Source organism: Vidua chalybeata, chromosome 7 (genome assembly GCF_026979565.1).
Source record: "Vidua chalybeata isolate OUT-0048 chromosome 7, bVidCha1 merged haplotype, whole genome shotgun sequence".
Lineage (NCBI taxonomy): Eukaryota > Metazoa > Chordata > Aves > Passeriformes > Viduidae > Vidua > Vidua chalybeata.
In genome coordinates, this window is record NC_071536.1 from 15,408,290 (window position 1) to 15,480,378 (window position 72,089).

The 72,089-nt window shown below is 40.2% G+C and overlaps 1 protein-coding gene across 1 annotated transcript; it reads right to left on the reverse strand.

Annotated features, from left to right (window-relative positions):
- Positions 1 to 1,712: 1,712 nt before the first annotated feature.
- On the reverse strand, positions 1,713 to 56,114 carry UBE2E3 (ubiquitin conjugating enzyme E2 E3). The gene is made up of 6 exons (XM_053947813.1): positions 55,895 to 56,114; positions 54,413 to 54,615; positions 52,213 to 52,263; positions 4,997 to 5,129; positions 3,370 to 3,517; positions 1,713 to 2,353 (listed from the first exon to the last, which is right to left on the reverse strand). The coding sequence occupies exons 2-6, from the start codon at positions 54,604 to 54,606 to the stop codon at positions 2,256 to 2,258; spliced, it is 624 nt and encodes a 207-aa protein (XP_053803788.1). The 5' UTR covers positions 54,607 to 54,615; positions 55,895 to 56,114; the 3' UTR covers positions 1,713 to 2,255.
- Between the last annotated feature and the right edge of the window lie 15,975 nt (positions 56,115 to 72,089).

A 72,089-nucleotide genomic window follows, 5' to 3' on the forward strand; every position in this document is an offset into this window, starting at 1 on the left:
TCAGTAAATATAAAATTTACACACAAAAAAAAATCTACATTAAAAAAGAACAGAATCATGACAAACCAACAAAAAAAAAAAAAAAAAAAGATGGGAATTCAGTGTAAAGGATCCAATTGCAAGGAAGGCAAGATGGGGCAACACTAACAAGGCATCCCATTTGTACACCTAGGTATCTGAAGTTGTAAGTACGATACAAACCCAAAATACATTAAAATTAGAATTAAAACCTGTATTTTAATAGCAGAGTATTTTATAATATAAATATCTGTAAATTCTGTAGGAACACAGTTAGTGCATGAACTCCATAGTTTGCTCTCCACTGGAAGGTCACTGGAGTGGTGTACGAGCACCCTGTGGCCCACGAGTGCACTAATGGTCAGCAGGGAGCAGACTTTAGACGTGCAGCCCGGATGTGATAGCCCCTTGTTTCTTTGCCAATCTGTGCTATTTCTCACACATCCAATGACATGACAAGAAATTCTGGTCACCTTCAGCAGTGATTTCCAGCACTTCATCTCCTGGCATTAGTCTGTTACCTGACTTAGGCATATTCACCTGCCAGATCCTGTTTCTCATTCCCTTTTGCACTTTTTAACCTGAACTCTAAAGCTATCTTGTAGCTACCAAGAGAGATTGGCTTCTAGGTTGAGATATTTGGGATACGCAGTTCTTCAAGCCACCTTCAGGCATCTGTAGAAATATTTAAAGTAGGGTGGACAATTCGTGGTCAAAGGTTATGTGATACAAAAACCAGGGACCTGTATAGTAATGGTTAATTTTAGATCAAAATATTTATTATTTTTTGTATTGATATAATATTTAAACTTAACATTCAGCTTTCATATATTAAATGAGCAGAGCATCTTATTGATGGAAGTGCTATGTTATCTCCGAAAACACCAGGTAGTAAGGGAGACTGTAAAACTTAAAATTAAGTGTAATTTTAAAAATTATTTAAAGGAATCAAGTGTCTTTTGTTTTTATAATCAATACTGCAACTGGCAAACTATAAAAGCTTAAATTATCAAACTATTAGTGACTCTACCTGTATTTTTGTACTTACAGATGTTACAAAATTTCCAAGGCAGGAAGTGAAGGAGGGAAAAGGTAGTCTAAAACACTTTTACAGATTTCATTTTTACTAAGAAAGGTTATTTCCCCCACAACTGTTTTTATGTCATATAAATCTGATTAAATTCATTGTACTCCTCTCTTTTCTGGGTAGATGATACAGTGTTCAATCATGCTTTGGAAGACCTTTTTCAATGGATAACTCAGTTCTCTAGGTCAGCAAGTCCAACTTGCTTTACTCAGAAAAAAAGCACCAGACTATCTCTAACTTGGCCATCCTCCTGCAAAATCCTTTGTAGCAAGACTGAGGCAGCCTGTTCTGAGAGCAGGACTGGCCCTGAAGCAACCAGCTATGTTAACTTCTGGAATAAGCATATGAAATGTGATCATTTCAACTTGAGAAAGAGCTGAAAAGTATTAAATTTCAGAAAATTTTAGAAATTTCACTTGTTCTGTTGAAAACAAAACAGGGAAAACTTAAACAATCCACAGGTGTGCATTAAACATTTAATAGCAATCCTTTGCTTATGTATATTAATTTAAAAATTATCCACAGGGATCTGTGATACATTGGCCTTGCCTTGTTACTATAACTAAATTTATTAAAATATTAATTTAAAATAGGAAAACAAAGAAACTACTCCTTGGGGAACATGTTTATTGTGTTTGAGATGATACACTGGGTGCTCTCTGAGCTACAAAGGGAAAAAGGAAATCCTTTCATTACAAACTGACAAAGGTAAAAGTTAAAACAGTTTTCACAACAGCATGTACCACATATTGGAAATAGATCTGGGTTTAATACAAATGACATAATTCCTAGTAATCTACAGCTACCTTTAATAACTTCATACAGATAATGAATTAGGCTAAAATGCACTATAATATTTGGTTGACTTCAGGAACAGTATCCTTAGTACATCACAAAATACATTTTGATATCCCAAAGAAGCAAGACTTGCAAGTAGGCATTTTAAACATAACTAATCTACAGCTACAAACTTCTACTCTTGATAGCATTTACCTTTCTGAGGGGCAGTATCCCAGTCTTCAAAAGGATAAAAGCAGAGTAGAATCAGTATAACATATACACAGAAGTCCGTATTGTAAAGGCTATAAAGATTTGTTGCACACTGCAAAGTTGCCTTCTGCACCTTCACACTGCACAAGTAGTTTGTCATTTATGTTGCATATCTCTTGGTCCACTGTCTGGCTATCCTGTCATGTTCTGCTCTGTTGGTCAGGTATTGAGTGGCTATGCTTCCAACCAGAGGGTCAGCTGCAAAAGGCAGGAGAAAATGCATCAGAATCCATCCCACAAGTAACAAAAATCCCCGAGTAAAAACATATTTTAAAGCACAGCATCCATTCCAAAATACAGTTTAGACCAGAAATATAGTGGAGATCTTATAATATAAGACATTTCCAAGAAAGCACACATGAACAAAGGACAACAAACAGAAAAAGAAAACAGGAAACATCTATTGTGGTTATCTGCATATGAATGAATCTTGCCTCAGGCAGGTGCTCTGCTTTCAGTCCTTTGCCTGCAGGACACATTCAGCAGTGCTGCCTGGCACCCTCCTGTCAGGGAGGTGCACAGGACTAGTGTGAGTTAGAGCATTAGGGGAGCCCTTCAAGAGCCATCGAGCCTTTGTACCTAAGAGGCTGATTCATTTCTGCCTAACTGTGACCACTTTCTGCAAATGAACGGTCCCTAAGCACTGTTGCTCGGTTCCTGCCCTGACCGCAGGCAATTAGCATCCATTGCCTAATGACACTGGTCACACAGTTGCTACTGAGAATTTGTACTGCTTCCAGCGGAGCTCCTCCCCTCCCCACAGGATCAAGGAAGTCTTTGAAAAAGGAAGAGGTTCTCTCTGAACATCACCTCCCTCACGTTTGGAAGATTAAGCCTTTCAACTGCTGTCTTAAGAGACTTCCTGCAGCCTCTTCCGACATGCAGGATTTATAACTCAGGAGAATGTTGCTCCTTTCCTGGATTGAACACTCATTTGCTGGAGCTCCTTCAGTACAGACCTTCAATGACATCAGCTTATTTTCTCCATCATATCTTGGAAAAAAAAAGGACTTAGTGCTATTTACTTTCTGTTATGTCACAGGAGTGAAAAACACCATTAAAAGTGGGACCACATCCAATATGGAGTGCTTCATCACAAATAAAAAAAAATATTAAATTCTATTTAATCTGCATGCAATCAAACATACAAATTGCATTCCATGGCAACTAAGTCAAACGACTGAGAGTCTCTCAGTGAACTATAATCTCCTTACCTGGGTTGCAGTCTGTCAGAAGTGAACAAATAGACAGCAGAACCTTTGAAATAGTCAAAGCAGGGCTCCAGTTGTCTTTCAGGATATCCAGACAGATGACTCCCTGACTGTTGATGTTGCAGTGATAAATTCTGGTGCGGAAAGTAACCTGAAATCACAGCACAAGAGACAGAGAGTCATTCAGTGCTGCCCAGGGATGGTGCCCCTTGGCTCTGAGCAGCCCGTGGGACTCCCAGTTCTGCAGAGCTTTTGCAGATGCAGCTCCTCTCTGCTTGGCTTCTAAACCACAATTGTTTAACAGAAGACTGACTAATTTCTGTAGCCATGCTGCCTTTAAGAAACCTACCATGATGAGATTAGGGGCATAAATTGCTTTCACCCAGGCTCTCTGTATGGTATCCACAAAAATAAGGACCTACTTTATAGTATGATAGCTATTTAATGAACACACCACATGTCAGGAACATTCTAAACACAAATGTAACTTTACTGTGGTTTCTGAAGGTGAAGAAGTACACAGAATTTGTCTGCATGTGCAGTGTTAGTTAATATTTTTCTTTCTTTCAAAAGCCTAAATACAGACCATGAAAATTAGTCTTGTTAAATTAACAATGAAATCTTTGTCCTTACGGTTCGTTAGGCAGAATATAATATACAACCAAAACAATGCTACTACACTAACTAAATCCATCCTTAAACTATGTCAGATTAATATTGATAGAGCATGTGAACATTCTGCACAAGTAAGAACTGAGAAATATGTAACTGCTTTAATGACACAAAGCACAAGAACATATGGAAATTTTTCTTTTCCATACTGATGGGGGGGAGTGGAAACCACAGTGTATCCTGAAAATTTAAAAACTATCATGCTCTAAACAAATCTACAAGATTTGAATAGTGACTTGGTCTAAAGTTGGCAATTTGGCAGTAAGGGAGGGAAAAATGACCTTTAAATGCTTTCATATCCATTAGTAAATTACAATCTATTAGGTGTCCATCCTATTTCTGAGCAAGGAAATGACATTTTAATTTAAGATTAGTTTAATTTAATAAAAAGAGCTTTTGCTCAAAAACATCAAACAAGATTGTTGATTTTAGCAGTAGTAAATAGACATTTTAAAATAATGCAAATTCATCACACTAATTTACCCAGTTTAAAGTCACAATATAACACTCCAGTTTTCTATGTGAACTTATTTTAGCTTTTTCTTATTTTTAAAAAAATTACTGATAATATTTAATATAGAATCTGGCTCATAATAGGAAAGACTATTAAACATATATTTTAGTAGCTAGAATGAGAAGAAGGAAACATAAGAAAGTCTTCTGTTGTCTTGTACTAGAACTAAAATTCCTTGAATCTTACCTGTTGATCAGAATTATCATCTCATTTATCACTTGGTCAAGTTTGGAAATCAGTACTGACTGTGGTAATCAAGAAGTAAATTAGATTTGTTGATTAGATTAGATTTTTCTGAGACTGCAAGCCAACATTTTAGACCTTGTAGTTTTAAGAGACCATAAACAATTTTGCTATTCGGAAAGCAATGTGCAGTCACTTGGCTGCAAGCTGTATTCTTCTCATGTGAAAAAATGATAAGCACAATCAAAACCTTACCCTTACCTTTGGTGGCTTGAATGGATAGTCAGATGAAAATGTGATATCCAGGAAGAAAACACCTCCTTCATATACAGAACCTGGAGGTCCAAGTATAGTAGATCTCCATTCATAAATGTTATCTCCTTTAGGACCGGCACTGTGTAAAGAAAAAAGAGGAGAGGGAAAGAAAGAGTCAGATGTACCTTTGAGAGAGGCATTTTATGGATTTCCTTCAGCATTCATTTTACTGAACAAAAACCATTTGATTATTTTTAACACCTGCTCAATTTCCAGCTAATTTCAATGGGCTAGGTGTTTTAAACTGGCACACAAGCTGGGTCCTCTGCTGTCCCTTTGGAGAGACAGCAATGAAATAGAATGACCATGCACTACTGGTTTTTCACTGTCCAAAACATATCTCCAGATCTATTTTTTTGAGTATGTCATTGCTCTGAGTTTCTATATCACTCTTTCATCACCTTTTCTACATCACCCTTTAAATGCCATCATATTTGTACACAAAAGGAGTTTCACATCTTGACCACATTCGTCTTCTCCAAACATTTAACAGATCACACCTTCAGAAAAAATGTGGCTTTCAAGTATATTGATACACATTTATTGCTACTTGTTTCATAGGTTAGAGTGAAATGTTACGCCCTTGGGCAGCAAAACTAGGGAAGGGTGAGAGAATCAAATAACGTGGAATGGAGCTTCTTGCAGCAGTCATTTCAAATAACTGTTTCTTCAGGACATAGTTGTGCTATGCCTCTGGGCAATCGGCAATGAGACAACAAGCCAAAAATATTTGATTTTACAAATGCATTTCTCACTAGGGGAAGAGTTACTGCATAATTATTAAAGTAAAGGTTTGAAACAATGGATAATGATCCAGCATTTTCTCAACTTCTGAGCCGTCACTAATGCTATTATCACACAGTAACCATCTAACCTTCTCACAAAAAACCCTAACCAAACAATAAACACCTCCCCTCCCCCTCGCCCCCAAAAGGAACAACCAACAACCACCAAAAAAAATATCAAATCTTTAGCAAGCCTGCATAAAATTTAACCTAATCGTCCACAAAATGTCCTGAATCCACCCTGCTGAGAGCCAAACTTACTGAACTGACTGCTATGGAGAGCAACAGCACTGAACTCATGCAGACACAGTGGCTTGATCACATCTATGCAGATAAGCCAATGACACAGCACTGTAAAAGATCCTTTCAGTTTTCCCCATCTGGGCAGTTTCCCAGGCACCACCTCCGTTTCCCAGACATGCTGAAGCAGCCCCATGCTTGTCCCTCTGTGGTGGCCAGGAACAGGCCCTGAGGACTGTCACACGTGAATTGCACATGAAGTGAGTGACAGAGTATGGCACCACAGTGGAGCCTGGGAATTTGTGGTTTCTGGAACTGCTTGACACACAGAGGAAACTCCCTACAAATAGAAGGCTCTTCCTATGTCATGCCAGCCCATGTATTTGTCATACATATGTTTGCAGTCTGTAACACAACATGTTGGACATTCATCCTTACTATGTAGTCAAACATGGAGACACTTATCAGAGACAAGGAATATGAGCAGTCTGCACTATGGATCTGAAATCACCCCCTCCCAAAATTTAGCTATTTTTACATTAAGATCATATTTGAGAAAAAAATATAATTTTGATTATGAATTCTCTTTCAATTCATAAATTTTCAAGATGCTTTTTATCTTCCAGACATTTCATGCACCAAATGTTGCAGTTCTTTCATAAACAGGATAAAATAATAATGGAATTTGGATGACACCCAATTTAATTAAAAACAAAAAGTTATTTTATGAAGCTGTAGCTATTTTCCTGTTGCCAAAATGAAAGTAGGTAACAAGAGAATGCTGGTCTCCAGAGCATTCTCCCGGGAAAAAAGAGCATTTTCTAGGGAAAAAAAATACAAGTGCTGTCAAAAATAAAGTTTGAGTCTAAAATCTTACTTTCTATTTGAAATGCATGCATAAAAGTGGAATGAAAATACTAGATACATTTTAAGGGAAAAAAAAAAAGGGGGGAAATCTAGAAGCAAACAGGTTCATTTTTGGTAATGCAATGAACCATTTGTACCTTCAGTCACTCCAGAAGAGAATTTTATTCATGCTTTCTAAAAAACAGTTAGTGTAGGAACTGAAAATATTGGGGCAATAATGACAACATTTAAAACCCACACAGTCCACTGGAATGTTTCAATTAATTCTTGACATTCATCACGCTTACAGCTAATTAGTATTGTGCTTGAAAACCAAATTTCTGTGAAGCAAATAAATTTCAGCGTAAGATGTCCTAATGACTGCTTTATAGTTTAATGCAGAGGTTAGTGCTCTTGCCCTGCATGTCAGGTACCATTTTTTGATACACCTCCAACAGCTGGATGAAATTCAATCAAATTAATGAAATGGATGTATCAAATCAGTGACATGTTTCAGCCCAATGAATCAGTCACGATTAAGTGCAGCACCAGCCCAGGGTCAAACTATCTGGTAATCCCTTACCAAGTCAGAGCTAGGGCATCCATGAGCTGGTAGCCACAAAACACAAAATCTTGATGGAGCACCAGGTCTGAATGACAACTTCAGTGTTTTGGCTACAGAGCATACACGTGCAGCCCATTGCTAACAGCCTGCTGTCCTCCTAAATTAGCTTCAGAACATCACAAATTCAGTAAAGGCACCAATACTTCATTCTCAATAAAAAATCCACTTGATTAATTTTTTTACAATATGGGCTAAAAAAATCTCAGACAAAATAACAAAGCAATTTAATTGAAATGACAAAATATTATTTGCAAAATTAGGGGCGTTTACTTCATACATTAAAGATGGATTACTTTTTAAAAATAAATTAGAATTAACTGGCTACATCTGCTTCCTAAGCAAATATTCATTATGCCACTTCACTGAGGGATATATACCTGACTCAGATAAGACAAAGGATTTATGACCATGCTGTAGCCTAGCTAGTCCACAGAACAGATTTAATTTACAAGTGTGACTTCAGATGGTGAATTTGAAAAGACATGAGGTTAAACTTGAGGGGCCCACGGGGTCACACCAGGTCTGTCAAACCTAACTCTGCTGAACCCTGGCTCCCAAGTTTCCTGAAGATGAAGGACAGCTTTTCCAGAACAGTGTTAAGAGCATTCATGTGGATGCAGTGGCATTCACACCTGCAAAAAGCCTGTTAGTTCTGTAACCACTAAGCAAGAAGTTCTGAAGCAAGAAGTTCTGTAACCAATCCTGATACAGTGGTTACAGAAATCCAAGTTCAGCTTTTGTTACAATTCACTAAATCAAAATGCATTGAAGCTGCCCATATGGAACTAAATGCAGGACAAGAAACTAGGACAAGAAATTTTCGATCTACGTGACGCTGGTAGCATTTTGCTTTCTGCACTTATTAAATGCACTGCTGTCACCAGCCCTCCTCTAAAACACAAGGCTCCAAATTTGGCGACAGAATGCAACTTTATAGTACTGAGACTGTGCTAATGGAGAAGAAAAAGGATGAAGGAAAATGTAATTTGGCTGAATTTGATGTTAACTCTGTGTTAGGCTTTATTATTATATAGAATATGGGTCTGCAATGGCATACAACTGGGGGGTGGGTGTCCTTGTTTTTGGGAAGCTTCCAACAGTGAAGTCTGTCAGACTCTAAAAGTCTTATAAGAAATGTCATTGGCATCATAAAACTAAAGGTACTGGTCTACACCTCAAAAAAAAAAACCAAAAAAACCACTGGGGGTGCCTACATGGCACAGGTTGAAGTGGTGGAATATTTTCTCACGTTCTCCTCTCAAAAGCTCCACCCTCCAAGGTGGCAGAATCATAGAACTGTAAAGACTGGAAAAGATCTCTACTCATTATTACAAAGGCAGCAGCTAACAAACCAAATGGGGCACCTAGGGTGAGAATTAGGAAAGGAAGGTAAGGAAAGACCTCCCTCCATTCTTCCCAAATGTTTATTTCAAAATGAGATTCAGCCAAAGTAGAACTCTTGGAAGACTGCTCAGCCACAACTCTGTCACTGTGTAATTTTTACACCAGTGTAAGTGAAGACAGTGCTTTAAGAGAGGGATAAGATATCTCTTTTGATTTTTCTTATTTCAACTTAAGGTACTAAATAAAGAAAGAAAAATGCCCTCAAGCATGTTCCATAACCTCATGCTTGAAAAATCCACTTCATAATGCTACAGTATAGTGAAGTTCCGCGAAATCTTCAACATAGCTTTGGAAATTGACTTTTACAAATCCCGCTGGAGGAAAGGCACTGAGGATGTTACCAGCACAAAAGTCTGTGTTTTGGACACCACTGTCTCAGCTAAAGCTGTTGAATTAGCTAGTTCAGTGTGACACCACAAGATACTAAAGGGGCTGGGACAGATCCCACCAGCATATACAATTTAGGTAAATATACAGACCCAATCTGTAGGGAGTCTGCCTGCTTCACCATCTCAGCTTCTGAGCTTGATGAACTCATTTCCAGTGGAAGAAAAATGCCCCAGGCTCAGGTAACTTCAACTTATCACAGAGGTGGAGATGAATATTTACTATGCAGGATACCTAGTGTGGATGCTGATGTTTGCACCTCAGGCTACCCAGACAACCAGGGTAGAGAGAAAAGTGACTGCAGCACCTGGAATATCTAAATACTCCCTAACACCAACGTTTTCCATCTCTCTCTGGTGACACCTACCTTTCACCAATAGTATGGGGAGCCCGGCTCCTAACTCAAGCCACTAAGCTCAACACTTGAGAAATCCTCCTCACCCCTCCAATGCAGTGAGAAAATGAGTGAAAACAGAGCTAGACGACCCTATCTAGTAGCACACTACCTTTTTATCTAGCTACAGATACACACTGTCATGCTGCTGGCAATTAAAGAACAAAAAGTCATCTCACAAGCAACCAAAGGATCTCTATCTGGTGCAAGTTGTTGGAGTTGCTCAGTGAGGCCTGGAGAGAGCACAAATCACTTACCAGTAGTTATGTTTTAATGTTAAGCATGGGAATAGAAAATGCTCAAAATATTTTCTTGCTTTGATATTTTCAACATTTTGAAGAAAATTTGTCCATTATTTTTTCTTAATTCTCTTTTCCAAGTGTGTAGGCACTCTTGTGGTTTTGCAAGAAAGGAAATGAACATTAATTAAAAGGCGTATGTTTGTGTGTGGCTTTCAGTTCTGTAACCTATGACAAGCATGGATAATAATTTCTACTCTCTTTATTTTTCAATGCCTTAATTACAGGGCTCTCTGGAGTGCTTATTCTCAGCATTCATATTATCAGTACCAGTGCCTAAGCACCTCTACTTAAACAATCTGGGTACTACACAGAAAATGTTTCCCCATCCTATACACACAGAAAGCATTCTGGTTTCACTGGCAGGAGCTACAAGTATAGCCCTAATTTTAGGATTACAGCATTTTTCTAAGGTTGGACACATGAGGGCTGTCTACAGCAATGTATCAAAACTGTGCAGAAAATACATTTTGATAAGGTGCTCACTATTATTGAGGTTTAGATGTTATGTGCAATTTTTTACAAAGAAAAAGTTTCAGTCTATTGTGTTCTTTATATAGCTATAACTGTTTTTATTTTACCTGCCACTGTACTACCTGCTACATTTGTTTGCTGGAAAAGGTTATTTACTGCTTCTAGCAGATCCACAGAGGCTCTGTGGAATTGAGGATATAAGGCTCTAGTTCAGTGTACAAATCTTTCCTTGTGTCGCTTCCCTATCATGTCCTTATGATTGAAACCTAGAAATTAGCATTAAAAAAAAAAAAAAGTCACCTATTTTTACCTCATGGATCCCCTGATAATTCAACTTTTTATAAAGCAGTGCAGGACTTGTGCCCAACGACATGGTTCAATGAAAAGCAAGTGCAATTTGAGAGCTCCTCAAGAGCAGCGTGGCTACTCCAAGCAAAGTGTTGACCCAGCCTAAACTAACTTGACCAAACCATACATGTTCAAAAACCATCAATGGATTATTAGCTTTATCTTTAATCAGGTGTCATTTCCCCTCCTGCAGCCAGAGTAGGGCAGGAACTTTGGTTCAGGTCACACTGTACCATCAGGGGACCTCAGCCAGTGCAGGTCTGCTCTTAATCACCCTGAAGGGCAAGATGTGTTTTACACCACTAGAACCTCCAGTGCTAAACTTGCCATTAGTAGAGGAATATACACTGTTGTTACCAAAGGAAGCTAAGTAACAAATCATTTGCTAATTCCATCAAAGCTGTAATATGTAGAAAATTCTAGCAATGTATTTTGGAAAGCTGACAGTTTTTCCACTGCCTAAAGCCCCATTAAATTGGTTCATTGCTACAATAGCTTTAGATTACTTTCCTCCTTGTATTCCTGCTAGTTCCTAGGACCTTTCTTGCTGCAGTTAGAAGTCTGTGCAGGTCCTTTCCATCTTCCAGGACAACCCAAGCCAATTATGGAAGCAGAATTCCTGTAATTTTTCTTTTTAAAAAGTAACTAAATACCAGAACACAGTTTGCTAAATTACAACAGAAATACTTAACTTAAACCATGTAACAAAACACATCAGATTTTCTATGTCTATGCTCTTGACAGAGGAGTGTACCCAGGCAATACACAAAAATGTTTACCAAATGTAAGTTGTTTCTGAACACAGAAATTTCATAGGCATGAAGAAATTTAAAATAAAACAAACGTTCAGCAGGAACTAACTTGAAATATGCACAGAAGTCCCTCTTGTATGCCTATAAAGGAGAAATTATCCATACTACCTAATAAAACACAGAGCAGGACAGTCAGTAAAAGGAAACATTTCCTGCTACTCCGCCATGTGTTCATAATAACAAAGCTTTAATTTAGCACAAAATAAAAGACCAGATCCCTTTCATCAGTGTTGAAAGACCTGTAGTGCTAGTATTAAAACAGTATTTTCTTGCTGTTGATATAAAACTCAGTTTGTAGTAGGGCCAAATCACTTTGTTGAAGAAATTTATCTAGCAGGTACACATTTTTCTTCCACTCAAAATTACTGATGAACCTCGGTTTAATAAACATGGAAAATTTTGCTTTTTTTTTTTGTAAGAGAGAATCCTTCTCATCCTCCTAACACAAACAAAACTCATTTGGGATACACACATATTTTGTTCTTCAGTATGTTTAGCCTCCATACTGATTCTAGCGATTCACACTGAAAGAATCACACTGTACCTGAGAAATTGTGCAGCCTTAGTTTAACATGTCTGCCCACAAATATATCCAGAAAATGTGTGCTGGGGAGTATGACTGCAACATGCAACTCCCAAATCCCAGACCACCACCTTACCCTCTGGAGGTGACATTCTTAGTAAGTCATTCATTTGTTCTGAGGCATCTATGTGTTTCAGATATCAGCCACCTCCACCCTTCACTCAAAATGTTCTCATCACAAAGCTAAGTGACACTGAGAAATCCAGTTTAGGATTTCCTACCAATATTTTCAATAACAGTTTTAATGTCAACAAAGAGAAAAACTTATTGTTCCCAACATCCCTTATGCACAGATGGAGCAGAAAGATGGAGCAAGAAAGAAGTTAAAACAATTTCACTAAAAGATCTAATTAAACTAAAAATACAACTGGCCTTAAAAATGTAGTAAACTTATAAACACTCATGCCTAAGAACAAGAAGTGGGCAATTTTCAACAGACTAAGCCTGCAAGTTAACTAAGCTATTCAAATGAAATCCCCAGCTATCAAGCTACACCCAATACCTAATTGTTAGGCAATTCCAAATGTATTAAAAATGTGACCGAGGTATTGAAAAAATCTTCTACCTCTCTGCAGATTATGTTTTGTTTTCTAAGGAAGGTACCTTCATCCAAAAATTGAAAGGAACATCTATGAACAGTGTTTTTCAAGACAGAAAGCACACTGGTGAATTAGAGAATCACCATCATCCGATAATTCAAGCCTAAAGGCAGACTCTGTGATTAAAGTTGTGAACGGTGTTAATGTCGTGGAAAAATTTGATTCTAATATCATAAAAAGATAAAGTGCAATTTATAGAACATGATTTATTCAGGTACTTCATGAAGGCCCAAGAAAGAGAGAATTATTGAGAAGTCACCTTCACTGAAATGTGTGTGTATCCACCTGTCAAGAAGAACACCCAACATGCCTGGTGCTCCCACAGTGGAACCTCCTCCTCCACCAGGATGTCCAGGATTGGGCTTCTCTACTACTTCACAACAATAGAGCTAAAAGATGCATTTACCCCTCCTCTTAAAAAAATCAGTTTTCAACTTCAGCAAAGAAGTTTCAGCTTGTCCACGCAGAAGTAAAGACATAACCAGTCATAACCTTGCCTCCATTACAACACATTAACACTCTGAATAAGAAGCACCTACTTGGGGATTTATGACCTCTAATACAGGCATATCAGTTCTCTACTTAGAGCTGTTTCATACTAACTTCCTGAAAGTTAACCTGTAGTGAGCACTGAATATTTTCATTCAAAAGAAGCCTGTATTTTCAGCATCTAAGTCAGTTCTTGGTCCAGTCTTCCTAACCTTCTAGCACAGGCTTTTTCCCAAATGTAATTCTATTATTACCTTTAAATATTTTCTTCCTCTTGCCTCTATCCATTTCTACATCAGACCGTACAGCATAACAAACCAGAAAATGCTATGCCACAGCTCCGTGTCAGGTGCTTACCTTGAAGCCATAAAAGTCTGACACAAATCTCTGTAACTAGAAAAAGGCTGTATTTCTCAAAAAATAATTGTTCTTTCCCAGTTCATACACCAAGACTTTCTCCACCTTGCATGCAATATAGACACCTTCTCCAGTCCAGCTCCTTTCCAAACGTGCAATGCAGACGAGCTGAATTGAAAGTAGTTACCTGTTTTGAAGGGGCATGAATCTGATTAGGCAAAACTCAAGAACCTTGTTCAGCACAACAGTTCAGTGTTCAGAAGGTTTGTCTTTAGTTATGTCTCCACACTGGCCAACAAAATTTCTACACTCAGATTGATTAAATGAGCTTCTCTCTTTTTTTTCTTTTTCCACTGAAACTAACACCTGAACTCTGGCTATGAGTTTTAAATCCTCCTTAGAGCAAAATTATGACAAGCTTCACATTCTGTGCAGGGGACAAGTTTATCATTGCTGACAATTTTTACATAGCTAATTTATTATTTGCTATTAATTGCTTTGTGGTGCTGAGCAAGTTGAGAAGTAACCAGTGAGTGCTGCCAAGACTCCCGGAAGCAGCAGCTGGCTGCAGACTGGCTCGGATGCCAGCACCAGCACAAGAACTGCTGCAGTGGGGAGGAGGGCAAAAGAGGGGGCTGCAGCAGCTCAACCTGAACTGTCTTAACACATGCATGAATTATATTCTGCATGTGCAGCTCCAGCTACAGCAGGGATAAAGTCAGGCCTCAGGATCCTCTCTCTGACACTGTTCCACAATGTTCATTTAGTATGTGAGTTGTAGAGTTACTCAACATTATGAGCATTACCCGCCCTGTACCAGGACAGGGCAGGCTCCATCTGGGTTCTGAAACATTAGCCCAACAATGTCCACCACACTAGTTAAATATAAGTGTTTGGAGAGTCTCAAAACAAATGAGTTGAGGACAAGAATCTGCTTTGTGTAATGCAGAACTGAAGACAGATGAAGCAACACTTGGTACAGAGAATATATAAATGTATTTTGTGGATAAAAAAGCATTAAAACACTCTGGGAATACCAACTTTAGTTCCAAAAGTAGAGCAATTCAAAGGAATAGAGAAAGCATCATGAGTTTATTTTACTCCACAAAAGTGTACTACGCTAAAGAAAAATGTGAAAATAATAATCATTTCAAGGGAAAGCAAAGTCATAAACATCTGAGTGAAACAAGTCTCACCTAGTAAAATCTGTTTATTGAAAAGCCAGATCCAGCCCAACTATTGCTTCCTCTACCAATAATAATTGAATACTCAAAGCAAATGTTCTCTGTGGATATAGTTGTAGTGTAAGGTGCAGAGACTGTTTGGGTTAGCCCTGTGAGTAGGGCTTTGTACCCCTCTCTAAGGGAGCTGCCACGGCTCAGGACAAGCAGTGAATTTGCTTAGGACAAGGGATTTGGGACCCCCATGGAATTCTGCTGTTGAGCTTGGACCACTGGTACCACTAGACTAAGATATACTGGAACTCCATTGTAAAAAAAGTAATTTTCTCTCACAGCCCAGACTGGAGGCAGCTGTTGGGAAGTGGCATTTTACTGCCTGCAGCAGGATACAGAAGCTCAGACCATAGGCAAACCAAAAGCACATGGACAGCACAGACAATGGGTGCTAAATCCTTCTTTCCAATAGCTCAGGCAGCTGCACCAGTTGTGCCACATTCAGGAATTAGATACTGCTACAACACAGACATGGAATGGCTGTGATCTTAAGAAGAAAAGGCTCACACTGTGTATGGTTTTTATTTGAAGCTATAAGCATGATTTATGGGTGGAGATAATGTCTACTGCAGCAAAATTCATCAGGTTATATACAAATTAAGTATAATCTCTTCCAACATGTCCTAATATTATATATTCATATGTAACTCTACTTCCTTCATATTTTCAGTCAGTATAATTTAGTGAACACTTTAATCACACATTGGCTTACATTTGCAATCTAGGAAAATAATTTTCTTTCTGATAACAAATCTCAATAAAGCTTTTTCTCTGCTGCAAATGCCTAATTTTTAAGTAGTGCACTGCTATAAAATTAACTTAAGACAAGCTGTCTGCTCATTGCGCTTAATAGACTCAGAGCTGAAAAGATAAACATCTTTACTAGTAGTGAGTGTGCTGGGACTGACTGCTGATGTTTAGATGGTAAAATATTTGTAAAAAAAAAAAAGAAGTAATAAATATATCATTTTGTTCTTAACCACTTTTACTGCAGATATCTAAGACAAGATCAATATTCTGTTTTACACAAAGAATAATAAACTTGACAGGGCAATGACTTGATAAAAGTACCTGCACAGGTAAGGGGCAGAACAGGGTATAGAAGTGGTCTCCCAAGTCTCTGACAAGTAACCAAAGCACTAGGTCTCAGCAATTCTCATTCAGTGTTTGAAGGTTTATACATCTGAACTTCAGAAACTCCACAAACACCCCTTATCCTATAACCAGGTGCAGACAAGTGCTCCCAAGAGACAACTTACAAAACTAACTCAAATAGCAAGTTTTCTTTCTTGCTTAAATCTTCCTTAATGAAACAAAAAAACCCCAGTGGAAAATAACAATCGTAGTAGTAATAATAACAACAACAATAATGATAATAATAACAAAAGGATCAAGCTCTGGCCTGGCTCTAGGTCCCTTGCACCTGAGTGTGCTTCCCTGGAGAAGGTTGTCAGGTTGCTCTGACAGCAGTGCCAACCCTCTCTGGCATTTTGGGCTGGGCAGGGGAGTAACCAGCCAGTCATGCTCCAGCAACTCCCAGCTGTGGTGCAGTCCCTGGGGAGCACAGCAAGCTGGTGTGGGGCAGACTGGCACATTGGCTCAGGCAGGGAAAGCCATAAAGAACTCTTTGATAGCTTGTTCCCTTTCCCCATTGTGCCAAGCAAATGCCAGAACAGAAGACAATTCTGCAATGGGAGAAATACTGGGCATTTTTTTTTTGTAGGAGTTAGTTTTCCAAAGGGGTAGTCATAGAGTTTTCAATAGCCCACTGATAATTTGTGAACACAAAAATTCGGCTTTTCAGAGTTAGCCTTCATCTCACTCCTGTTCTCCCTTCACCAAGCAGCAGCAGCTTTCACAGGGCAGGACTTCATAAGAACTGGAAGCGAATTACCAGATGTCTTGGAAATCTTTCCAATCTGCACAGTTTCATCCAGTTTCCAATGCTTTGCATTAGCTCTTTTGGAACCTCTTCATCCTTATTTTGTGTAACAAATTTTCAACAAGGCAGGAGTTCTTTATTCTCTCCTAATAAAACAACCTAAAATGTTAACACTTCAGCATGAAACTAATGTACTAAATGCACTTTTCTGGAGATCTGAGCAGATGTACGGGCATTTCCAGATTTATGTGAAAACATATGAATTCTGGAAGAAGTTCTTTAGGCTGTGTTTTTAAAATAACTTCAGAACTACAAAAATTAATACAAACAACAGTTGTAAATTATCTGTGTTTTGCCAAGCATATGGCCACTCAAGTGCTGCACTTATTGAGAATAACCTAAAATAAAATCTTATAGGGTGATGAAAAGAGAAGTGGACCAAGTCAGACATTTACTTAGATGCAACAGCTTTGTCCATAACATTTTACTCCAAATAAATGCTAGTGGCAATGCAGAGATATGCTCTGCAGAGCATTAAGCATTCCAGTCTACAATTTACAAGGATGGAAATTATTTTAAAATGTCTCCTATTGGGGGATGTAGTGAAAAAGATGAAGAGTTGGTTGAGCATTTCTGTTCCTGCAGTACTGCTGACACAGGAGACTGTCAGTTTGATACAACTTATTTCACAGGGAGACTTACCAAGTAACTGGATGGATTCAGTTCCAAGTGGGAATATAGACCCTAATATAGACCCCATTCACATGAATCCTCCAGCTGGCAAAGTTGGGAGGGCTTTGAAACACCACAGAAAGCAGCTGGCAGCATCTCTGTATGTGCAGCTAATTGCAAAGCAAATGTCTGACCATGCTCTCACTGTACTATGGAAGGGAAGAGGACCCTGAACTACCTAAGAAATGTATCCTATGCCCAGAGCCAAGAGGAATGGGTGACATACAGATTTTTCATAGCTGTACAGTGGGAATGTTCTGTTTAATGTCAGCATTGCTTTATTTAAACTTCTTTGGACAAAAGAGTTTTCACCTTGGGCAAAACACCAAGACTGCTGAATGCCACCTGCAGAAAGACTGTCATGACTAAAACTGGAAGCAATACCTTCACTTTCATTTTGTACAGATTTTACGCCATGGATGCTGTCAATTACATACTATAAAAATAAGTAACCTTTATCAGCACTCAGTTTTAAATGTATTTAGATGCATACATTTTAGGTAATAATACTCTGTACTCCATGAGGGCTGAAGGTCATCTGTTACAAGCATCATCTTGCCTCCCTTCTCCAAAATACTAACTTAAAACATGGTTCTTAGTAGATGATATTCAAAAGCATTCAGAAACATCAAGTTTATAAGAACCGACACTACAGAAGTAATGTCCCAAACCATGTGACACATAAATCACAATTTTAATTTGAGCTACTTTTTCAAGCAAATACTAGTATTCACTAAAAAACCTCTGTGTCTAAAAGGAAGTAGCAAATATTGAATTAGCTGTGTTCACATGTGGATGACCATCCAGGAAGACTGTGGTGACATGAAGCTGTCCTTTTAGCAGGCACAGAATGACATAATCCCTCTGTTCCTGGCATGGCCCAAGCAGCAAAACTTGGAAATGACTGGCCCCTTCTACTACATGCTACATCCTCTGTGCCTTTGGGAGAAAGGAAGTAAGAAGCCCCATTCATTCAATGCTGCTCCTGAACTACATGGCTGTGATGAACTTGAGGCCCACGTGGGCTTCCACATGGGAGCCAAAAGTGTAATGCTAAAGCAGCAACACTGTTTTTTTTCAATCAGACTAAAAGTAAAAAACTGTTTAGAATATATTCTATGAAGAGCAGTATTGCAAAATGTGGTACTATTCTCCTGCTGACAGTCAATGCTAAACTGATCTATCAGTCATTTCTGACTTTTTCCATAAGCTTTCCTTGTCAATCTTGGCAATCCTTGGCAGCTCTCAGGAGCCCATCCTAAGTTTTTGCATATTTAAAACCAAAGAAAAGATTTACACCATTTTCCTCCAGGGCACTTGGCTCCCCAAGGTATCCTGAATGCCTTAAAATACTTTCATGAGTCTTCTTCTTTTTTTAATGTTAACAAATTTCAGTTGTTATAACAGCAATTTTACGAGCGTGGCTTTTTGAAAAGATAGATCACCTAGCATGCTCTGAAGCAGTCAATCTATAACACTTTCTCATGCCTCTCAAACACTTCAGAACTTGCACCTCCCTTTCAAGATCTGCCCTGGAGAGACCTCCAGCACCTGGCATGACCTCAATAATCACTGACTCATCTGAGCCATGGAAGATGCAGCAATCCATGCCTTACACAAGGTGCTAAATCACTCAAAGTATAAAGACAGCAATTAGCAGTATGAAGTGGAACATGTCATGGCGATATATTTTTGATGATGCTTCTTTGTGTTCTTCTTTCCCTTTTGAAACCTTTATATATACTCTGCAGATTGGCATTTCTGTGCTTCTTGGATCAACTAAGTGCTTACGCCAAGCCTTCCTACGAACAAGAATTACATTAGTCACTTAAAAATCAACTGCCTACACAGTCATAAACTAATCCACTCAGCTCAATTATACTGGAGCTACAGATCCTGACCAGACCTGCAGTTTGATGTGGGGAGAACTTTGTGGAGCACTGAAAAGGGTGAACCTGCCAGGCTCTGGAGAGAGAGTGCCATTGGGATGCCTCTTGGAGACCCTCCCAGGCAGCAGGAATGGAGCAGCAAGGACCCACCTTGCAAATACCCCAGCCTTCAAAATCCCTAATGCTCTGAAGGTCAGGCTCCACTCTCAAACTAAAATAAGAGCCAGGAGGCAATTTTGCTGGCACTTGCAATAAAGTGCTGCCTAGCAAACAGGCTGGATTTAAGCTTCTGAAAGGTCTCTGGGCACAGCTCCAAGCAGCAGATCATAGAGTCAAAGAAAAAGGTGAAGCAGGAATGGCTAAGGGTTGTATCTAAACAACATGGTACATTTGATATGCCAAGCACAAATAATCTAAACATAGCTGTCTATCTGGCATCAGAAAGCAGCCAACAGAAAAATAAATCCCAGCTTTTAAACACTGACTTGCCTCCAGCTTTATCTACTTGTTGTTTGACTAATTTTGACAAGTTTGGTCCACAAAATTAATGTACCACTTCTGCAGACTGCATGCTTCCAGCCTCCTTATACTTCAAATTTTCAAGCTCTTTACACCTTCCCACTCTATTCACAGCCTTCTCAACCTCCCTTCAGGAATGCAAGAAAAAAAGGATGTCTTCACTAAAAACTCAGCCAGCAGAGACTGACTGCAGTTCTCCCAGAATGTGCATATGTTTTCTCTACCTCTCTTTCTCCATCTGGCTCAGCTGAATGCCTCCCATCTCTTCCAAATAGATCTTCAGCCCTTTCCTTGAATATGGCCCTAGTAATCCTTCTAACTGTTACTCTTCTTACAATGAAGGCAATCCTCATCCCATGAAGACAAAATTCTTTTTCTTAGACAATCTCTCAGATTCAAGGAAGAAACATTAATTATAAATGACACAGTTACATGCTTCCTATCTGTTGAAAATACATATCAGACACACAGCAACACCAAAGTGTCATTCACCATCACTGATTCCAACTTGCTTGAATTACTCACCTAAGACTCATATTCAAACTGGAGGGGTTTTATTTATAAAACTTTACTTCTGAGCATGCCATACAACTAACAGCAACTACTGAGAACTAGAGTGTTTTTTCTTCCTGAATTTCTAGTCAAGGGACCCTCTTTTTATATGGTTGTGTGAATCAACACAAACAGCTGATTGAGGACAACCAAAAAAACACAGCTGAAATGCAAAGAGTAAATTTATTTTGTTACCTCGCTGGCTAGAGGATCCCAAAACCACATTGGGCTGCAGACACCCAAAATGTGGGCACAGGCACCGTCAGGCTCAGCCCAGTCCCAGGCAGGGCATGAGGGCTGCTGTTTGCACCCATTTATCAAAGGACCACGCACGCATGGGTTAACACCATGCTGTGATTTTCCTCTCTGCTTTTTATGATCTCTGTTTTGATCTCTCTCCCAAGACAGGGAGCTCAAGCATGTCTGGGAGAGGGCCTCCAAGTTTCTGTAAACACCTGTGTTATCTCTACACAGAAATTCCTCTTCTCAAACAGACAAAGGATAAACAGTAGTAGGCATAACATATGGTTTCCCACACTGTTATTCTCCAGGCCTTGGCATTCCCAGCTGCAAGGTCACTTGATGGAATCTACCATCCTCCTTGCCATTCTTCCACTTTCAACCCTTCCTTCCCCAGACTGGCAAAATACTTCTTAGCTGGTTTACATCTGTTGCATAATATCAAAATAATAATGTTTTTACTATAAATTAAGTCTAAAGAGGATGATGAGTCTAAACAGCCTCTAGCTGTTTGCATCTTAATCTCAAAACTATATCAATGCAAATCTGCTGCAGTTACCTGAAATACTTTGATCTGTTAACAGTGCTTATATTCCTCCTGTCAACATTTATTTCTCCTCAGAAGTCTTTCTTTTAAATCTAGAAATATTTCAATAGTCAGGAATAGAAAAGGAAAAGGAAAATGACAAGGAAATATTAGAGGAGATGATTAAAGATTCATAAACTAGGTAATGCTAAATTCAAAATTACACATGACAACTTTAATTCTAAACTCTCCTATAAGTTCCTGACATTCCCTTTAACTACCTGACTGTACACTCTGTCTAATATAATGTTTCACAATTTCAGAGACATCACCTATTAGTAAGACAAATATTTTGTACCTATAACCTATACAGCAAACTGTCTATACCCTGCAAGTCAAAATACCAAAATACCAGAGAACAGCTATGGCTCATATGCCAAGCTGAGTTTGCCACTAACATTCCTTGAGAGAATTACAAGGGTAACAGTTTCACTGTTAAAAGGAATTACATGTTATACAACCATTAACTTTGATAAGGAAGAAAAAGTCTTGGAGAATAGCAGGGTCTTTTTGCTAGGAAAGGCTTCAAACTAATGCCAGTGTCATAACAGAAGAAAGAGACAAATATACAGGAAATAAAATATTACAGGATGTAGCAAATGCACATAAAAACAGGCAAAACCAGCATCCTCAATTGGAAAAACAAACAGAAATTTAAAGCGACTGTACAGTACAGGACAGTAGTATGTACAATTTTAGAGATACTGCAATTAGCCTGTTTGCCATAAAAATACATTCAGATTTGCAAATTGTTTTACACTTGGGTATTTGTAAAGCTATCCAAGCAGCAGCAGCAGCTGCTGCATTCCTTCTGAACTTAGTACTCCAAATCCTCATTTTTTGTAAGAAAGCCTAAAAACGGTAAGACATTAAAAATCTTCTGCTTTTTTCACAGTCAGTTCTCAGCCAAATACGCTGAGAGTTTCCTTGCTTGCTCTCAGTTCCCTGACCATGACACTTGCCCTGCACAGGGCTGCTTCCCTGCCTCCTGCTTTCTTTCAGACGCATGACACTGAAGTTACTTTTCTGCAACATGTATCTAAATCAGAGCTTGAGATAATACATGGTAATACTCAAATCTACAAAAAAAAAAAAAAAAAAAAAAAAAAAAAGACAAAAGATTGAATAATTTATTCTGCAGAACCCCATCTGTGAGAATGGCTTTCATCTGTAAAGACATTATCTCACCCACCCTCTATCTCAATAAATAAAACTGTAAACAGACTATTTTTTAAAATGCATTAACAGAAACATTTGATTTCTTTTGATTTAGTTTTCTCAAATACTTTACTTCTACTTTAGCTGAGGACTTAGATTCAAAACATAGCTGCATTACTGAAGAAGACAAAAAACTATCCCAGCAGCAGCACATCTGAACTAAACCAACTCTCCCTGAAAGACAAATAAAGTTCTTCACACGCCTGAGGCTGGATATCCCAGTCTTGGAGCACAGACACAACCACAGAAGACACATTGGCAAAAGCACACACACAACACAGTTAAAACCTACAGAAACATTCTCAGAGATTTCTGCACAGCTACTGAATTATGACCAGATCCTTCAAGAATGATCAGGCTCCAGCAGCCATCTTCAGAAACAAGCAACCAGAGTAAGGAGGAAAGAGCAGCGGGAAAATTCCACCAGTGTGTGGTGCACACAAATAATATGGAAAAATGTTAAAGCTGCTTTTCCCAAGCACAGAGTGCCACACTCTGCTCTGGGAATATATGACACACCAGTGCTGAGGGAGGAAGGAGCAGGCCTTGTTCATGGTGACTCCATGAGTGAAGTCTGGAAACAAGTCAGCTGAGTGCTGCATCGATCCGTTTCCCTGCCTGGCATAAGACAAGTGACGCTGAGAAGTTAAAGCTATCTGTACGGTGGTTATTGGCCTCTGGGCTGTGCCCTACTCTGTAACTGAGAGGCATTTTCCAGGTCAAAGGCCATCTCCAGACTTCAGTGGGTCTCATGGATGTTGTAACAACAATAAGCCAGAAAGACCCAACGCCCAAAAACTAAACCCTCAAACTCTGGTTGGTTGTTTTGGTTTTTTTTTTGTTTTTGTTAATTACAGAAAAACAAAAAATAAATTCTGCTGAGGTAGAGACTATTTTGGTATTTGATGAAGTAAACTCTTATCAGTGGACTGAAGTGGACTCTATCAGTTGACTCACTGCATTCCAAGGAGCTGTTCATCACATGAAGCTACTCATGCAGGATTTTAAAGAAAGTAAAGCCTGGCTGGAAAGGGGTCAGTATTGTTCCCTCAGCACCTGAGGGCCTGCCTCTGTATGTTCTGCACCAAAAGGATGGACAAGATGCCCTATACTAGAGCTGTTACTAGTCTTAGATGGGAACACTTGCTGAAGGAGAGGTTAAAGATGTCATTGCCCGGCAGATGCACCACACACACAGGAACTAGCAACAGCAAATCTGAAATTTGACTCCAAGGCAACATTCAATGTCTTTTCTGTGTGCTGACACAATGTTAACTTTTGAAGCCTAATTATGATCATTGAAATTTCAATAAACTTACTCCACTGTTGAACAACAAACAGAAACATGTTATCAGGCAGGATTTGTTCAGAGCTGCCAAGGAGACACTTGCATGTCCCACTCCTCTGTTCCTTTCAGTGGGGCTGTTCCAGGACAAATACGCTTTCAGAAAAATTTAAATAGTCTGGAGCAGCTGGATGCAATCTTGAGTCTTACTTAGAAGAGCAGCATAACAAAGGCATGTCCAAAAATGAAACAAAAGCTGTGTGCTCAGGTCCAGACTTGTGGGGAGAATTCACATGAGTGCAGAGAAGCTGTCAGCAGAGGGTCAGTGGGAACTTGTGGAGAGGAGTGGAGCAGAGAGGACCCTTTTCCCAGTGGTTATAGAAAGTCAGACAGGCTCAGTTTTACTATCTGGGAAATGTAACAAATGCCAGCAGCAGGAGGTCAACTAAATAGAACCTTAAAATGATAAATCAGATCAGCAAAATACACAGTATTACCTTCTGTTCCTAGAGAAGTAAGAGTTTATGTTGGCTGGAACAATTTTAGAAACATTCCATGCAGAACACATTACAGGAGGAGATGCTATTGTCCCCTTTTCTGAAGATTTACCAGAGACCTTGACTAGCCTCAGGGAACCAGGGGGATCTAGGTAGAGGAGCTGATTTCTCAGTCTGAAGCTGGACTACTCACTACCTGTGTTAATGTGATGAGCAGGTTTAGCTCTTGAGCTCTTAATAGCTTTTAGTGGCAAATCCAAGAAACATGCAACAGGGCAGGAGAGAGGGAGGCAATGAAGGCCAATGAACATCCAAAACTGAGGACATTTTCCTATTTAAAGGCTTTCTGGATAGATAGTGTTGCCTCCCAGAGTTTGGGTTTAGATTAGGGTTTTTAATTTATGTTAAAATAAATCAAGTTCTGTAATCCCGCGTTTCCCCCGCGTTGTTCCCCGCCGTGGTTTCTGCCCCCATGTTGCCTGCTGCCAGATCCTTACCCCTGTGCCGCTCCTGTAACCACCCTGCCGTCCGGCCCCGGGAAACCCCGTGCTGGCCGCCCCGAGCCACACGATCCCGCCCAGCCCAAGGCTCGGTGCCCGCCCCTGCGGGGTTCTCTGGTTGGTCGCGGTTGCTGACGTCACCGCCACGGCAGCCGCCCCTATTGGCCGGCAGGCCGTGGATCCTCTCGCCCCGCCCCTCCATAAAGCCCTATCCCGCCGGCACCCAGACGCCATTTTCTCCCATGTGACTGACGGGAGTGGTCGCGTCTTTCCATCAAACCGCGCCGCGTGACCAATAAACTGTTCCTGCCAAGCACGGAGTAAATGGACAAATTCCTTACCTCTTTGCCGGGTCCCTAGCGCACGGTAACAGAGGCTGGCCAGCCCACACACCCGAGACACAGAGCCGTGTCCAGGAACCCGCGGCAGCAAACCCCGGCAGCACGTGGAAGCTACGCCACAGCCGGGCTCCCAAGAGCCGCGTGCAGCTGGGGAGAGCAAAAACCCACGCCGCAAGATATTCCTCCCAAGTTTAATGGAGGAGGTTGAAAAGCTTTCAGCAGAGCTATTTTAATCTGTAGCATTTCACAGGGTGTATGCAGGGTATATAATGGTTGGTATATTTAGTTGGTATGGAAATATTTTGCTGGCATAGGCTTAGCAGAGAATTATTAAAATTAACAAGTGTATTCAGTCCTTTTGACCAAATTCTGTTCTCAGTCTTGTTTGAGGCTCAACTAATGTCACTGATGTCAGTGAAGTTGCTTTAAACCAACACACTTTGGACACTAGGAAATGCTAGTAAGAATTAATTTACTTAATTCAAAATTCATTAAAAGATGGCAGTTTGTGCTTTTATCTAAGGCATAAAGTATACTTTAATGTGTAGCTAATGAATTAACAATAATTAACATTTAAAAACTAACAACTAAATTATTAACATTGATAATGTATAACTAATGAATTAGTTTAGTCAATGAATTAATAAACAATGTAAAAAGAGGCACTAAAACTAAAAATGAATCAGACATCCAGTGCTTTAGATAAAAATCTATTTATAATTTCTTCAGATTTAATATCTTTTTTACAGAAAAATTTGTAAGAACCTCTACAATCTCTCCAAATAAAATACAAAGTCTTTTAATATAAGATACAATCTTTCAGCATAAGAAACAAAATTTCTTCAGGTTAATTCACTGTTGTTCTGAGCAAGGGCAAACCCCACAATCTTATTATTTACTTTCTTGGTAAACAGATTAGATCCATATTCAGCTATGGTGTTACATATGCATGTGACAACTGCTGGCATATTGCTCTGCCAGTGCTTAAGAACATTTCTTTACCAGTTAAACAATCTTTCCCGAAATAAACACATATTTTCTGTTATCACAAGCTATAAAGCAGTTCAAGAGCCCTGAAATGATCTTTTCATTAGTTTGAGATGCTTAAGGATCTCAGTAGTGAAACATCCCCAATAAGCCTTATGAGTCAGGAAGCGAATAAATCCTGCTCTCCCATTCCCTTAATGAGAATGCCTAATAAAAATGTAAACTAATTCTCTTGACTGCCACTATCCTGTCTACTGAATGAAATCTTCCTTTTCCTTACCATGTATTTATATAACTTTAAAGCTACAATATATTTATGGCTGTTTGAGATTACTCAGCCAATGCCACAAGCTGGCACTAGTTTCTTAACTTCCCTAATTTTTTTCTCTTGGCTGAGGCCAGACAAGATCACCCGCCCTGTTAGCAAATCCATCCTCTTCAAGTCGATACTGTAATAACCTCAGCAAAGTCCATCCTCCATCAACAAAGCAATCACAAAGCCCTTAGCTTGCAATATTTCCTTGTTGAAGGAATACTTCAGTAAATTTGAATTATCTATTTGATTATGAACATTTATGGGTTTTTAAACTCAAATTAATATTAAATATACTTAAACTGTGCTTTCCTTCCTCTCTCTGTAAATGTCTCCTTGTCCTCCTAATGCAAACAAATACAGACAGTACTTTTCCCCACAACATTTGTCACTGTTAGCAGCTGGGTGGACACTTCTGCCCCTGTTCTACCTAAACAGAGGTCCTTGCTGAGCCCTTTTCCTGCATCTCCAGGGTCTCTGCAGGGAAGTAAGAGCTCAGGCAAGCAACAACCTGCCTGTCCAGCAACAAAAAGAAGACAGTGGAGAATATGGATATTTCATCTCATTTTTATGCCAGACCTGGAAGTCAACCAAGAATTCCAGCAGGACCTCTGGAAAATTTGAAAAGCTGTAAGAAACAAAATAATCCTGAAGCCTCCAACTAAAAGTCAGGGGTTATAAGAGAGATTCAAGAAACCCTGGGATGATGCAGAAAAGCAAGTTGTCTGGAGAATGGGTCAGGAAAGAGCTGAAACAGGTGCCATTCTCACACATGGCCAGTAACTGCAGCAAACTGCAAAGCAGAGCCATGCCACCAACACCAGCCTTTTACCACTCTCTGGTCTAAAGCAGGATCATGAGATGTGTTTCAAGGCAGAGGCACCACGGTGGAAGCTGCCAGAAAGAGCACGAAGAGGATGAGACTGTTGGAGAGGTGAGCTACCTTTCAACACACAGTGCTGGAAGCAAAAGCAGGTTCCTTTGGTCCTGATCAGCCATTTAAATTGCTGTCAAGCCTTCTGCTAGGGAAGCGTTTCTGCAAGCTCACTCCTGAGGGCACACATCTTGCCAAGGGCCAAAGAAGGAGAAGGCTGCCAATCTGCTTTTCCCCTCTGCAGTATACTGCTGCTCCTTGCAGCATGGCCAGCATGTGAAAAGAAGTGCTAGGCCCTCTGCTACCCATGGATACAGAGGACACGGCTGGACAAACTGATCTTTTAGTTGTGCTTCTCTCTTCTTTTTGTTGGGTGTTCTCCCTCCTACTACCTCACATTTGCCAAATCACAGGTTCAGAATGGACTGGCAGGCACCCAAGCTTGTTCCTGGCTCTCACAGGTAAAACTGCCAAAAGAACTTTCCCTGGAAACAACGATCTTCCCCCTCCTTGTCTCACACCTAACAGGGCGAGTGTCTCCCTGGCCACAGAGAAGGCTTCCAGGCAGAGACAGACGGTGCTTGGGATCGAGCTCTGTGAACATCAAGGGAAAGCAGATACTGAGCACCATTAACTCCTTTGTGGGTTTGTACAATAGGAGTTAGACCACTTAGGAGACAGCCCTCCTGTAAGGAGCCTAATGCATAATTAGGCAGAGGGCCCTGCCCTTCAAAGTCCCTCTTCTTTCAGCCTGTGCTCTAACCTTTAGATGAAAAACACACAGAGGAAGGGAACTGAGCATGTTTTGCCCATGTAATATAAGCAGGTCTGGTGGCATGCTGATACTTCCCTGACTCCAAGGAGAGGATAGCAGCTGTCTTGCTGCTTCAACCTCCTGCTCCTGAGTTGATTCACACAGTGTCTGAAAAAAATAAAGCCACAACATGGTGGGTCTGAACTGGGAGACAGGCAGAGCATCTTATGCAAGTGTCATTACACCATTCTGCACACAAAACATCCTGCAACAACCTCTCTGTACCTACACAAGACTCGAGTGTTTCCTCCTGACAAACTCCAGCTGAACTTTCTACTGTTTTATGTAATGCTTTTTTTTAAGTTAAAAAAAAACAAGAAAAAAATATTTTACTCAGGTATTGACATTTTCCTGGAGCACTGGAGCACTGGAAGATACAAGGCAAAGGAAGAGCACCTTCTGCGAAAACACTCTGTCAGTCTCCCTGCTCCAGGATGATCCTGTTGTCTTCTCCACACAAGCGCAAGGTGTGGAGGAAATCCCTCTCAGGGGCACTGGCCACCTTGCCTTTGCTGTGTTAGACTCTGCTGTATTAACACAGCTCCTGACAGGATCCAGTGACAGCTCTGTACTGAAGGGCAGCCTTCAAGATGAAGTTAGACCAGCTGGTGTTCCCTTACAGTATTCATGACTCTGTGGAGATCTGCCTTTTGGCACTCTCTGTCAGGCCTGGCAGCTCACCTGTGCCTCGTGCTCCTGTCAGCAGCACAGGAAGGGCAGCTCACTGCAGCACTGCCTTAGCCCTGCTCCTAATGCTGCCAGCCACACCCCCCAGTTCATACAGGGAGAGCAGCTCCCAGAGCAGGCAGGAAATCAAGACACACCCCTGGCAGATGCCCACTGCCTGCAAGTCTGGTCTATACTTTTCAAATATGCATGACTCCATGTAAGAGCTCACCACAGTGACCTCACCCTGCACAAGGGTTGAGGCCCTTCTCAGCTCCCAGCTTCTGGCACTTAACATGACTTTCTTCCATGTTCACAGAACAGACTCAACAAAAGTCATCCAAACTGTTTGGATTTGGAAAAAACAACTGGGATGAAATCACTGACAATCATAAAGATGTGTTTCAGGTGCTGTGTTTTTTTATTATTGCAACTGATTAAAAGCCAACAGAGAAATTCCCATGTCTGGCACTGAGCTAAGACATCAGATCTACTTTATATGATTTCCTACATTGCTGACTTTACACAGGGAAGCTCAGCCCTGTGCAGAGGAAGACAACGTCTGCAGTGATGGCAGCCATGTGTAACACAGATCCTCAAGTCTGCTTATCTCAACTAGTAAAAACTACATTTGCTTGCCTTTGGCATTTTTCCCACCTTCCTGGAAATGCCATGGTTAAACAGTTGGGTTTTCTTCCAAAAAGTTGTAATTTAAAATAAACACACACAGTTTCTTTAAGAAATGAGAATTTAATCCTGATTTCAGCGATCACACAACTGCTAGAGGAACAGCACGTAGCACCCAGGTTCGGCAGACAGACACACAGAACAGTGGCAGCTGGGCAGCTACTTCCAGACACTGCCCATTCCTGCCTGGTGCCTGAAAGGGACTGATGATCTACTGGAGTGAGACATCCTAATTCTCATCACCTTCCACCACCACAGATATGCAGACATTTCCTATTCAAACACAGGAGCTGCCAAGGAAGGGAGTGAATGAGGAGGATCTACAACAGCAGGGTTATAACCTGTTCCTGTGACAGAAAAGGGCAGCTCAGAAAGAAACTGACTCCTGATCTGACTTTTTATTCCACCACCCATCCAGATTACAGCCCAAAGCATTCACAGTGTACTGTGAATTTGAGTCCCCTTTGGGTCATTTCCCATTTATGTGCACTGCTAATGAATTCAACAGCTGCAAATCAGGGAGGGGAAAAGGGGGTTTGAGATCTATGACTGCTTCATCTGGCCTACACCTGCATTTTTGGCGTATGTGCAAAGTGTACTTAATTGACTTCTACCAAGGACAAAGTTCCTCTGTAAGACACTCTGAAAGGGGTATGTGCTACCTCCCTGAGCAGAGCAGCAGCCTGAGCTCCGTTTCTTAATTATATCTGACTGGAGGACATCAAGACAAGCTATCCAGATCTCTTTTTCAACCAAGCAGGACAACCATTAGCTATTGCAGATAAACTCTTCAGTGCAAAAACTGTCCTTCTGGACATGTCTTTGTTAGGATTAGCACAACAGGGCCTCTGAGAAGTATCCCAAGTAAGAAACCAAAAGGAAGCATCTGTAGCATTGAGGAGGCCTGTACAAACAGACAGTGCAAATGAACAAGAGCCCATGATGCCTTTCAACCCTCTTACTTACTGGGTAGTGCTAGCCCATCCTTCTCCCACATGTGAGCCCAGAGCCACTCCTGCCCTGAGCATTACACCCTTCAGCACTTAGTGATGACAAAAGAAGGTGCAGTTTACACTTACTTTTACAGCTCCATTAAAAGGTGACCTGCAAATAAAAAAAAAAATCAAGCACATTTAGTATTATGTGCTGAATACCCCCAAATAAACAGGATTAAATGAGCATTCAGCCCTCATGTAAAATTTAGGTGAAAAGACTGGCACTGAATGTGTAGTTTGATTTTATGCTCATGAAACAGAGTCCTTCCAAACAGCAATGTTCTGAGCAGTTCCTCAAAACTACTGGCTCCACATTTCTGCCTCTCCCTGCTTGCAGACTGGGATGGAGGTGTGGCGGAAATATTATCCCTCTGAATGGCACGTTTCTGAAAGTGCAACAAGAAAGCTGGCAAAGAGAGGGCACAGCAGGCAGGCCCTAGTTCCCCTGCTTTCTCTCTTCTCACCCTGCTCAGGCACCAAAGCCTATGCTTTCCAAGTGCACTGACCTGGCACTGGGCTACACCCCCTGTGGAGGCACTGGGGGATCAGACATACTTGAAGATGAAGTTTTGAGGAATGGTACAAATTTTAGCAGTGCGTTGCACAACTACAGGTAGAGCTTTTCCCTTGTAAAATAATGAACTCAATAGCTATTTCCCACTTGCAGTCACCATGCTGGTTTCCCCTCCTCTTTCTGTGTTTGGCCCTGCTTAACTGACTCCCCTCCTTCAGACCCAGCTCAGGAAAGTGTTTGTGCATGTGTTCAAAACCCAGTGCCTTCAATGGAAGACAAGCACATGTTTCAGTACATTACTGGCTGGGGTATTCAAATATATACCTTTCTCACCAGTGCTCTCTTGCACCAAATTTTGTACCTTTATTATCAATTACCTGGTATAAAGCGATGAAAAATAAGCTCATCAGTGACTGATCACTTTATAGCTACTCACATTATTCTGATTTAAAAACATGGATATGTAAAAGAAGATTAAGGGTTTTCCTGTCCTGGTATTCTTACACCACACCACTTCCCCAGCACACGTGAGGGTGAGGAGCTGTTAAGCATTGTGCTGCAGTTCTCAAACAACCTCGCTCTCTTCCCAGATCTTATCTGACATTTCTGTCAGTGAGGCTTTGCAAAGTGAGGCTTTGCAAAGAGCTACCTTCATGTACAGAAATACACTGCACAGGTTTCCAGAAAGTTGCTCAAATAAGGTCTAGCACCTAATTTTAAATCTCTTTTATAAACAGAAGCTTTGGTGACCAACTTTCATCAAAAGTGTCTGGTACACGCTTACTGTTTGTTGGCTTCTTTAACTCGGCTTTTTTATTCCTCATTCTTTTGTGAAATGTTATACTGCTTTATAGGTGTCCAAACTGTAAACCCTCAACATTATCCTACAACTAAGATTTTACCATAAAGTCTTTAAAATATTATTTTGTAAATACAAATATTTTTACAAAATATTATTTTGCAAAAAACCAGAGGTGTGCACACTCCCTAGACCTAAATGTATAATTACAGGCAAACTGATTGACATTACCTAGAAATATTATTTAAACTAAGAAACTAAACAAGTGAGTTATACCAATTCCTGTCACCAATAATTCTTTAATTTTTAGTAGACTGGTAAAGACATCTGCAATGGATTAAGAAAGAATTTAAAATAACTATAATGTCAAGCAGGAGATCCTTTAAATTAAAAGTGCTAGTGAATTAAGAAAAGGGAGTAGGTTATGCCAAATTCTCACTTGCAGTTTAAAAGAGGCAGGTGATGGAGCTGAACTGAAAGCACCAAATGAAAGCTGCTTGATTCATCATTTCTCCTTACCATTCTACCTGAATAAATCCACCTACCTGACATCTTTTTTGCTTTCAGCTAAAAACACTACTCATATGAAAGGCAGGTTTCCTCCAGCCTTGCCTGGGAAAAAGCGCACCAGAGAATAGTGTGCAGGCATGGTCATGCCCCACGTGCAGGCACAACAGTGTCATGTTAGTGCTGCTGCCAGAGCATGACTGACCACTGACAAAACAGAGGAAACCAGCCAGGAAGAAAAAAATGTGGCATGGTGTCTAAACCACAAAGTAACAACAGAATAACAACACTTTTGGTTTTTTTTCATGTTGTCATAACAGTGGACATCCTACATTAGAAAAACAAATACCAGGAGCTTTCTATGAAGTAATACTGGCAGAGTTTTTGCTGCTTGTCTGCTCTGGCATCCTCTAAGCAGTCCTTCTGCTAATATTTCAGCGTACCATTAAAAGAGGCTGATTGTGTACAGAGAGAACCGTGCATGATACAGCAACACAAGCTCTGGCTGAGCCCGAGTCCCTCAGCACATGACTTCAAGCAGTGTTCAAGCAAGCCAAGGAAGAGCAGAGCCACAGCAGAAACTACAGCACACTCACTACTTGCTTAAGAGCTGCAACAGGCAGGAGTAACACTTCAGCTCAATGCCCTCTCTTGAACAATTAGAAGCATGATTGAAAAGGAAAAAAAATACCTAAGACATACACACTGAAAGATCTAAATGTTTTAATTACTCTACAGATTTACATTAATTTCATCTATTTTCAGACTCTCAGCTGTTAGACTACTAGGCAACGCCATCTAGTGATGCTAGCCGAAAAAAGTCATGCTCCATTCTTTGTTGAAAAGAATCACTCTTGAAAAGGTTCACTCTTGCAAAATTCGTTTTTGTGGAACCACAGTATCAAGAGGAGGAAATATTTCAGTACCCATGAGCATTTTCAAACCTGCAGCATTAACATCGCAAAAAGGTCTGAGCTATTTTAGTTATCCTGAAGTAATTTCCAGAACTGACAACACAGAAAGTGAGCTGGGTTAATCACACCACAATTTAAAAATGCACACAACATGTAGTGTTGATACGATATTGGGATACAGTACAAAGCCCAACAAATGACCTCTAGATTTGGAAAGACCTAGAGATATTATTTGTACGATAAAATAATTTACCTAAATTTTGAAGATTTCTGTTTGTATGTGTAAAATATCTGCTTGAAAAGTGAAAAGAGACCCCTGTGTGGGTTGAAACTTTCCTTTTTTTGTGAGGTGGAACCAGTCAGTCATCTGCTGGTGATAGCTGTGAGCTGTAATTAGCTTCTGGTGGAAATTGCCAGCAGATGCAACTAAAAGTTTAAGTCAATTGGCTCTGCTTCCTCCTTACAAGAAAACTGGCATTTCAGGGCTGCATTCCAGCGTGATGGATCTTAGAAACCAAAGCTAATTTGACAAGAAAGGGAAGTGTCCCTTTTCCTGGTCTGCTTTAACCCTGAACATGCTGCATGTTCCTGCCAAGGATGTATCATTTTTTTCTATTCTTTTGTTGGCTTTTTTGTGGGGATTTTTTGGTTTTTTTTTGTTGTTTTTTTTTAATCCCCAAAGAAAGTAGCTATGATTATACAAGAAATATTCTACTGAAGAAAGGCCAGTGTTTAGTCCCAATTACTGAAATCACAGCTGTGGAGATGGGAGAGGAAGAGGATGCAAAAAGTCAGCAATGGTGAACGAAGGCAGCATGTGAAACAGGACTTGGAACAGGAAGCACAGCAAGCTTAGGGACATGAAATGCCAAGCAAAGCCCTGAAGCACCAGTATTGCAGCTGGTCCACACTCAGTCTGAACCATCGGCCTGTAACAGTTCTGCACTTGGGCTGCACCACACTGCACCTTTCAATATTCCACAGCAAATGCAGCATGGGTATTTGCTCTCACCCTGCTTGCCACCGGTTTCCTGCATTTGATTAATATTTCATTATTTCAACATTCAGGCTTGATCAGCCTGTAGTGGTGTATGGGCTATGCATTCTTGTGACCTGTCCTGATCATGTCCTTCATATCTGTTGTCGAATAGATACTGAATGTTCAGCCATGACGAAAAATTGGCATCACTGCTTTGCCAGCTGGGCTTTGTACAAGCCTTGCTGGGATTTAACTTCCTAGTATCCAACTCCCAGGGATATTTGAAGACCTCAAACAGTAGAGAAACTTCACTTCCCCAGAGCAACTGTTAGTTTGCAATGACCACATCTAACATGTAAGTGTTTTTCAATGAGAGGGTATCTATTCACTGAGTGCTGGAACTTCTCTTCAGAAATAAAAACTTCTTAACAAATCAAGTAAAAATCTACACCTCCGTGTCAATGGCACACAGGCACACCTGCCTTATCTAACCAGGCAGCATGAAGAGAGGAAGGGTTTCTGCAGGCTGCCTTTCAGCACCCACTTTATCTGTATACTACAAAACTTAGCTGATGATGTCTTCAGACTCACCACAAAGTAAAGTGATTTGCGATACGTAAGAAACTCACATGCAAAACATACTAAATACGGTACTTACATAAAAGCTTAATGGAGCAATGAGGAGTTTTGTCAAGCAGAAACTCAAGCAAAGTGGCATTCTTTGACGCTGGATAGACTGGTCACATTGTAAACTACAGGAATTATGCAGATCTTGCCACAAAAAAAAATGATACTAGTGACTGTTTTGATGCATTTCCCGAGGAGACATGCAGTGACAGCACAGCAGAACTGCCACAACCATTCTCACTCCAGCTGCCCCATATATGTACAACTCTCTCCTAAATACCTTTGAATGCTCATTTTGTAACAGGTCAGCTTCTCAAAAAGATATGTTAAAAGGGGGTTATTTACTACAATTTTTCTAGCAGATTAACCAGAAAAAACATACATGCACATGCTTGAGTATATTATCCTCACACAGTATTGGATTTTTCACAAGGTTTAAGAGCACTCTTAATAATTTTATATCCTTTTAAAAAAGTCCATTTTAATAATCAAACCTCTTCCAGTATGCTACATGGCTTTAGCTAGATGGGATCCTTTCCCCTCCAATTAAGAAGAAACAAATCCTGTAGATCTAATCCTGCCTACAGGATAACTTGTTCTTTCTTCTTTTTTTTTTAAAGCTAATTGTTACTACTTAATTATAAGTCTAGTGTTTTGTACAAAAATGGGATCTTTCTTAGGTGCTCTTCTGTTCTGTCTTCCTCTGATCTGAAAAGCTGTCTACCAAGACTTTTATCGTGTCTTTCTTGTTAAACAGTTATTCTTCATATTAAACAAGCAATAGATCAAATCCTGATTTCCACTTAAAGCAGTGGAAAAGCAAAGTTTCTGCCAAAAAAATCTGCATAGCCAAGATTGTTAGCTAATGTACCTTCATTCCTCTTAAGGCTAAAGCATTTTGCACCACAGAGGAATCCATCCAGGAGCTGAAACTCTCAAGATAACAGCTCTTCAGGCAAAAAATGAGCAAGATACTAATATCTGTACAATGAGAGGCAGGCAAAACTGAACTCATACTTAGCCTAAGGATTCCCTGCATAGCTAACTGCTGTGGCCTGCTTAGCCCTCCAATATCCTGGTTTCACACTAAGTGGCTCTATCCCTCAGGTGGGGTGGCAGGACACAGAGCCAGCCCTGCCTTAGGTGTTTCCCGATGGAAAGCAGGTGGCTGCCAAACCAAATGTGCTGTGTGCAAACAGCACCTGCACTATTCTCTGCCTCTATGAGGCACCATTCACACAAACCCCAACATCATCTTCATGCAAAGTATCCATTTGGGCAGAAATATGGCTCACAGACTTTGCTGTTCCTTTTGAGATCTCAGCTCAGTTTCTGTGTGCTTGCTCTTTTCTAAAGGCAGAACAAAGAGAATAATTGGCTTTAAAAACATCTTGGAAACTACAAATGAAAAATTGCATGACAAGTGTACAGCTTTAATTACATCTCTCAAGGGGATGAGATAGCATTTCTGCATCCCCATCTCGCCTTCTCTCTGCCCTGGAAATTCATAAGATGGTCGGAGGTACAAATGTTCATATTTGTAGGGGGAAAAATTACTTACATTACATTCCTAGCAGATCATGTAAATAACAGGATGTACAGTCTCACAGAATTAGTTTACATTTGAAACATTTTCAAAATATTGTTTTAGCTAGGTATAATAGACCACCATAAGATGTGACACACAGCAAACACAGGGCTGCAATTAAACAGCTGGCAAACAGCCAGAAAGAGATAAAGGCCCAGGCTGTCACTTGCTAGACAATATATATGGCTATTTTGGCAGCCAAAATGAATGTGATAATTGAGCCATGACACATTAAAAAGGCACACAATTTCCAAGGAAAGAGTTCCTGAGCACTAAACAGGGAGCATCTACAGTGTGCTTACAGCCAAGCACAGTTTATGAGTAATAACAAGACTGGACTGATGACAATTCTGTGGTCCCAAGCCAACCTTGTCTCATGCACGGCACCACTGTATGCACTGATTTACCACAGACACAGAAATACAACAGTCAAGCCCATAGTGGCCTTCAGAAACAAAGGGAATCTGAAGAGTGTGGGCACTGACTTGAAATGTTTCTCTGAATGTTTTTTATACTAATAAGTATTTTGAACAGTAGCAGTTCTATTTCCAGAAGTCACAGTGACTTGATTTGACTTCAACATCCAGAAAAGGCCCAATTGATGTAATTCAGTTTTGAAATAAAAATACACGGCAACGCATGAAGAGTAAGTAACTCTTCAAAATCTTACTTTTGCTATAAGGAAAAATGACTGTTTTGTTTAAGACATGAAGAACCTTAACATTGACAACAATAGCTGTTTGGAAGACAAAGTCCAGGAGCTTTTCTAGTGTTTCACTGCATATTTTATTAAATAACCTAAGGACACAACAAACAAACAAATGTAGCAAATGAAGACATGGTTTTAAGTTAACACCCAACAGCTATATAAACCTTCCTATAAATGTACTCCATCAAATTAACATGCTGACATCAATTGCATTTCCTTCTTGAGTAAAGGACTTGAAAGCCTATACACAGGCAGCCCCCAGCCCATTCATTCACTAACCTCCCACAAAGTGTATGTTCTTCAAGATCTAAAGTTATGCTCATATAAAAGAAGGCTAAATTTAGGCTCTGTTACAGGAAAATCCCTATGAAGAGTTTACTTCCAGATCTTAGTCTAAACTTAACCACATTAGAGGTGTATTCAAATAAAGACATTGCATGTGTAGCTTCCCCAATCAAAAGGTGCAGTGCATCAAGAGAGCTTAAAAAAGTGTTAAGAACCCACTTGTAGATCCATTCACATCAGTGATATCTAGAAGACAACTGCACAGCTCTCCATAGCATCAATACCAGTGAACCACAACTGACCTGAGGGATACTGGCAAAACTTTTGTAAATGATCCCCTGTACTAAGCATCAAAGAAACATAGGAAAAACTTTTGAGACATTAAAACAGGGTCTCTTCAATGTAAATTAATTTCTTTTCTCAAACAAAAGTATCAAAGTGCCCTAAAAAATTCAGATTTCCTCAGAAAAAAACTCTCTAGCCACCTCTAATAACCAACACAGACTTCCAAATCCAACAATCAGAGCAAACTGGCATTACCATACTGGGCCAAAATAAAGAATCAGAATCAATACCTGACTTTATACTAAAACCAGTACAACTACAATAATTACATAATCTACTTTTACACAATTATCTTTAATGGCTGCGATAGTAACTTCATTAAGTGTGAGTAAAGGAAATGGAAAGGCTTAAAGATGTGGTCAGAACATGCACTTTTGGCTGCTTCCTCAGGAAATGCATCAAATATGTTATTTGTGTCTAAGGAAGAGCAGACTTGAGGGTAGCTGCAGTGCCCGAAAGAAAAATGAAATCATGACATGCATTTTTCTGATCCACAAATTAGAAGAAGCATAAGGGGACAACTGCAAGAATGAATTAGTTGACCCTCATCTGAAAATTTCATACTATTGCATCCATAAATGGCATATTCTAACAGTGAAATACATTAAAGAATGTATTTCACTGTTAGAATTTTTTTTTCCCCAGTAAAGCAGCAGACACACAGGTATATTATCCCACAGGCTCTGTCAAGTGATGTTTAGTGGCAGCTGAAACAAGGCCAGTTCACATTCCCTTCGGAAAAGCATTTAAACAAACACACGATTTCCTGGAAAAGGTGAGAAAGGTGGGCTTTCTCTGACTCAGGGCCACAAAGCAGAAAGGCAGCAATTAAAAATGTAGACACAAAAGAGGAATGAAGAGAAATAAGTCCCAGTTATTTAACATACTTCATATACTTGCCCCTTGCGCAAATATCCTATGAAATCTCAGTTAAAAAAGGTTTTTTTCATGGATCTCGTATCCAGCCTGATTGTGAACAGACAGTTATGGAGTTTCATGGAATTAAATTGCAATCAAAAATTGAATTTTCTTATAGGTTAGGAGAAAGTAGGATGGCAAACTGGTTTAGGACAAGAAACAAACACACTTAAGTAGTTTTGAAGTATGAGAACCTTCAAGGACTGTGAATAAAACTGTGTCAGGCAGAAAAGACTGAGTAACTCAGAAGAAGAGGAAGTAACTCAGAAGAACTGCCTACAACTAGGCAGTTTATTTACACCTACCAGGGAATCAGAGAGTGTTTCTCGTTATGGCTATGTTAACTCAAATCAACCTTTGGCCCCTAGTAATGAGCTGTAATTGCAAAAGAAAACTTGGAAATACAAGGAATTACAGGAAAACTTTTTAATCTTCTGCTGCAGAGAAGAGTAGCTGTAAAAACGTGTGTCCCAGTATAATGCAAAGCACTAATCCTCCCCATAAAGCAGAATACCCTGGAGTAGATAATAACATTTTCTATGAAGTAAATCCTCTATTTATTTGTACTCTGGCACAGTTTCCAAGTGTTTACATTTATTCAGTAAGCCAAAAAATTACTCAGACTTATTTTTTCTTTATATTTAACATATAGAAAAACAGCAAAGCTCTGAGCACCTGGACCATAATTAAATCTATAATTCATACAGCAGCATGAAGACTAATACATAAATTAACTCTACCTGCCAGAAGAATTAATAATATCAGGAACAACTTACTGCAGATTCCAAAAATGAGAATAGAAAGGTTTTATAGTAAAGTTTCTGTCTTTCATACTTCCCTCAGGAAAATCTTTTTCCCCAAATTTCTATTCCAGTGGTGATCCAGGCTCCACCATTGAAAGTTTAGAGGCTAGGAAAAAACTCAGAGAAACGACTGACAGACTGAGAGGCGCAGCGCCCATTAGCACAGGCACTGGAGCCACGCTACAAGCAGAACACGCTGCACCACCAGCACACTGCGCCCAGCACTGCTCCTCGCCAGGAGAAAGAGGTGCCCTGGCTCGGTGCTGCACTGCTGGCTCTGGAGCAGAGCTGGGGTGCCCCAGGAACAAGCTCACTCCTAACAGAGGTTGCAGCCTCTCAGGAACACATGCAGCTGGTGCAATTTCATACTGCAGTTTATCCACCCACCTAAGACAGAACAGTGCAATGGGGTGTTCCTGCATCCTGCTCTGCATCCAAACTGGATAAAAGCCAGGCTCTGGCTTGCACCTAGCTAAGAGACTGTAGTTACACACTCCAGCAGTGCCAGGATGACTCATGGTGCTTTGCACTCTGCCAGATGACTTTGAAGGAAACAGAGAGCTGCATATGGAAAGCACAAGCAGATGCAGCACAGCATCTCTCAGACACTCGTCAAGCATTCATTGCTTATGGCATCTACTGCAAAGCTAACCAGAACTGACCCCTCGGTCTGTGATCAGTGACCAACTTCAGAAAAGATCAACAGAATTACTTTCAGAAATAACATTAGTGCACTGCATGGACTGCTCACTGCACAATTTAGTGTTGCCTTTTTTTTTTTTTTCATTCAAGCTTCAAAAGCCAATGGCTCTTTCAAAGTTAACAAACATGGAACTCTTCTGGGCACAAATGGATTTGGACTAAGACCTTAGGCAATACAGTCTCTCATAATTACCCGTTCTTCACACACTTTCAAGAAGCAGAAAACCCAAATGATATTTCTATTGGTGCATTTTTTCCAAACAGCACTCTTATCTTCCCACCTCCTGAAACCAGCTGCTATCACACTGGTGGGCACGTGTCATCTTTACTGGAAAGCTGCCCAGCCTGGGTGGATGATTTTAGCAGGGAGGTATCCAGCTTATCTCAGGTGTGGGGAGAGGTGTGTTCACAGTCATTCCTGTCTCCTTACTCGCATGTTTGAAAACAAAAAGAGAGTACAAGCACAGCTGAGTCTGACAATCCAGATAAGAGATTTCATTTATATTTATTTTTCCAAGGTCAGAATCTGGGAGTTAAGAAAAATTAAGCACATCAACTTGCATTCGTCAGAAAAAAAACCCCAGAGTTATCAAAATCTCTTTTACAGTCCTGCCTGAATGAAAAGTAGGCAGTAGCCATCTACAACAAAAATATCAAGCACGGCCTGCAGAGAAATTCAGGGGCAATGCAAGCAGCATAAACAGCATCCAGAAGGATGAAAAGTAATTTCTCAGAGTAGTACAGCTCACATCTGTCTCCATTTTCTCCATCCCCAACCCCACCTTCTCTAATTTCTAGTAAGGCACACTGGTCATTGTACAGGAATTTTGCCAGAATGTCCTTTATATCTGGGACAACCACATGTTGCTCAGCCTACAGTAGCTGTTTTAGTATCAAGAGCCACTATGGTTAGCTTGCCTTCTAACTGATAAGAAAATACTTTGCTTCTATTCCTAAAACAAAAAACCCCAAGCAGGTTCAACAGAAAACAAAGACTAACGCTAGTCTGCAGTATTACCATGAAAAATAAACAAAACAAAACACTTGAAAGTAAAATGCTTTCACTGCATTTGTTTTCAGAGAACCTTGAAAGTAACCGACTTCTCCACATATGGATCTATTTAAGGTTTGCTACTCTGTATTATCAAACAAATCACTGCTTTGTTTTGATGATGTCCCTTTCACTTCAGGAACTTATTTCTTTTTTTAAAAAAAAAAAAAAGTTGTGGTGTGTTTGCTCTGGTATAACTAAGTACACCACCTGGAATTTTGGCCTATTAAAAAAAAAAAAAAAAAAGGAAGAAGCAAACCACACTCAAAATACACAGCAGTCAGGTTGCTACTGCAACTCTTCATATTACTCCAGCTATCCGTGACTCTGTGGAAGAAGGGAAAAGTGGAGCTAGGCACTACCTGGCTGTATAGAACTTGTATGAATAGCATATAAAATTTCTACTCCACACAAGAAACACTTTTTCAGCCACGGACTGTGCTTCAAATAGTTTATCATGTGAAGACCACCCTCCCAGATTAAACATTTTTAATCATGCTTGTAGAATTTTAGGTTCTATAGTATTTCTACCTTTTGCATAAGAATGTATATCACTTGAGCAATGCTTAATGTGCAGTAGGCTGTGCTATGTAACTTAGATCACTTAGATTTGCTTCCATGTGATATAGATTTAGAGTATTCAGTGCAAGTTGATTTTAGTCTCTCAAGACCTCTCTTTGCATTCGCTTTATAGAAATCAAACCAAAACTCATTATTTTCCTTCTAAATCCAAAACTCTGAACAGAAAACCAGGTATTTGCATAAGGATGTTGGTTCTTTGGGCCCTCAGGGTGTCTGTAGAGGGAGATGTTGCTAAATCTGTAATGTCCAACTACAGCATTTGCCACTGATATTAATGAAACAGATACAGATATGCCCTAGGTTTCTATGAACAAGTTAGGACAGGCAGTGATGCACGATGACAACACAGAGCTCTGTGTCAGCTAACCATCCCTGCACCACTTCACTTGTCCCTTGAATCCTCTAACCTGCATGAAGTCTTTGATGTTAGGATACCAGGGAGAAGGACAAAAAGCAGCTAAAGTATTAGCAAACCCCCTTAGTCAAAAAAGGTTTATCTGGGGAGGAACCTGCCCAGTCTGCCACAATAGCAGCCTTCACAGCAAGAACCACCATCAGCTGAACATCTTTCCTATTGCATAGCTACTGATCTATTGAAACACTATCCACACTCTCTAAAATCCACTCTGCTCAAAGCATTTACAGCATAAATGCTTTACTGAAATTGCAAATAGCAAACAAAAATAGCTTTCTGCTGCTAACCTTCCCTTACAGAAAGGAGAGCACCCATGTTTCCATTTGTCCAGTGAAATCTGACCAGCTGATGCTCTACGGATTCACTCTATCCCATTTTGGTGATTTCCACATCTAGGCTTCAGAGTGAAGTGATAACCTGAGTTCAAACCTAAACCACCTCACTGCAACTTCAAGCTCTACGAACTGAGCCAGCATTGACCGAACCCTTGGCTTTCTGCAGCACCTGTACAGCTAAGCCAGTCACAGGGTGGCCTGAGTGCTTGGCACAGCAACCTTTGCTCAAGCTATGTTAAACAAGCTCCTAAAAGGCAGGCTGGCTCTGCACTGAATGAGAGCCTTCATTTTCTTACTGATTTCCAGCCCTGCCACTGAAGCTACATGAAGGGTTCCTGGCAAGGGAGGAACTCACCTCCAAGACAATTCGTTGTGAATCCCTGAGGCTGGCCTTTAGCTTTGCCGTCTGTTCTCTGACTTTGCTGGCTACCTTCCCAGCTCCTGCACCCTTCTGCATGCCTCAGAGAGGAACTACTCAAGTTTATAGCAGCATTAACTCATCAGCTGGAAACCTGCCAGGCTGCTTACATTTTCACTACAATCGTCTGAGCTCTGATTCCAGAGGGTGCTTCGAGACAGGATCCATGGTCACAGACAGCACTACACAACTGCCTTCTGATGTGGTCGATCCATTTGGGGTGCTGGGAAAGATGCATTAGTGCTTGCATAGCTACTGCAAACTGCCTCTGTGTAAGGACAAAAATGCCTCTTGCTTTTGTTTAGCTCAGTGTTAGAGATACTCATGTGCCTGTGGAACAAACACAGAGAACCCAAGCACAGCGTATAAAGTATAAAAATCAAGATCTACTGCAGATCTACTGTGCTATTTGTTTCTCACAAAGGTGACACACTTCTGGAGAACTGAGGACATGTGCCTAGTTTATTTCTAGTTAGCAGAAGGTGACAACTTTGTGCAATTAAAGTAGGATTAGGTAACAATTAAAACAAAGCCAAATTTGGCAGGGGAGGGGGGAAAAGGACAGAGTAGAATAATAAATCAGCAGAAAAAAATCACAGGACATTTACTTTTTTTTACTGACAACAGCACAAAATCTGTGCACTTCTAGTGACTTTTTAAATAATTGTTGCTGTTGCTTGGAATCATAGAACCTGTATATCTTCCAGGATGATTATACTACAAAACCCTGACTAAATTACAGTTTTTAAATGAAGCAAAAATCACTTCCCCACAAGCTTTCCTTTAGCATTATAATTTAAATACAGTATAAATGTTAGTTTGGTCAAACTGGTCTTCAAGAGGTCACTTAGTCTATTTCCTGCTTGAAGTAGAAACAACTGTATCTAAACTGCTCCTGTCAGTCCTTTGCTTCTTGAAGACCTCTGGCTATGCAGACCCACCACCTTTCTAATGCTGTCTTTATGTCCAGGTACTCCTACATTGATATGAGGTCTTCATTATGGTAATTGAAGTTGCTTTTCATAACTACCTACTCTGGACTAGCAACAATTGCCTTATTTCCTTTGCAGCAACTTCCTTCTATATCTGAAGATCTTTTCCTTTTTTTCCTTCTTCCTTCAAAGCACATGATCCTCAAAGTGGCTACACCTATTGTGAAGAACTGCTCCTCATCCAATCTTTTTTTCCCCCACGGATTTGTGCAGCTAATTATGCCTACTAAAGTGGTGTACCTTGCAGTTCTCATTATTAAATTACACAATATTTTTAAGGTCACTTCCTACATTTGCCCCCATCACTCAGCATTCTAGTCCTGTCTTCCAATGTGCTACAACCCTTTCATCCCCACTGTTAACTCCAAATGCAGTATTTATATGCTGTAGGCCAGTATCCTCATCAACAAGGGAAACATCAATTACTAGGGACTGTCAGATGGTCCTGTACAGATTCTTCCAACCTGAAAATGACTCACTGCTAGCTACAGGTCACTTTGCTGTTTCATAAAAAAAAATCTTACCCCTACTTTGTTCCTGAAAGTGATGCTTACAATGGTAGTTTAATCATTGTCAACTAAACTTGTATCTGAGTTCCTAAAAGGTCTGTCCAGTCTGTTTTACTGTAAGTGCTATAAAATTAACAACTGCCCCAGCCACAGTTCTGAACTAGGTAACAGTATAGTGCACTCTCTGCAGAAGGAAAATTAATCCAAATTAATGCAAGCAGGCTAGGACTCATTTATCACCAGCAGTTACTGGCTCAAAGTAAGGCATCAATGTAAAGGAACAGCACAGTTCCTGGATAGCTTAATGGTACACATGCCCCTGTCTGAGATGCAGCTGGATATTCCTGCTCCTGCCTACCCAGCCCTGAACTCAAATATGCTCAAGGTATTTTTCATTATCTGTGTATTACCTGTCTCAAAATGTTCCACATCTATGCAAACCTGAGTTACACCAGCTCCAGGAAACCTCCACACATCAGTTTTATAGGAATTAGGTAGTTTTACATAAAGGATTTGATGCTGTTTAGCTGATTCTCTTGTACTTGCACTTTTGGTGCAAGTTGGTGTCCCAAGTCTATAATAGTAAAGAAACTGATACACAGAGACAAGTCAGTCTGAGGGTGAAGCATTCAGTGCTAGGACCTTGCTACACATACTATTGATCACAAACTAAGTATGACAGGCTGGCAGGGGTGAGAAATGCAGTTTGAGCATAAAAAGAAAAATAAAATACATATACATGGCATATTTTAGTCAGTTTTATCACAGAGCCTGAAGGGCCTTTCTACCATTATAAAAATCCAAAAAGCAGATTTGTCCTTAACTCCAAGACCCATTACTTTGCATTTTTCACAAATTTTTGCACAATACCTAAAGAATTGTTTAAAAACAGTCAGGCTTTTCTACTGTTTCCAGATAAAACTTAGGACATAATGGGCATCAGTTCTTTAACACCAGTAGCTGAATGAAAATGTGTTTGAACTATTTCTGCAACTTTAAAGTAGAAAGACAAATATTAATTTTATTTTTCTTTTCATTTTGACAGTAGCGCTACTGAAAACTAGCGAAGTATCTATATAATCTTTGGACTAACACACAGATTTCAGAGCAGACAGTAGGACAGTACTGCAGACACTGCTCACAGAAGTGTCAAACGTGCAAATCTGCAGGCATGAAAACTTACTCCCATGAGTAGATATGTTGATTTGTGTTGCATAACCCTCTCTTAATTATGCCACTGAGAACACTTGCATGAGAAATTCACTGTGTGGGGGCTGATCAAAAACCTTGGTTTATAGCTTGCAGGAGGTCAATACCAGTAGAGGGGGAAAAAACTTGAGGCATTTTCAATTAGTGGATCTGTCATCTAGTCTCAACTAAAAAAAAGAAATTTAAATCTTCTCACAATTAAAAACATTCAGGAGTTACACAATCTTTCACTAGTGCATTTTTTAAACGAAAGTATATTAAATAACAGTGCAGTCTGGCTCTACTTAACACTTAAATATTTAACTGAAATGCCTTTCTAAATTTGCATCATCCCTCTTCCTTAAGCAGCTTCACTCACCAGCAAATAAGGTAAAAGCCACTCTGTAACATAAAGGTTGCTTCTACAGCTGGACAGAAATACAAAAATACCAGACTTCTGACTGCTGTGCTAAATTACACCACTCTTTCCTACTCTGACCTGGACTATACCCTTCTGGTTAGAAAAAAGGAAAAAAGAAGGAGAAGGGAAGAAAATGCTTAGGAGAAATAATTCTAGATAAATCAGATATGAGCAATACTAACAAGTCGAACTTCAATATTCATTTGAGAGTTACTTTAAGCATGTTTGTAGAGGAGCCATGAACCCTCTTCATTGTATTTTTTTAACTGTAAACTTCTGTAGAGGGAAGGAAGTATTAGAAATAATCTTGTGGGTTGTATTCTCAAAACCACTCTGCAAACTTCAGCTTTTTTTTTCATGTAGAATGCATTTATTGCGCTCAGTGGTGACAAAGTGCTGGGCAGGGAGAGACAATAAAAAGCATAATATGTCACAAGATACATTATCAAGTAGAGTTTGGGTGATTTTTAAAAATTTTGCTTATTCAGCTTCAGCACAAGCATTTGGGGACATACTCTCAAACATATCTATCTCTTACACACCTTGATAACTGCTCTTCTGTATGGAACCATTTAGTGCTCACAACTGGGTTTTCACTGCAGAGGTGGAAGCCAGAGAAATTGACATTTTTTTTTTTTTCCTCACTGGGATTCAGTATTTAATACTATGAAGACATTTGCCCAACAAGAAATTAAGAGAATAAACACAAAACTGGGGGACATACACTGATCTCAAAAGTCAACAGCTTGAGTGGAAGAAAAAAACATACACGTGAAGATGGGCACACACTTTTGCTACTGTATAAAGGCCTGCTATTTGACTGCATGCAATATATTTTCTTCTCCTGATTTCATAAAGGCAACAGAATGCGTGGCTTTGACAAAGGGCAGATGGAAACTTACTACATTTGAGAGACAAAGGAATGGATTGGCTTATTCATATCCTGGTGTGTGTGGCAAAAAGCTTTGTGTGAACAATGCCTACTCTGAGAGGAGAGAGGAAAAATCCAGCAGAGTTCATTTGAATCACCTATTTAAACCATTTAAGCAAACTTGGATGATTTTTTTTTTCCTTTTTTGTTTTTTCCCCTCCCTGGGGAGCATTACAGAGTAATCACATGAATCTGCTTCACTTTCTGACTGGAGTAGTCATGTCCATGGCAGAACTGGAGCAAACCACAGCTGTGCAGCAACATCTTCAACAGGCACAACTGTTTGCAGAGTAAACATTTGCCTATAACCTTACTGCAGACAGAGTATGTTAACAAAAGGAATGCTTCTACAAGCTTAGCTGCAGCACCTTCCTTCACAAACATGGGGCTGCATTAGCTCAAATCCAGCACTACCTCTGCACGTGGACGAGCCTGCACCACCAGCACAATTTTTCATTGCTCCTCATTGTTTTAGACAGCTCAACTGAAAGAGCTTAAATTGCTGGTCTGAGGAATATCTTCACGACATTGCTTTAAACACATACTTCAGTGCTCCCACACTGATGGAATAGCAAGCACAGTCCAACAGTTACAAACATCTGGAAGCATGGGTCCATAACCAAAGCAGTAATAGAGTTCGCCTGCCAAGGTTTTGCAGGCATTCTTCTTTGTGTCAAACTCCAGACCCTGGTGCTGGCAACACTGCAGGGTGGAATTAGCCCAAGATGTGGCAGTAATGAAAGGGACACATGCAGTTCTTAGGAAGCAAAAAAATCCTGTATTAAAACAAACCCCTTATACATCTTCCTTCCATTTGTTCTTAGTCTACACACTTTGGAGTGTTATTTTAAAATACATAATTTCAAAATTAACTACTCATAAACCATCAACCTATTTGCAAGTCTAGGAGAGGCTACAAACAGCAAAATCATCAACTGCCACCTTTTGTAGTACTGCTCAAGAAATCACATTAGTATGTATTAGCATACAAGGCCTGAAAATAAACAGGAATCAATATTGTAATCCCTATTAAGGAAAATCTTTCCAACAGACCTGTAAGGCCAGGCACTCACTGGCTAGAGGATGAGACAGAGCAGGGAGCCTTTGGGGTGATCCAAGCAGCTCTCTCTTAGCAAAAAGTCCCATTTCCCAGCAGTGACAAAGAAAGTAAGTTGTTTCTCTGACCAGTGCTCCAAAGCATGTGTTTTGCCTGGCCTTTCCACTTTACTTTTTTCTTTTAAACCACCTGCTTTCAAATATCTGATTTTCACTTTAGTAAAGAGAAGAGATTAAAGCCAATTTACAGCACAGGATATAAAAGACTTACATTCTCCTGCTTGCCTGGGAAAGATGCACTATTTCAACTCACCACTTTTTAAACCACATGAATTAAGCTCTGAGTGCATACACTGAATGTTTGCATTCATTTCCTGCAAAGTTTACACTAAAGTGGATTTGTTATAAAATGGGCTGTAAACTATAAACTAAGCTGACATGAGTGTTATTAAATAGAACTTCAAAAACTTTTCCACAAAGAAGAACAATATTTAATTTAAGAATGGAAATGAGGAAGAGCGAGCAATGAAAACTGGGAATACACATTTTTGTTATTGTAGATCAGCAGGGCAGCCAGGAACAGCTAAAGGAAGCTGCTACAAATCACAGCACCCCTGGGAACAGCCCCACTTGTGCCAGCCCTAAAATCCAGGAAATACAATGAGAGCTGGAGACAGCAGTGCCCTGCTCCACCTGAGCTGCAGCCTCCAAGTTGGGCAGGTCTCAACATAAGCCTCAGACAAAACCTTAACTACACAGCAGTGACCTCTATCTAAACAGTTTTATGCTATGAGCTGAAAATAGTAATTCCAGATATGTCAAACTTACTTAAGAGCATCTCTGCAGCCCAGATTTACCATGCACTACGTGCAAAATCTTTGCAGCATTTACCTGAGAGTCTGTAACAGTGGGGTTTGGCACACTTCCACACCTTGAAGTATGTATAAGTGCTTGCCCATGGTTTGAAACTGAGCTGCCTAGGAGCAATAGGGCCAAGATCTTTTTAGCTTTGCTTTCTGCTATTAAAAGCACAAAAGAAATTAAATACAGCACACTGCATCAAGTAGCACAGCTTTGAGTTAAGATGGCAAAAGCAAGAAAAAATGGGATCAGATACCTGTCCTAGGTTTACCTATGTGTCCTAGTGCTATGGTGTATGTTGGACAGTAATTGACTTGTTTCAGGTTTTTCTATTGAACAGGAGAAAACATGGGTGGAAAGCAGCACTTAATTTTTCTCCAACATCTTTAGTGGCCTAAGACTGAACTTAATTTTATTGCTTTTGATGCTTTATCTTTCTTGAAAATCACACCAAAATCACAGGAATTTAGTATTACTGCATGTTAAGGAGTAAAGTTATCAGCATGAAGATATTAAGTTTTATAGTTGGTACCCCTGAGATGCAGCTCATATTCACTGCTCACAAACATGACAGCATGATACATGACAACATGTATCATGATTTTTTCAACAGTACATTGTCCAATTAACAGAATCAGAAATCAATCCTTTCTGTTGAGATAAGCAACCAAAAACTACTGTTTAGTCAGTTTTACTGTGCCTGTCATTCTGCTATCCCAGTGCCTAAAATAGAAGTCAGTGTGCAGCCCAGGCCTGCTCAACATACCCAGGAACGGGGCTTTCTTGGGGCTCTGACATTTTTATAAAGCAGATGTTACAGCAATAGATGTGACTGCAGGAAAAACAACTGCTGGGGAAATCTACACCTCTTTTGCATGAGAATCACAGTGCAGCCAGTCAGTGTCATTTTAAAGTAGATAAATCAGCCTTGGGTCACTCCCATGGGGTGACTCTGGGCGGTTGCATTGGCAGGTGAGAAGTGGCAGCAGATATCAGTGTTTAACATGATATGAGAGAGCTCAACATATTTGTACTTTAGTATTTGTACTGTATCCTGTTAAAGTAACATTTAACATTTCATATGTGCCATTGCTGCATTTTAAAAATTGCTAATTTTTCATTACTTATGTAACTGAGTAAGCAGAAGGACTATCAGCACCCAAGAGCATTAGTTGCCAGTTGTATTTTTGTGAAGCTTGCAATATGTGGACTGCAAATGATAAGACTGGGCTCTGGAATGGAAGAGAAGCGACTGTGCATGAAAAACTGGTTTTGGGAGAACTTAGACACCAGGTTTTTATGTTTAAAGCACATGTGAATATGCCCAAATTATACAGGCTTTTAAATGTTTTGGGGTTTTTTTTTCACAATTTTTTTTTCCACAAGAAATGCAATAAGTAGCATTCTGCTGCTTGTTGCATGATGAGCAGTGCAGAGGTCTCATCAGCCTGCTGTGTTTGTCTGTAGCTTAATCTGTGCTACTACACCTTATAAGAAAGTAAAAGTGTCAACTGTTTCCGCACATAACACACAGCTGAATTTGCTTCTTGGTACCAGAAAGGCTCCTTCTAACAAGTCAGTTTCAATTTTGCAAAAAGTAAAACTGCACTCATCATAAAGTTGTTACTGAGTAAATCCACTAAATTCCTCTTAAAAATACCTATGGGAACAGAAGCATTGACTTCCTCACTGGCAAAAAAAATAACATTTTTTTTTCTACTCTCTGTAGGAAAGAAACTTGAATAATTTTAGACACACTGGGGGGTTTTCATCATTCTCAACATCATTCCTGGGCATCTGGCTGTACCAGCTCACAAGCAAAATGCTCTGCAATACTTTTCTGCTAATATGAGAGGAATAAGCTTTGCCAGGGAGCCAAGTATCAGATAGTGCTGCAGAGTGTGAAAGCTTCTCTTTCTAAAAGCTGTAACTTGCTGTACCCGAAACTGCTACAATTATCTTTTTGGCAACTGTAAACAAAGCGTCAGGGTTCTATTTCATTTAAATACTTTCTCTTCTGCCATGCCCCTTTGATGGTCCAAATATAAAGTGCAGAACCAACACAGAACTAGAGCCCAGTATTTAAAGTTATCTAAAGCAGTTATTTAAAACCAAACCAAACCCATCTCCCCACAAAAAACCCAAACAAACAAACAAAAAACCAAAACAGAAACACAAACCCCAAACAAACAGAGTCACTGACCCTACATGCAAATACATCAGACTGCCACAGGCAATCTACAGCACAGTCCTCAGGACAAGATGCCTTCACCACAAATTCAATAAAACACTGCTCTGGTTTAGCCCCTGCACTCATGGATTAGTGAGACAGAGGAACAGCTCATATTTTATCAAATTCACAAAACACCCACCAACCCATTCAAAAGCCAAACAATTCCAACACACAATCAGAAAGCATTTCCAGCATTTTTTTAGAACATGTACATGGCTTACTGTTACACGAGTTATTGAGATACCTTCCAGTCAGAAATCTTATGGAGATGCCTCAAATGAAAGCAACATTATTTAAAGTGAGCTTTACTGCAAATCCGAACACTGGATGCTCACAGCTAATAAGCATTTTTATGCATCCTTTAAACAAAAGTAAAACATGCCAAAAGATTTAAAGAAATCAGCTATCTAACTTTCCTACAGATCAAGTACTTCAATTCCAAACCATCACTTAAAACTAAATCACTCAGTTTCCCATACTTAAAATTTCATTTTCTAAAACCAAATAGAAGTGCCCCCAAGTTGGGAACTTCCTTAAAAATATTCTTTATCAAGAGACTACAACTTTGACCAACAGACACAAATTTAGAGGCAATGCTTCAGTTTATCTGTTAAACAACATACTAAGAGAAAGCATATAAAAATCACATACAGTTCTTTACTTCAGAATGAAAAGATCACTCTAGAAACCCAGCACTCAAAAACCAGTTCAAACTACATGCAGACATTAAGTTGAAAGCTTCAGCATATTTTGACATTCATATAATTAATGTTTTACAAAGGCACTGACCAGCTACAAGCAACAAACTGAATAGATTTCACTGTGTACATCAATCACTAATGACTACACCTCCAACATGCAGACAAAATATCAAACTTCAGTTTCAAACATTTTGTATGCTTGTTCAATTCGCTGTATGCAATTTCTGTCTAACAGTCACCCGTCGTAAACACTAAGTTTGCCTTTTGTTAATCTGAACACATTAATTTCCTACCACCGACCACAATTTAAGAAGCCATTACATACCTGCAGTTAGGAGGAGGATCAAGGGTTATTTCAGCTAGCTCCTTCTGGATTCTGTTGGTGAAATGAGAACAGACACAAAGCATTTGAGATAGTCTATAGAATAAATCAGGGAATTACACTGCCCTCTACCACCATGCAGTTAAATGCAAGATTGGCTTTGCCTTCAGTAATGCTAACATGGCTGCTTCCTCTTTGTTCTCAGAGGCATAACCCAAATCCCACAGCTCAGAAACTTTGCAGCTTTTTTCCTGCTCCACGCTGTATGTAAACAGAACACTTACAGCTGAGCTGGGTAGAAATTTCCCACAACTATTCAGAAAAGTAACTCTTGTTCACATCTGAGCACTTTTTACCAGGGAGATTTTCTTTTCAAGCTAATATGCAAATGAGGCGGGGTGGGGGGGGAGCCTGCACCGGCAGATTTGACAATGACTTTAAACCAGAGCTACAGGACCTGTGACTGAGGCTCAAGTGAACCGTGCTGGCAGCAGACACTCTTTTCACAATATTTTACCTACTACTTTGCAGTGTGTTTAAAAAGTGGATTTGCAGATCTGCCAGGCTGTCTTTGTTACTGGAATAATCTCCCTGGATCAACTTTGCTTCTCTCCATACCTCTGCTGCCTTGCCTCCTGCAACCTTACACAGTAGCTGTATTTATGTGATAAAAAATGATACAATAACTTGAAATAATCTGGGCATAACTTTATTATAAACATTCACAAGGAGTTAAGATCTGAAAAATGAGTACTGAAAACTTCCTGTCAATTTAAGTTTATTTAGGTACATAAGAGGTGCAATTTCAAAATACACATGGCTAGCTCCTCTTAAAAAGATCAAGACTTCTCTTCACAAAAGGACACATAAGAGCAATACATGAGAGAGAGAATTTCATGCAAATAACGGGCCTTAAAAGGTGAGCTAACAGAAACTGCTCTAGATGTCCTTGCATTAATACAAATAAGTTCAGTAAGCCTACTGAACTATCTGAGATGCATGGAATTAGACTTGCAATGATTAAATGAAATAAAGACAATATGGGAAAACTCAGTGTCAAAAACCTGTATCTTAGGCTTGTCAAAGAAAGACAAGTAACAACAAATTACAAGTGCTACACAGTAGTTGCAAAACTTTTTTCTCTTTAGCCAGTCCTATTTCAAAGGGTTTCTTTAACAAGCTCAAAAGTCATCAAAGCCATGCAGCCATTCTCTGCAACAATTTTAACATATTTCAAAAAGAATTTACTAAGTCCAATACAAAATTACTACAGTGTTCATAAAAGTCAGAACTACAATAGTTACGCTGAATAAGCAAAATTTGAAGCTACTACAGCTATTTTACAACTTTGCTTGCTACTGGATACTTGTAAATGTTTTCAAAGAAAAGCAACTCCAGGGAAAGGACTAGAAAGTTATGTTTCATCTCCAAAGACAGCTAGAATTAAAGAATTTAAAGTTTGAGTATTTCAAACAGCTGATCTTTGAGAAAATTACCAGAGTAATCCTTGAGAGCCAGACTGCCAGTAAACTTATATGCAAATGAAAGTGCAACCAATATAACTAAACAAGGTTTCTGAAGATTCATATTTAAAGGTAGAGGCTACCTGTAGAATGTCACAAGTTTAAATCCACAGCTCCTAAGGGAGAAAACTCACCTAAGTTTCTCCCAGGAGAATGGCAGAACGAACCCATTCCTTCAAGGTGCGTAAGGCTCTCCTGTGCATCATCATGAAAAGCTCTCATAAGGCTCAGAGAAGCCACTGGGGTTTTATGACTTCTTTAATTAGACAGCATTGCCTGTCATCAGTCTACTAACCATAATAAAATACTCCAGGAGCACTCCACCCTATACCAATCAGGCACGGAAACCTAACTCAGAAAAAAGCACCAAAGCTCTCTCACACATTTTTGCAAATACAAAACATACCTAGATGCCCCCTCCCAGTCATCCTGTAAGTCACCAAGTTCTGTACCAACTCTTCAAAAGACATAGGATCATTCTGCGTAACTGTTACTCCAACAAGACTTGGATTAATTAAAACACTGCTTAGCAGGCTTCTGTCAACTACCAAAGTTGGTAGTTCACTCCCTTCCACACAGCTTTACAAGAAGAATGCCTCTGCCCTGACAAGTGCAGTGCAAGTACTGAGACTCCAACTACTGTGCAAAAATACTGCAGGATGTTTCACTCCCTCCTTTACCTTTTTGCACTAGTAGATAGCTTAGCAGTAGTTTTGCTGGACAGTTTGGTGTTCTTCTTCTGCTGGGTGGCAGAGGGTTTTCGCTCTTCTTGCTCTTCAGGTTCAGGTGCAGGCGGATCCCTCTGATCGGCATCTGAACTACCACTGCTGGTACTTGGACTTTCATCGTCTGACCTCTGCCTATCACTGGACATTGTGGGGAACTTTCAGGAGAAAGAAAAGAGGCAGAGTTAATGCACAAGGAAGAACTCTCTCTTGTCATTCCCCAAGTTCCACTGACCTCTGCCTACCACTGGACATCATGCGGAACTTTTTTGGGGAAGAAAAGAGGCAGAGTTCATACAACAGGCAGGACTCTCTCTCATTAAAATCCCAAGTTCCAGAAAACTTTGAATAGGTGACAAGTCAGTTTCAGTGAGAAATTAATCAAAATATACTTCTTTGTCTCATACCCAAGGGCTGGAGTTTGACAGCTACAAAGCAATATTTACACTTCTGAAAATACAGATATTTCCAATTTTTAAACCCACTCACATTTTTTTCATACTTTAAACAATATGCCAATTGTCGACTTTGTTTAAGGCATGAGACAGATTTAGCAGAGTACTTAGGCAATGAACATTAATAACTTATGACACACTGTAAATAACAGACCTCACTGAAAATGTTTTTTAAAAAGTCACTAATAACCTGTAAATATTTACACTGGAGCAGAGCATTTTATTGGGTCCAAACGCCAGATCCCCCCTCTTCCCCTCTCTCTGAGAAAATACACTGCCAGTTACACTTGGGTTGATTTCAGATGGAAATGTACACTTGCTCTGAGCATTTAAAGGGCTGGCACGGGGGGGAACGAGGTTTGTTTTTTTACTGGTGGTAGGGCTTTTTTTGGTAAGGGGAAAAGCCCCGCGGTGCATTTAAAGCCACTGGGGTAGCAGCAGCCCCGGTTATTTACATGGCCAGCAGCGAGAACTGCATTTGGCCACCACAGAGCTGCCGGAGGGGGAAGAAGCATAATTCAAACTGCACCTTCTGCACAGCTCTCCCCGCCGCCGCTCCCCGCGCAGCTCCGCCAGGCAGACCGACATTTTTCCGCCGATCGGGAAAGGCGGGGGGCGGGGGGGGGGAGAAGGAGGGGGCTGCCCCGGCGGCCGGGGGGGGCCCGAGGAGGAGCGGCGGGAGCTGCGGCAGGGCTGGATCCAGGCGGCCGCCCGGCCGCGCTTTGTGGGGAGCGCCAGCCCGCCTCGGCTCGCCTCGGCTCGGCGGGCGGCGGCGGCGGCTCGCCCGGCCCCGCTCCGCACCGTGCGTGTGCACCAAGTGAGGCGTGAACTCGGGCCGGCCCCGCGTCCCCGGCCGCCGCCAGGCAGCGAGCGCCGAAAACAAGAACAAAGCTCCTCTACCAGCCCCCCCGCCTCCTCCCCGCCTCCCCCCACCGCGCTCGCCCAGCCGCCGCGGCGGCCGCCTCGCCCGCCGCTCCCTTACCTTCGCCGGCGTCCTGTCCCAGTGCTGGGTCGGAGGGGCGGGATGGCGGGGGGCCGGGCCGGGCCCGCGGCGCCCGAGGAGGGGACGGAGGCGGCCGGGGGGCTCTACGGCGGCGGCGGCGGCTCTGTGGCCGGGCAGTGTGGAACATTGAGAGCCGGAGCAGGGGGGGACGGGGGGAGGCGCGGTGCGGCCCCGCGGCCGGCGGGTGGCGCTGGCGGGCCCCGCTCTGCGGCGCGGGCTCCCGCGGCGGGCCGGGGGGCCGGGGCGGGGGGCGGCGGGCGCGCGCCGCGGCGCGGAGCGGAGGCGGGGAGGGGGCCCGGCCGCCCCCGGGCTCTCCCCGCCCCGCCCGGGCTCCCCCGCCCGCCCGCGGCCGCCGGCGGAGCTCCCGGCGTAGCGGGGGAGGGGAGAGGGGGCGCTCGCTCCCGTCTGCCGGCCGCCGGGGTGCGCGCAGGCGCGCTCCCGCCGCGGCCGGGGGCGCGCGTGCTCCGGGCCGGGCAAGGACAAAGCGGCGGCCCGGGAATGGGGGGGAATCGCCCCTCGGTGGCCGCTCGACCCGGCCGGGCGTCACCCGCAGCCATCAGCTGAGCCCGGCTCCCGAGGGGCTCCAGGCTCCGGCCCGCCGCGGGACTCGCCGGGCCGGTGCCCAGCAACGGCGATGCCCCGGGGGTCGTGCGGTTTCCACAGCCCTCGGCCTCGCCAGCCTCACACCTCACACGCCTCGGCTCGTGCCTTGCGCCCCGTGTCAGGGCAGGGACACGCAGGAATGGGACCCTTGGTGGTTTCTTACCCCAACACCACAAACGCCTGCCCTTGGCACTTTGTCACACATGGGAGCTGGAAAAACACCGGCCACCCTGCAGCCTCACCACTCTGAATAGAAGTATTCAGCATCAAAACCAGAGTTAGTTGTTCTGCAAGCAGCCCGCACACCAAATCACAAATGTTTTAAAGAGGAAGGGGGATAACTGATAGCAATTGTGCTGTCACAGAAAGGTGGTATGGTATGGAGATGCAGTTTATTCCCTGGCCCATCCCAAATGCACGGTGCTGGTGTGCACTGGAACAGCTTCTCACACTGCCCAAAGCAATCCACCAATTTAGGGAATGTAAATACTCCAATCTTAGAGCCTGATCACGCTGGCATTAAAATCCAGTTTCTTTATAAAGATCTTACCTATCTGTGAGAAGTAGACGAAGTTGAGGTGGTGGTTGAGCTGGCTTCTGCAGGGACGAAATTAACAATTACTATAAATGTTTGTGAAATTTACATGAAATCTTAAGACTAACAGCTGCTGTCCAGCACAAGGGCTTTTGCCTAGATAGCTTTCATCATCAACTGCCTAATGACTTAAAACTACTGTGTTTTCTTAGCTTGTGCAAGATGAAGGGCTCAAAGAGCATATACCATGCTCTAGAGGGAATGAACAATTGGTGTGTCAAGGAATACCATTCACTGGGGTTAGCTGAAGTTAGCTCATGCTGAAGATTTGGCAGAAAAGTTGAATGATATGATGCGGAGGAATACTGGAGGTTTGTTTGTTAAAGTAGGCTATACAGAATTCCCAGCTCACCACTACAGGAAATTTGCCCCTGAGGTATGCTGTAGAAAATTCCTAGCATAAACAGTATCTGGCATGATGAGCAATCTGGGCATAATTAGTAAAAGGAAAGCACGGCAGTATCAAAAATCTATCAGTCAGCACTGGAGAGCCTTTCCCTCTCCCCTCCTCCCATTCTGTTGATGATGCTTAAGATGAAGCTTGCTGGAGCTTTGAAAGTCAGGATTAAGTCTTTAAAATTATTTCAGGTGAAAATATGCAGTCATCCCCGAAAAAGTAGTACAAGAATGTAAATCTACAGAATGAAGGTAAGTATACTGATTGGCCAAGAGTTGCACGCCACATCAGCTACTACATGTGTGGCTTTTATGGCTTTCAGGATACAAAGTGAAAATTAAGAAAGCCCATTTAATGGAGACTAATCGAAAAATTAGTCTAGATTTTTTCCCTCAGCGTTTTTTTTTCAATATTAAAATGAGTTTGCTACAACAATGTGTGGACATAACAGATATTTATTTGATTAAATATTCATTCATTTGACATCAGGTCTCAAAGGATGACACTTTGTTCTTATGAGGTTGTATTTTCCTTGGGTGTGTTTGTTATTCACAGAAAGAAGGTGTTCTTTCCTTCTGTGTTGTCATCCACATAAAGAGGGCTGCACTGAAAGGCACAGTTTGAAGGAGAGGGGAAAATGCCCATTTTAGTAGCCATTGTTACAAATCTACATCTCTGTGACTTTTCATATCCCTCATAATTTGACTTCAGTGTAATTTTAACTGATGTACAGGATCATGAATGTGTTTTCTCTGTCAGTTTATTGTGTGCTCAAATTGTGGAAGTGCAGCTGGCATTGCAGAGCCTTCCCAAGGAAGTCCTGGGCACTCAGGCTGAGGCCTACATTTTTTTCCCCCAATCAGTTGCCTTTCTTATTTGTGTTTTGTTGCTTTTATGTTCTTTGGGTTATTTTTTTAGAAGCACTGTTTGCGAAGGTGATAGATTGGTAGGTGTTTTTTTCAGAAGCCCATTGTCTTTTTGGCTCTGTCTTCCTCCCTGTTCTGTCCGAGCACAGATATGAAGTTTCTGTTAGCACACAGAGGTTGAACAGCTGCCTTGGACTGCACAGACATCTGAATATATTTTTCTAGGTTTAGGAATTCACAGTTGAGTCTTCTCCATCTGACATGAAGTTCTTAGATAGCAAACAATGGGACCGAAACTAGGTGAAAAGCATTTTGATCTCCTGGCCCCGATCATTTTAAGGGCATACAGGTGGTAAAATAAAGCTAGCACACATTTTTCATGATTAAGAGCAGTTAAACTGAAAATACTACTTAATGTTTGCAGTTGTGTACTTCATATTTTTTATTACAAAGTCATAGTTTCCAGACAAATTAATTAATCACCTAGAAATGCATCTCTCTGTCCTAAGTGTATTCCCATTCCAGGTTGTGTTAAAGCCCCTGTTGGACCCCTACTACAGCACCCTACTGCAGTGCTACAGATAGATGTTGACAGACTGGAGAACCAGGAAATGGACAATTAATTTTTTTTTAAAGTGGATGGGGTAAAATTTAGATTGTGTTTTTGTTTGTAGGTAATGTCACAGTAGCAACTAGTGCTCCTTGTAAGGTAGCTCTTTTTCAAATATTCAGTGTGTCTTGTCCCAAGACAATTAACAGTTTTAACAGAGAGTTCTAGGAAAGCAGATGATGCAAAAGTCTTGGGCCAAGAAGGGATGTCGTGACTTACAGAAGGGAGTACAGGAAGCCTGCAGTAGCTGCAGCTCATCCTGTTGTGCCTTCACTGTAACTGATTATTCTTACATTGTGATGCTGTGGATTCTTTGGGATTTATGAAGGAAAAATAAACCCCTAAAGAACAATGTCCCTTCTTCATTTGTGTTTTCAAGAATTTACAAGAACAGCGGAGGTAAGTTTTTGAGAAATAAAGTCAATGTGGCAGTGGACAGGAACGAGCCATGAGAAAGCCACTGGTCCCTTTGCTCAGCCCATCTGTTGGTTTTGTGTTGCCACCTTACAAAGTTTGATGTGGGAGTATGGTGGAGGAAGGATGGGAAGGGTGGAAGAGATGAAGGCAAGAGCCAGAGCACTGCTGTGCTTCAATTGTTCTTGTTTGAAGAATGACTTTCTGGAGGCTGCTGTAGCTCAGCAATAATCACGAGACTGCTCTAATGCAGCCTGTCATGAGGCCTGGAACTTGGGATTCTCACAGGACTTTTCAGGATATCTTTTCTTCTCTGAATCCTTGTATGCTTGAATAGAATCAGGAGGAGAATTTTGCAGACTTTTTTTTTTAACACAGGAGTTATCTGTTTAGCTAGGATTCTTTATAACATTGAATACTGCTGTATCTAAATCCATAGAAAAATACTTAGTATGCACTAAAGCACTATATATATTAATTAGTCTTCACCATAATCCTAAAAATTAAACTGTAAGTCCTACTGTTCAGCATACATTGTATTTGACAGTTGTATTTTACACACTGGAAGACTAAATGGTCAGTTGGCTACTGGTTTTTAATGGGCAGATTAGCATTAGGTACTTAAAAACATAACAGATAAATGCATGTTTTCAAAGCACAAAATCATGGGGATATGTTTGTATTCCAGTGTTCCCATGGAGTTCTTGTGTTCTGTTTTGTAAATTCTTTCCTTGTGTGTGGATTATTGATGCAAGGAAAAACGCAGTGGCCCCTTTGGAGTTCCTGTGGTCATTCATATGAATTCAGTGCGGTGCTTGTCAAATGAGTATCAATGCTTTTATAAAATCCATACTTTATTTTTTGTTGAAAGCAGCTTGAATTCACCAGCTTTTAATTGCTGTAGTTTTCATTTTACTTGGAAAGCTTTAGGAAAAACAAGAAAATTAGAGAAAATTTAGGTGGAGTTGTTCTTGGCTACTGGACAAAAGTAATTTGACTTTCGTAAGGATATTTCCCTCAATAACTAAGCATAATTTCATCTGTAAGCAAGAGGATTTTTCCCTTGAAATTTTAATTGTAAATTTCTCCTTGATGTATAAATATGTGTAGTTACAGTTGCTTTAATGCATTTAATTTTTAGAGCAGTGTCTTGAATATTTGACTACAGTAGAGTAAAATGGAAATACAGACTCTACCTGTACCAAAGTGTGAGCTCAATAGGTCTATAAGTAATGTCATAAATTCCATAAAATTATTTTGTGGTGTATATTCAGCAGTATAATGTGTAAATTATAAGCTAGGGAGAGCATGGCTCTACAGATACAACCCTGGCAGACCAGCATTTCTGGACAACTTTCAGTACGAAATTTGCTCCTTTTCTGCTCACAGGGTGTAGTAAAATTGTGTTGTCATTCTTGGTGTGTGATAATCTGCTATGAAAGCTGTAATAGTACAATGTTGAAGGCCTAGTGAAAATTACATTTCCCTGTTACAAATAGAGACATTCCACTCCTAAACTATCTCAGATTGAATTATGTGTAAGTCTACACACAAGTATATGTCTTAGTGCTACCTACAGACTGCTTAGATTGGAAACCTTTGGCTCCATAAAAGCTCTGGCTCCAAAAGACCAAAGTTTGAGTGAAAGCAGAAAGTGAATAGGCTGGTAGTAATAGAGCTGATATCCTCATTTGTGCCAGCCAAGGGAAGGCAAGAAAATTATAAAGTCAAATTCATCTGACCAAGTTGAGGTCAGAAAGAAACATACACATGAGGCAGACACTATTCATAAGCTGATGGATGTTTTTATAGAAAAGTAATAATTAAAAAGTACATGACTAAAGTGGCCCATCCTGAGTGTGTTATTAAGAAAAAGGATCCTGGACAGCTCCTTATTGCCTCAGTCTGACTAACCTATTTATTTCCCTGGGGTTAGGTGAATAAAAGATTTCCTTCATAGCCTTTAGGGCTGGTGACAATTGCACAAATAGCTCTATCTGGCTTCTCAGCATTTTGACACTTCAGTCCCCATCAGGCTCTTCAAATTCTGACATCCCGTTGAGGAAGGAACCTATCAGCATTTAAAGAAAATCTTACAAATTTCCTGAGAGCCATCACACCTTCTACTGATGAGTCACAGTGCTTTACATCTGCCTGCCTGGAAAGCCAGAGACACTTCTGAAAGCACCCTAATTATAGGGTAAGGCCTCTACATATTTCCCATTATCATGTCTGCACTGTGTAAAGACCAGCTTGACTGATGCTGTTTTGCAATAAGGAAAAGCAATACTTTTTTTAGCTTATGAAGATCAGGATTGCCAAAGACTCCTGTGGAGTAGCTTTGTGGCATCTTGCTTTTTGACTAGGGACAAAAAACTATCTGCATTTGAGCACTCCCTTCATGTACAGGAGCCCTGATCTCCCACAAAGGGACAGGAAAGTCAGGGCCCTATCATGATAAATCACCCCTGCAAATAACTGGGCAGGGCTGGTCTTCCACAGCCCTAACTTAAGCATGCTGGACAGCCTCTGCAATAGAGAAGGTGTTGCAACTCCCATCAGTTTCTTTTGTGCCCTGGTCAGTGGGACTTGTAACCATAGTGGGGACTTGTGTCCAGCATTTCCAGTTGCAGCAGGAGAACAGATCTCCAGCCATGGTGATGGTGAGGGCTGAGAGGGGAGTGCAGCCTCAGCAAAAGTGTTCCCACATATTCGATCTGCTACCTCCTGTGCTGGAGCAGTCGCATACAAGCAGAGAGCCTGAGTGGTGAGGTCTCAAAGAATTGCAGCTAAAGCCATCTAAAATGGAATGTCAGGCCCTGGAAATATACTGGCAAAACTCAAGAGCAAGAAAGGACTGGATCCTCAAGGCAAGTGGAGGCCCTCTGTTTGTCATTCAGCATGTTGAAATGTTTCTCTGAAGTATTTGAGTGGTGAAGTGGTGCAAACTTAGAATTGAGCTGCTTTAATGTTACAGTCATTTTTATCACCCCGTCTGTGTGATGTCAAGATGTGACTGTCTTCAAGTAGCTCATTTAGTATCACCAGCCAGAAATCTTTGCACAGGAAAGAAGTTATGATTAGCAGGTGTGAGACCAGTCTGATTTTATTCTTGTCCCATGGTTTCAACAACAAACTCTTATTTAAGCTTTTGTTCCTTTTTGTAATGAGAATTTCTGTTTTATAATTTAGAGCAGCACCCTCTTTCCGAGTGAGAACTGAACCAGGTGCTCTCTGGAGTCCTTCACTACTGCTCATCTGGCTGGGTGGCGGCTGATAGATGAGTGTCCTTCCTGGCCAGCCACTGTGCTGTTTCTCCTGCACTCCCAGCAGAGAATGAGAGACCAAGGATGTTCTCTGTGACCCTGTGGAGCACAGCTGCACTGCTGAATGAAGGTATTTCTCTTTTTTTTTTTTTTTTTTTTTTTGTCTTAAATAGCTATTGTGTCATTTCCCTACCTTTATTCACATGTTTGTCAGCAGACTGACTGCTGTGTGCTTTCCAGTGCAGTAATCCCAACTGCTTTTGGAGTCCTCCTTCACAATGCAGTGTGACACTGCAGTTTGTGCTTTTACTTACAATGTTTAATAAATATGTAAATTAACCTACTCTATCTCTTCAAGTAGGAGACTTGTATGACTGCACTTTTGTATCACAGAGTATGCTATTCATGGAGATGGTACAGTGGGGCAGGAACTTGAGGTGGAAGTTTAAAATATAATTAGCACAATGAAAGTGTCAGTTAAAGCCTAAATGTAAAGTATTTTAATGTCTCCAACTGGAGTTGAGCTGAAATGATGCTCCTGTGTTCTGTGCAACACTGGTGAGAAAGTGTAGGAAATGCAAGCTTAATTCATGCCAGCTTTGCTTGGATCAGACTGCCTATGGTATTGCCTATTCATACTGGAATTTCTAACAGTTATCATTTACTACCATTTGTTATGTTTGCACTAATATTTAACATGAATATTAGCATACTGTGGTTTTATGAGTGCTTTTGGGTTAAATAAAAATAGAGAGTACTGTGCTATCACATAACAAATAAAAACATGGTGCTAACTTCAAAACAGCAGGAAAAAAAAATGCCAGTGAAGCTGCTTCCACTCATCTAACATCAAAAGATGACTTTACTTTGTAATGTATCCATGATCTTGAAAGCCACCAAAAAATCTCTCAGGGGTGTTCTTATTCCTAAGTTACCTTACGTTGTTTTAATTAATTAGCTAAATGGAGATCATTATTCCTAAGGTCTGCTTATTTTTGTCTCCCTTTCAGCCATGTGTGAGAATGAACTTCTGGCCTTTGCTGTCAGGCTGATCATGATTTTAAATAGTAATTTTCTTCCTAGTAGACTGTATTAATCCTACTGGTGGAAGTTTTAAGAGCAAACATCTCAGTCAATCAAATTAATCTAATTTAGTGTAGAACTGGAACACAGGTTAAAGTTAAGTATTTTAATGCTACCATATAAACAGATGGCCAGGTTGTTTTGAGAAAAGCTAGTAACTCACATCAATGCTTTACATATTATATCTCCTAATATCCAATATACAGTTATCTGGTGCATTCCTGTGGTACTTTATTGTCTCAATATCAAATCAAAGATGAAGGAAATATAAAATCAAAATGGTTCAGTTAATTAGAAGTATCAGCATATCCATTTAATAATTTTGCAATGTGCATTTTAAGTCTCCAGAAAAAAATAGATTTTTTTCTATTTGCTTATCTTTCTCAATCTTCACATTGAAGTATTATGGTGCTAATATAGCTCTGGCTGAAACACTTGTTTGATAGCTCTTTCAATGAAGAAATCCAGAAACAAACAAAACTATTTTAATTACATATTATTTTTAATTGGTTTCTTGTACAAGGAAGCAGTGAAGTCAGTCTTTACATTCACAAGTTTATCTTTCACGAAATTCTACACAACAAGTAAACATGTAAATGGAAAAAGAGTTTTAAAAGTGCAACAAAACTACTTTTCTTTGCTTTATTTCTTAGCAGTTACTGTGCTATTGATGGGGTCATTCTGAACTATCAAAAGGCATGGTTCATACAAGCAGTATCCAGCAGAATAGGAAGTGCTTTTGTGCCTGAGGCTCGGGGCTGGCAAGTGATAATCTCTAGTTCTGCCCCCTGTAAGAAAACAAAAATGAGAAATGAGTGGGAGAACTTGCAGTGAAAGTGAAAGGACTGTACTGTAGGGAGACCTGAGCATACTTAGCAGAATAGGTCAGCCTTCTTTGGTAGGCAGTAACCATGCAGCAGTCACAGGACTTAATATAGCTCAAAGTGGACAGATTTCTTGGAAAAGGCAGTCCCTAGAAATGTACAAAATACCTACTTCTGATTTGGGGTGATGCCTGTCCACCTGTCCACTACAGAATACTTCAGCACCTTGCAAAGGAGCTGAGAGATTGCCAGGATCATATCTCAACAAGCAAACTTGTATTTCGTTCAGAAGTGTGCCCAAGTTAGAAACATTTCCTCATACGACAGAGTTTCTAACTAAAAAATTAATAGCTCTTTTCTGCCAAGCATTAGAAAGGGGAAATTTCTATTCTGTCTTTGGGTGTACCTGCTCACTAATACTTACCCTGCTCCCTGGAATCTAAGAGGTTTGCTTCCCTCTGTAGACTGGCCCTCCACAGAATTTGGGTCAGTTTCAGAATATCATTATTCAATTTAAAAGTTTTGTTTTCTAGTTGCTACCTGGAACAGCTTATTTTCAGACAGTGCTCCCTCCTGCCATCTACTTTACATTGTGAACAGCGTTTCTTCTAAATTCAAGGGTAAGTCTCGTGACAGCAGAAGACTTCTGAGGCCCTTGCAGAAACAGAGAGGAACGATCACAACATTCAAAGCCTTCAGGGTAAATAAAGTGTAACATGTTCCTTTAGCTCTGCTAGCCCCACAATGTACTCAGCTTAAAGCATCAATGAAGAAAAGAGGAAAGCAGAAAAGGTCAGAATGGAGAGTGAGAAGAGGAAATAAGTCAGGTAAACCCTGTCTGGGGAAAGGAAAGAGCAAATTTAGAATTGTGATCTGTTGTAATATTGGTTATTAATTTGTGAGAGAAGATCATATACTGTGGGAAAGGACAGCAGAGATTGACAGATGAGATAGACAGCATTGCTGCACTGTGACCTCAGAGTCACAGAACCATTCTGTGTCTGAGTTCCCTCATCTGTAAAGTGAGAATAGTTCCTATTTATGTTTCAGGGTCCTTGGAACCATTAATCAATGCATATTGTTAAGGTTTATTGAGACCAGTAGTTGGAAATAAATAATAACTTCTGTGTCTTCTGACTGTCTTTTGCATAGCTATGTAATCTAGCCAAAGTAATTTTAAAAATAGGTACAGAATTTTAAAATTCAGAGTTTGATGGAAAATAATCAGTTTTAAAATTAGGAGAAGAAAGAGTTCTTGTGAAACACATCTAATTTTAAGGCAGAGAAACACTACTAATACCCTCCCTCCTCATTTCCATGAAGCACAATCAAGCCTCAGGTTTGACTGCCCAGGGTCCTTGTGGGACTGTTCTCTGGAAATAAAATTTACATTTTATTTTGAAGAAAAGAGTTCATTTCTTTTCAAGAGCTGAAAATGAGATGCCAACCTTACCTCTTCCCTCCATATCATGTCCTTTTCCTGCCACCAAAAGAGAGAACTGTTCAATAGTTGCTGTTATAGGGAAGGTCAAACTGTGGCATTTTTTCTGGAAAAGGTGCAATAGAGAAACGGAGAAATCTCAGCTCTGTAGGGGTAGGTGATGCAAATAGAGCTGCAGCCCTTGTGCTCCTCTCTTGATGTCTGCCTTTCTACAGTCATGCAGGGTGGGACTTGCACCAGTGCCGTGGCTGTGAAGAGCATGGTGGGCGTGGGCAGTTTTGGAGAGCATTGCTTTGACATCGTGTTCAGCACTACCCACCACAATGCTCTTAATAGCAAGGGGAGTACAAGAGCTGATGAGATGTTCTGGCCCTCATCAAACCAATGTCAGGAATGGATTAAAATAATTCTGTTGCATTTTTAGGTTTTAAATCAGCATTAAATTTACAATAAATTACTAAATAAAACCAAGACCTTTTCATCCTTAGATCAGGTTAATTGCAATGTTTACAATTATTCACATTTTTATAACATTTCCAAACTAGTTATAGTGCCAGTAACTATTTACATTTACTGATTATTAGTTACTCATCAGCTGTCATGGAGCTCCATAACTTCTCTCACCATGACCTATTTCCCAAGGCAATCCTGGAGCACGAGCCTTCTTTAACTGAAGATTATATTTTAGCATTCTATTCTGAACAGCTTTCAGAACAGTTTTCAGCAACATTCTTTCTTTTTGCCCTCTCTGATCCATCTTGGAGAATATCAATGACATCCAGAGCCTCTGATAACTGCCATCTCTTATGTCATGGGAAATATAAAGATTTTTTCCTTTTGTAGGTTTCATTGCTTGCATCATTCCTCTGTGCTCCCACAATTGCTATTCTCCACAGGAGAGTTCTTCAAACTGTTTGTTACAGCCCCAATAAGCTTCCAGTGGATCACAGGAGCTGTGAATTTTTAGACTCTCATCTTGAAGAAGCAATGAACTACTTTGACTTCCTGGCAGTCTACAGCAGCTGTTATATAAAGCTAGTTTTAACTTCCTTGCCTTGGAAGTGCTGAGCAGATGCTGTTTCCTCAGAGAAATGGAAGGACTGAGTGGGTAACATCTCCTCTGAGATGCCCTCCTCTTTTTCCTCACATAATTTGCGTGAAGATGAATGAATGTTCTTGCAAATAGTTTGAGATTATATCCTCCAGAGGGTCTAGTTGTTAAGTAGTGTCAATCTTTACTCCCCAAAAAGCTACTTTGTAATCTCCATATTCTCATTCATTATATATTTATTTATTTTTCTCTTCTCTGATTTTTTTTCATCTTTCTTACATTCTCTTTGTGTTTGTTTGCTTTCATATTCTTAAATTCTCATGTGTCAGGTTCGCCATTCACCTCACTGCCTCATTTGACCTTTCATTCCAGCTCTTTCCACTTAAGTGCCTGCTTGTCCAGCCTTGTCACCTCTCACCATAATAAACCAACTGCTCCTTGTTAGCTCTTCTGTCATCTGGTTTTAGGACTGGTATCTTGAGGAAACAAAATGTCTGTGATTATACTGTAAAAATGCATTTTAAGCCTTTGGCAAAACTTGGAAGAGGAGTAAAGGATTTAAAGCATCTTTAAGTTTTATCAAAGAAGATGGCCACACAGAAAAAAAAAAAAAAAGAATTTATTTTGCATTCATCTGAAAAGAAAGAATGCAGTTTGATCTTATTTTTCCTAGACAGTAGAAAATCCCTGCAGAGAACTGGGGACTCAATGTATTAGGTATTACAGAGATTATAGTCTTAGTCTGTGTTTCTCCCCTCTGTGGACTCTTCATAAAGAGTTTGATTCTTGGGTTTTTCCACAGGTGCAGCCTTGAAATTTTTTTGGTTAATACTCCTGTGGGTATTCTTTGGTGTCCAATAAAAAGTGAACTTATGGAATATCATTAATATTATTGAGTATCAAAACCAGTCAGCCATAATGTGCAACTCTAATAGAAAGAAGACTTAATGGACTCTGATATTCATAGAATTGCTGAGGAATTGTTTCTTAATCTATTTTATTGTTTAGATAATAAATATTTGAATAAGGCATAATCTTTGGGGTTTTTTGATCACTATATTGCATTGGAATAGTAAGTAATGGTTATAGTTATAAAAGAGGTTCCATGGTTTCTAAACATTTCTGTATGTTACATATGTTTTAGGAAGATTAAAGAAAACACATGCTTTCAGTTGCACTGCCTTTTGACAGTAGTAAGTTAAAGATTCCTTAACATATTCTTGGAATATTTCAGTCTTAACTTGGTACTATGAAATTCTTAATAAAAGTGTTTCCCAGGAATATAGAACTTACAAGTCTGAAACATGTTGTAAGAAATAATGAGCAAAAATAAGTAATATACCAGTTGGAATCAAAGCAGAAAATACCTAAATCACTTGAAAAGACGTGAATTACAGTAAAGTAGCTGTGCAGTGCATAGTGATCAGAAATCACTGTGGTCTGCAGCAGAATGGACTTATCTTGCAGTGAATGAGCCCAGCTGCTACAAAAATTATGGGGAAATCACTCCTGGCCAGGAATATGTACTGGAAAACACCAAAAAACATGCCAACAAAAACAAACAAACAAACAAAAAACCCAAAAACAACAACAACAACAAAAACAACCCAAACAAAAACAAAACAAAAAAAAAGCTGGGTTTCTATAAAGATAATTTTTCACAAATATTTCTGGAGGACTCCTGATGCACCTGTGTAAATCACCCTATTTTATTTGATGTATATAGGAGCAGTGACTACATGTGAGATATTTTCACATACACACAGACTCTAAACTAAAACCAAGGCTATAGAAAAAATGGAAATTGTACTTAGGTGGATATAGTGACAGTTAAATATTAATCTGAGTAAAAGTGGGAACATTTTTTGCATCCTCTGCAGTCTCTTGTACACTCTATGTTCTGTGCATAATTACTCATTTACACCTGTGTGGAATGTTGCAATTCTTATTTTGTAACATTTTGCCTTGGTTTAAGTTATACCATGGCTGCATGGGTTTGGTAAATAAATGACTTTTCTTATTTAGTTTTTTTGTTTTTACTCAGATAGAATATATTAAACATATTTCAGACCTGATATGGTTCCAAATATGAATAGGTATTCAGTAGCAACATCATATATCTTAGTTGAAGGAGTGAAGAAAAGGAAGAAAAAAAACTGTTTTAACTCCAGTGCAGTGTTTTCATGCTTCAGCACAGTTGTGTTCCCTAGGTGTCATGTAAGTGATAAATTAACACTTTTGACAGCAAGCATATTTCTATATAACCTTCTTTACAGAAAGTGACTAGTTATTAATTTTAATTGCTCTCTGGCTTCTGACTCTGCTAAAATTCTTGAGCACCATAGAATTTCATGGACAGGTTTGCAGGGAAAAAGTCATGACTAGATTGTAACAGGGGGCACCCGTGTATTGTATTTTGAGTCAGTGTTAACTAAGTGGTTAATAAAAATCTTTCCAATTAAAACCAGTTTGTTTTTACAAACCTGCACTTGTCAGCCAACATCTTCAATCATTAGTTTGCTTTTCCTTTGAAGATTCTTTCTCTAGGTAAAAAGCTGTGTGAAATATTCCATGTGGAAAATTAACCCACAATATATTCCTGTTTTATGGATCTCCTTGTAGATTACTGTGAAAGTTGAATCCCTAGGAATTTTCATTTTAACTAGGAAAAAAATGTAATGATAATACCAGTTGAGTCACCAGTTGATGATCTAGGGGCTGGAGCTCCTGTCCTTTAAAGACAAGCTGAGAGAGTTGGGGTTCTTTATCCTGGAGAAGAGAAGGCTCTAAGGAGACCCTGGAGCACCTTCCAGTACCTAAAGGAGTTTACAAGAAAGCTGGGGTGGCACTTTGTACAGTGGCATAAAGGGACAGGATATGGGGTAATGGCTTCAGACTGATACAGGGGAGATTTATGTTAGAAATGAGGAAGAAATTTTTCACTATCAGGGTGGTGAGGCACTAGAACATCTTTCCCTAAGAAGCTGTGAATGCCCCATTCCAGAAAGTGTTCAAGGCCAGGCTGGAGGGGGCCCTGAGCTGCCTGGTCTAGTGGACTCCCCAAGTGGGGTTGGACCTAGATGATCTTTAAGGTCCCTTCCAACCCAAAACATTCTACAATTCTATGAATTCAGCACTTCCTTGAGCAGCACAGAAGAACCACAAAGAATCCTGAAGATGCTGTTACTGTCATCTTTCCATGCTATTGGTAGCACTTAGACCAAATTTTGTTATCCTGGGAAAAAAAATGAGGAGCTCATTTAAAATAGGTATAAAACCTGAAAGATTTAATTCAGACACAATTTGCACAGTTTAAATGTTTGATTTTCATGGCATTGCAATTACACTGCAGCAGGTCTGGATCTGGATACACATTCCCTGCCAAGAGCAGTTGTACTGCCAATGGTTCTCTGTGTCAGTGTGTGTCAGTTGCCTCTCCTGCTTTGTCAGCTTTTGGTGTCACTAAATTGCCAAATTGCCTCAATGCAGAAATGTAGCTGTGATTCTGGGATGTAATAGCTCCTTTATTTTTCTTAACTATATTCACAGTGTTGCATACTGCTATCATCCCTTTGGGCTGCTGAGACAATGACTGAATTTAGACCTTCAACAACAACAGCTTCAGTACCCTTATTAAAAATGAGATTGTTATTACTACAGTCTACATTCATCACATATTGATGTCTTTGATCACATCCTCTCTATCCCAGGCAAACCTATGTTACTGTTTTCTTTGAGGACTGATGTACAGATTGAACTCACTGTTTATGATGTAAAAGCTTACTTATGTTTGAGTCCCCTAAGTCTGAAGTCTTTTCCAGTCCAGAAATGAACAGTGCTAGCCTGTATATTCTTCTCTACATTTCCCATTCATTGTTTGCCAGAGGTATAAATCAATATCCAGAGGTATAAAATCCAAGAAGTACAAGCTGTGCAGAAAGCATTTAAATAATTAAATGTGGTCATCTTTTCCTGAAGAAAATAAGTCAGATGTTTTGATAAACTACTCACTTAGCAGCAAGAAACAGAATATGTTAGTTGGTGTCTCTTCCATATGTATTTCTTCTCTGATTATGCCAGAAACAGCTGTGTTTAGAAACCTTTAACCTTAGGCAATGTAAAATTTTTAATTTACCTAAAATAGGAAATCATCATTTTCTGTCAACAAATGCTATGAAAAGAGTATTTTTTCTAGGTGTATTCTGAAGGAATCAAGGAACTTATGCCCTGATAAATTTTTAGATATTTGAGAACACTCCAGTCTTTATTGTCTATTAGTATATATCTGCTTATAAGGAACTTTTTCTGTAGGCTGTTCAGTACATATGGAAAAAAGTTTTTAAACATGTAAAGAAAAATTTGCATTTTTTCCTTCAAGACCTAATTTTTATTCTATGCAAACAGAAAACATTCCCTACAAAGTCCTCCATGAGATTGTATATTTATATTGTACTGTATATAATAATGTATAATATATCCTGTGTATAACTGAAAAAGAAATCAGTAGTAGCAAATTATATTTGTTTGAAATCTGGGCTATTTCCTTCAGAAGAATATGTTTTTTCAACTGAATGATCTCTAGTGGAAATATAAACCACCTGTCTTGTAAGAGTAGCACATTGAGGAGTGATGATGTCTTTTCACAAGTCACCACATCATCATCCACACATCATCTCCTGCTGAACACAGTAGTTTATCTTCAAAAGATAAATTCAGCATAATTGCAGGAAGAGAGATTTATGTTTGACATCAGGAAAAACTTCCTAGCCCTAAGATTGCCACACCTTCCTAAGTGCAGTGCAACAATGAAGCAGGTTGCCTTTGAGATTGTGGAGTCATAGAGGGTTTCTGAGAAGGTGCTAGAGGAAAACATCTATCAGAAATTGGTTAATTCTGCTCTGGAGTGGGGAGTTATACTCTTGTGATTCCAGTCATGATTGTCTCCCTGTGGCCAGAAGAACACAATTCAAGATTGGCTCAAAGATTGAAAAAATTAAAGCATTTGACATCCATAGGAAATTAGA

Bases quoted from the DNA above. Each gene is read 5' to 3' on its own strand.
- UBE2E3 (XM_053947813.1), bottom strand. From the start codon at position 54,606: ATGTCCAGTGATAGGCAGAGGTCAGACGATGAAAGTCCAAGTACCAGC. The intron at 5,130-52,212 runs GTATGTAATGGC...TTCTTTACACAG, and splicing joins GATCCTCCTCCTAACTGCAG to TGCCGGTCCTAAAGGAGATA. The intron at 2,354-3,369 runs GTAAGGAGATTA...TGCCTTTTGCAG, and splicing joins TCTGACAGACTGCAACCCAG to CTGACCCTCTGGTTGGAAGC.